This window comes from Brassica napus, chromosome C4 (genome assembly GCF_020379485.1).
Source record: "Brassica napus cultivar Da-Ae chromosome C4, Da-Ae, whole genome shotgun sequence".
NCBI lineage: Eukaryota > Viridiplantae > Streptophyta > Magnoliopsida > Brassicales > Brassicaceae > Brassica > Brassica napus.
The window spans coordinates 39,515,651-39,583,454 of record NC_063447.1 but is presented as its reverse complement, the minus strand read 5'-3'; the positions used below and the strand labels follow the sequence as shown (position 1 = coordinate 39,583,454).

Below are 67,804 nucleotides of genomic sequence, written 5' to 3'. Positions count from 1 at the left end.
TTCTTTTATGCGTGTTTGCAATGTTTTGGAAACCGGACCGGACATTGACTTGACATTGTAGCTGGGTCAATGATCGGACCGGTCCAACCGGGTTTTAATTTTTAATTTAATTTTAGATTAAGTAACTATATATATAACTATAAAATTCTGTTTTATAAATTTTTATATCATTGTTAGAATCTAAAAGTGATACAAAAATAAAATGATTTTTTTTTAAATAATATAAAATATAATAAAAAATCATTTTTAGATAGGTATTTAAAAATATATATTTTTAAAAAATTGCACCTTTTAAATATATTTTTTTTGTTTGAATTTGAGAAAACCGGGTAACTAGCGCACCAGTTTTTGACCGGATTTTCCGGTTTAACTCAAACCTGGTTTTTAGTACAATCAGAAACCGGTCAGAAAGACGAGTCACGGGCCGACCTGCCGGTCCAGTTTCAAAACACTAGAGTTTTGTCACTTTGAACCCTAACAGTAAGTCGTGTAATGTTTTTTTAAAACAGATTTGCTCAACTCTGTTTTGGACACGAGCAAAATCGAAAGCGGGAAGATGCAGTTAAAGGAAGAAGAGTTCAACCTAGCAAAACTTGTGGAAGACGTCATCGATTTTTTTCATCCCGTGGCGATGAAGAAAGGGGTTGATGTGGTTTTGGATATGCACGATGGCTCGGTTTTCAAATGCTCTAACGTGCGAGGAGATGGTGGAAAACTGAAGCAAATCCTCAACAATCTTGTCAGCAATGCGGTCAAGTTCACGGTCCAGGGACACATTTCGATCCGAGCTTGGGCTCAGAGGACCAGTTCCAATGCGGTCCTTGCATCAGACAATGAAGGAGGTTTATCAAAGTTTTCAAAGAAGAGTAAAGACCAGGGTTCAATGTCGAATTCAGTTAGAAACAATGGGAAGATGATGGAGTTTGTGTTTGAAGTGGATGACACAGGGAAAGGGATACCAATGGAGATGCGTAAATCAGTGTTTGAAAACTATGTTCAGGTAAGAGAAACAGATCAAGGACAACAAGGAACTGGATTAGGACTTGGGATTGTGCAGTCTCTGGTAAGGTTAATGGGAGGGGAGATAAGAATCATTGACAAGGCCATGGGAGAGAAGGGAACATGTTTTGAGTTCAACGTTTTATTGTCAGCAGCATCAGAGTCTCAAGTGAGTAGACAGGACACGGAAGAAGGAGATCACATGCATGGGGCTATTAAAACTTCATCGGGAGGTAGCATGAGCATACGGAGCATGAGCCCTAGGTTACACAACTGGCTCAGCTCGAGTCCAAAGCAAGAAAGGTCTCGAGTGCTTCTTCTGATGAAAGATGGAGAACGTAGAAGGGTTACAGAGAAATACATAAAGAGCCTTGGAATAAAAGTCACAGTGGTGAAAAAATGGGAGCATCTGAATCATGTTCTGGAGAGGCTTATTGGGGTTTCACGTCAGGGTTCCATGGGAAGAAACGAATCATTAAGCTCGAGCTCAAGGGAGTTGCCTTTGATTGGCATGGATGGGATTGATTCAAGAAGCCAGACTCCTAAAAGAACAAGGCATGGTTTCTCTCCAGCTCTCCTTGTGGTGATTGATGCGGAAACCAGATCATTTCCTGAGCTGTATGACATTGTTGAACAGTTTCGCAGAGGCTTGCACCATGGTGTTTCCTGTAAAGTTGTTTGGCTTAATGATAGGGGAGATGGAAGTTTGAGAGGGGACATTAGCTGTTCTAAACCGTTTCATGGATCATGTCTCAACAAAGTGCTGAAGATGTTGCCTGAATTTGGAGGAACCGAGCCAAAAGAAGACAAACAAGGAGCTCTCAAGCCTAGTGAAGATGAGTTATTGAGTGGAAAGAGGGTTATGGTGGTGGATGATAATCATACAACATCTTTATATGCAACAATAAAGCTGAAAAAGATGGGAGCCTCTGAGATCAAACAATGCTACAATGGAAAAGAAGCTGTGAGATTAGTCAGTGAATGGCTTACACAACGAGAACATGAGGAAGGAGGTTCATCAGAAATGCTTCTTCCCTTTGACTACATATTCATGGACTGCCAGGTACATTTTATTTGATAAATCCTTCTTCCATAAATTAAGGAAATCGCTAAATGGTTCAAAACTGGTACTACATCATCATCTTTGTGGATACAGATGCCAGAAATGGATGGATATGAAGCAACTAGAGAGATTAGAAAAATGGAGGAAAAATATGGTGCTGGTTTGCATATTCCAATTATAGCTGTATCTGGTCATGATCATGGTTCAACAGAAGCAATAAAAACCATAGAAGCTGGAATGGACGCCTTCTTGGAGAAAAACTTGAATCATGACCAGCTTGCAAAGGTCATCAGAGAAATCACAAGCAAGGTATGGGCTCTCTAAACTAAGTATTTTAAGTTGCTTATATCATAGGCTTTTCTATTCTCGTTTCCATAGAACACAAATATTTTACATTTATTTGTCACAGGTTCAGAATCCATAATAAGCCGGATTTTGATGGAAGAGGGGAGCTATGGATGCAAAACCATCTTCAGACTCCATCATCTGAAATGATGATTGGTTTCCAACTGTTTCAAAGTGGGAGTACGCTTCTATCAGATTCACTGCTAGCTGGATGAATCATTTATCAGCATTCTCATCTTCCACAAACTTTAGAAAGCAAGCATCAAGCATCAAGCATTTTAGGCCGTCTCTCTTTTTTGATGCCTTGACATCAGATTAGTTTATATTTTTGAGGCCCTCTCGCCAACTCTTCGGTTCTTGGTTCTCTCTTATTTCTAAACTCCGAGCTATCATTCATTCTTTATCCGAAAACCTCTTATCAGCCTGAGAAAAATAAGAGAGATTATAGTCAATAGATTACCAACAAACTAAACCACAAGAACTGAACAAAACTTACGCTAAAGATGTTTTGCGCTTCTTTTCCGATGATGATTAGCCATTTTCATCAGTCTTTTAATTATCATTTGAAGGGTTGCAGAACATGGGAAGAAACTTCGGCATTGGTTGGAATAACCGTTACTTACTCAGAATTTCATGTTCGGTTGAAGAAGAATGGAACAGAAGATACAAGTTAATCTGAAACGAGTCTGATCAATATTAACACCAGTGATATATCCGTATTCCCACTTCACTTGCTTTTGATAATATAAATAATTAAAATGATATTGTTTAAGATAAACAAAAATGTGATTTGAGACAAACAAAAGTGTTAGGACTGGTGGCGGAATAAAAAAGATTGGCATTTTAAAAGCAGTGGGCATCACCAGAAGCGTCTTGTTGCTCCAAAACAATAGTGGCCAGTGCGAGTCTGTAAGCACAAGATCTTAGGTTTCTAACCAGAACATAAATCTCCTTCTTTCTCCGTTTCACATCTTTCCCCCTCCACTGCTCTTCTCTTAGTCTCCCTAACAACACTGCATCACACAGAGCTTCCGCCGTCGGCTTTTTACTGCACATTATTATAACAAGTTTTAAGAACTCAGAAACCAAATCAGCCTTTGGTGATCATTAAATCAAGATCTTTATGGGTTTAATTTTTGTTTTTTACCTCCCACGGACAAATCCTGTCGTCACAAACCCAATTGGCCATCTATGAGATTGCTTTGTATGAGGGTTTTCAGGGACATTAAGTTCCCAGGTTCCAGAAGGTTGTTCTAGAAAGTAAGAGCTTACAGAAGATTGAGGGATTGTAACACGCCCTTCTTCTCCCTCACTGCAGCTGTGAAACATAACGTAGTACATCAGAAATCTCATCCCAAAGTGAAAATAGTTTCAACTGATTCACAACAAGATTTCTAGGAGATGTTACCCGGATTTTAGTAATGATACGTCTGCGAGAGATGGTGCACATACAACCGCGCCTTCTTCGAATGAGCCTTCCTTGAAAGCATGTAGAAGAACTCTGACAAGGCATAGTTTGTTATCACTCCTCTGATGGATCTCAGCTCTTGCTTTCGTTTCATCTTCTTGAATCGTCTCCACACGATTTGTGAAAGTTTGGAGAAAAGTAGGCAGCGAATCTGGTGTTCTCGCCACCATACCATCGAATACATTACCACCATTACTAAAAATCTCCACTCCACTAGTCTCACCGCTTGTAAGCTTTTGATCGGAACTCTCTTTGACACAGCGCGTGACATGGATACTACTCCATGGAGGCGGAATGGGAATTCTGAAAGGTCTCACGGCAAGAGGTCGCCTTTGTGCCTTCTCCTCCACGTCTACAGCTTCACTCATTGTTAAAGATGAATATGCTTTGCAGTCAGGAAAATCTGATGGGAAAAACGGCAAACCAGCCTGCCAAAAAAAAAAAGAGTTGTTCAGACGTTTCTCAAGTCTAAGGTTTAAGAGAATCATATTACTAATGGATTAAAGTTCCAGAGAGAGAGAAGAAATATACATCACAAGAAAGCCAGCGTTTCTCCCTCTGACCTATTGCCTGACCTCCTTTTGAGACAAAGGCATTCCAGAAAACTTTGACCCAACTAAGGGGAAGTATGAGAGACCATCTGAAAGACCATAATAATAATAATATGATTAATTGTGGATCCTTAAAGACATTGATTCTATATAACAACACAGAAACGATTCAACTAAAGTGCAGAGTACCCTGTAGCTGTATCCCCAAGCTTTCTATGTTTAAGAAGCAGTAAAGGACAAGACCTCGAACTCCTTGGCTTGCTAGATATCTTAGGAAACTCATCAGCTGCGTCGTCGATGCAAAAAGACTTCATACGACTTTGATGCTTCTCCCAACACAATACGTTCTCTTCTTCTGGAGGATACAGTTCACTATTTGCATCCCATAAGCACTTGAAAGTTTCAGCCTCTGTGCTGGTTGTCATCATCTCAAGTGACTCAGTAGGCTCCGTTTTGGTCATTTCAGCTGACATTGTAGTATCATCACAAGGATTATTCGGGATTAACCGCGGATCTATGACAAACCGTGGTAAAATAGCGCAAGATGGTATGCTCTCCTCTGTGTAAGGATCAGCAACGTTCTTAGCTTCGGCTTTTTCCATCGAACATTTTCTTAAAACAGAGGGAGGACTCTGTGAGCTACTGCAAAAGACAGAGAAAACTGAGATAAGAAAATCTTCCCTTTGTTCATTTGCGTTCTTACAAAACCGTTATATATTCACTTAGGTGGCTTACCTTGTAACAGGATGTAGGGTCTTTTGCAGAAGCTGAGATGCTTTTGTACCAAAAAGTTCAAGTTTTGCAAGCTGGCCTTCGAGTGACAAGCAATCAACTAAGACACCTGTCTCATTCATCTGAATGGAGAAACTTTGGGAGTCACTAGTAGAGTCATCTAAAAATGACTTCAAAAGGGGAAAAAAAGAATATAACTTACCTGATTTTGACAAGCTAGTTTAAGAGAAGCACATCCCTCACTGAAGGAAGAAGCATGGATCCACACCCATAGTTTTCGAAAGTCATTTCCTACGCAGTCAGCCGCTTTCTCCTCATCTATTCTCTTAGGTAGCTGAGAAGGTCTCCACATATAAATTACAGGAGCAATCACCTGAGAAACTGGTGGTTCGACATGATAAAGCTGAAGAAGACAGAAACAATTATGATTACATCCTCTGCTGAAGGTACTGTTTTTTTGTTTTACTCAAAAGTGAAAAACTATACCATGGAGTTCCCATAACAAAATCCTGTGAGAATAGAGTCGAAGACTTCCTTGGAATGAGATGAAGGAGAAGGCTCCAGTAGCATGTTTAATATCGACAAGAGTGAGCCCTGAGAAGTTCGAAGCCAGATAACATCAAGATAAAAAAAACTTGATTAGAAGAATCTCTCAAGAATTAAGGTAAATGCTCGCCTCTGGACCCTCCAACTGCACAGCAATGTGATAGCTTGCATCGTGCACAAGAACACCTTGCCTAGACTTGTTCAAGATATCCCTGGATCCCCTTCCTCTAAAACCATGACAAAAACAGCCTTAAAAAGGCACAAACTATATTATACTAATGAGAAGCAACAAACTGTGAAATTTACCTGCCATGTAAACCAAGAGGAAGGTGAAAGCCCCAAAGCTTAGTCATAGAGAAGCGTTTAGCATGCCAAACATGTGTTCTCAGCCTCTTTGTTCCATCACCAGTGGTAGAAAAACCCGATTCAGGGTTCCCTTTAAGTTCCATTCTCCTCTTGACTCGTCTTGGGATCTTTGTTTCATGAGATGATGATGCTTGTTGACCAATAGATAACAATAATGACTCTGATCTTTGCCTCTTAATGTTACGTCTCTTTGAAGGTTGGCTAGTGTAGGCATTGGTCCTTCTCCTCTGGTTCCTCTTTGACCGGAAGTCCTTGTTCAAACGCTCAGACACTATGGAGTGAAGAGATTCGAGCTCTGCTGCCCTAGCCTCCGAGAATTTCTGGACGCTGATTTCTCGAGGGGCGAGCGACGATAGCCCTCCACCTCTTTTCTTATTGTTGTTCCCATTAGCCGAAGCCATTAGAAATCAATATCACAGACTTGTTCGAATGAAACCCTACTGCCCAAAACCCTAAAACCAAACCTTTTTCAGAAATCAAAAGTATCGTTTTTTTCTCTTCTCTTGGAAAAATTGGTCCAGACAATTTGTCGAACAGATGGCGCGCAGGAACAAGATACTGCGCCGGCAATTAGACAAGGACAGAGATAAGCTGCTTAACTGAATCAGAAGTGGGTTTACTTAAACTGTAGATGGGTTGACCTTAACCGTAATTTATTTTTTCGAACAAAAGATATAAATCTTGATGGGCCTAGACAGAAGCGAACTAGAGCTCATTTGTTTGTCAAGAACAAACTGATATATGAGAAAAAAGAGGTAATACTCCTACTATTTCTGAAAAAATGTCATTTAACAATTTTTTCTTCTTACACAAAAAATATCATTCTTGAATTCCAATGCAATTTTCAGTTTCAGTTTAGTATTAATTACAAATACAATGATTTTTTAAAATAATTTTTTTTCCAAATACTATTGATTTAATATGTATAATTAATTTAAATGCATTTCAATCATTTTCTTAATCTGTATAAAAATGGTTAAAGTAATTCAAAACAGAAAGAATATGCTTCGTAATATTGATTCAAAGGTGAAATTATATTCGAATATTAAATTTTAAATATAATTAAATTAAAATTAAAGTATTTGAATTGTTTTCTTATTAAACTATTCACATACAACAATTGAGAAAATAAAACCAAATTCAGTCAGCTAAATTCCCAACCATGAAGACTTCTCTCCTCTCTTCTAGAGAGAGAGAGTTTCTCTCTAGTCCTTCTTACCACACTTACAACTTTCAGAAGGAAGAGAGATTCGGATTTTCTCTTTTGTTTTTTGTTGTAAAATTTTCGATCTTAGAACTTCATTTTCCGGTTAGCGGATTATCTCTTCGGGTTAGCCGAATTTGTGTTCGCTTTGGCGAATTTTTGTTTTGTTTCTCAATCTTCATCAAAGCTGTTCTTCAAGCTTTTATGGTTCTTCGATGAGATTGAAATCAATAGTTTTCCACTCGTTCTTACTTTAATCCCGTAAACTACTGAACGGGTTCTTTGCTTCCCGCCCAACCTAATCTCTTCCTCTAAGAGATTAAGTCTTTCTTGTTAATTAGCCGGTTATGGCCTGAAGAAAGCTTCTCTGAGGACTGATGAGGTTTGATGGATTCTTGCAGTCAGTTATGGAATAGATCAAGAAGAATCAGTGCTTTAGAGCGGTCCGATAAATGGTATCTTTTCTCATTGACTAATGTTTCATCTGCTCCAAAATTTCCGGTGAAACAGAGTATTCTCGACGAAGTAGTTGCGGTTAATGGTGGAAGGCTTATTCAAGTAAAGATTAACGAATCCAGTGGCGTAGCCGGAGCAAATTGGTATCGCTACGACATCAACTTCTCCTTCCTTATGGCGGCGAATTTCAACTGCATGCAGGTGAATTGAACGACGTGTGCCTTGTTTCTCTGATCTTTCGCCGCGTGGAAAGCTGAAGTAGAACTCGGAAGCGGTGGATTTATTATATATTAAAGTTGGACTTCCATTGGCTAAAGTGTATTCCAGATCTGTATTTCGGAAAGGGGAATGAACCATTAATTTTGCTTGTATGCTTGCCCTTTTGGACTTTTAAATGAAATACAAAGTTGACAAACAAAAAAAAAATTCAATTTAGATGTTTCATTTGGATTGATAAATAAACAGTTCAATTAGATGAATATACAAATTATAGGAGAAATTTGCGGAAGTGTGCATTTTTTTTATTAATTTGCGAACATGGAGATTGAAGATACCACATTGACATTTATGTCCTCGACAGCAATCAGATAGACCTACTAGCTCGACTTGGAACTAGCAAATTATCAGGTTATGAATTGTCTTATTGTTTGATTGATGAAAAGTTGAAAAGGACGTGAACAGATTGAAAAAGAATATATGTGTTCTCTACTCCTCCACATATGAAACCGGTTAGCTAAATAATAATTTAAAAAAGGAATTGATCGACTAAACCAAGCCACCTCCTTCTCTTCCATATATGTCCTTGTTCGCCAATTCCGTCGCCGGTTTCTTCTTCCACCATCAACTGAAACCAGAGCCTGGGAGTCGTCTCACGACAGGACCACTTCCGCGAACCACCACAAACTTCGTCTTCGTTCTCGGCTCTGTGCCAGCTTCTCTGCCACGACATGACTACTTCCGCATTCCTATGTGACGTATATGTCTTCCTCGTCGTGTTCATCGAGATCCTCAGTCGCGACAATCGCTCATAACCACCGTGATTCAAGTTTTTTCACTGTGGAAAGACCAATACTAGGGCTTCATTCTTCGTCATGTCTTGCTCCTTTGAGGCCGGCTTCACCGGATTCAGGCTTGGCTGTCGGGATCGAAGTGAAGAGGAGTTCCAATGGTGATTTCCCACTTTTGCAAAAAAGGTCCATGAACTTCTGTTTTTTACAAAGAGACTCAGACTTTCAGTATGTGCAGAAATATCCTATTGATTAAGCCCCAGACATTTCAATCTTACAATTTAGCCCATGCAAATATTCTGAATTTACAGCGTTAGTCTCTGAACTGTTGATAACTTCGTTTCTGAACCCTATGTACAAAGTCAAGATGAGGAATATAACAGGATAAGTTACTTTGTAACCGGATATATTTATAAATTTCGATAAATCTCTAATGAGATTTCCATATATATGTATACCATGGTGAAAATCCGAACCCTAACTATTAGAGGTCACAACGGATAAATTTTAAGCCCTAGACCAAAAATCATTAACCATGATATTAAGTTAGAGGACACTGTCGTCAAAAAGTATAAAGTAGTCATAGATACTAAAACAACATCAAAATTAGTAATCACTATGCCCTAAACATACATAGATAATCCCGAATGTATAATATAAAGTTTGTCTTGGATTCATCCCTTATGGTTAACCTGTAGATTCCCCAACCAATAGTATTTTGTTATTTCATATTTCAAAAAAAAAAAACAAAGAGTATATAAATATCCAACAAGTTGTATTATGTTTTTTAAATAAAAAAGTATAGGTAAATTAAAAATAGTAGTAGCTGCTAAAAATAATGATTTTAAAAATATTCGTAACACCTTCACCAAAAAAACTAAGCCCTAAACCCTAAATATAAACCCTAAACCCTTGGGTAAACCCTAAACTCTTGAGTAAATCCTAAACCCTTAGATAAATCTTAAATCCTAAATCATAAAAACTAAATACTAAATCTTAAAAACACTAAACTTTTAATCTTAAACCCTAAACCTTTGGATTTACCTCAAAGTTTAGGGTTTAATATGTAGGATTTAGGGTTTAGTATTTTGCTGACGACGTTAGAAATATTAAAAAAAAAACTTTTTTTTGCAACTACTATTATTTTTTTATTTGTTTTTACCTTTTTATTTTCAAAATATAATATAACTAGATATTTGTTATATTTTTTCTTTTGTAAAAAGATATGAATAACAAATTACAATTGGGTGTTGAACCTAGATACATGTTTACCCTTAGAGTTGAACTCAAGAAAAACTCATATAATTGGATAATACCATATAGATTCATGTTGAGTTGAGTTAATATATAGATTCATGTTGAGTTGAGTTAATATAAGAAATGACACGTAAAGATGGAGTACCGGTTTGGTCAATACAACACCTAAGTCTAAATATAGGAGCATACTCGTATTAATAAAAAATGTACGGTTTCCATGTTCGTTTACCTAAATAACATTTGTTTTGTGGTTATCTAGTGCAAAAACCCTTAAATAAATTATCTAGATAGAGATAAAGGATGGCCAAACGAACATCAATTAAAATTGATTTTATTTTTACTTCGTCGTAGAAACAACTTTTTCTTGCTGCGACTGCACGCTAGAACAACTTCTATGATTAACAAAACAGCCCATATTTTACAAGTATTGCGTAACATATACTACAATTACGAAGCCGATGGATCAGTTGCAAAGGAAGTAGAGACAAAAAGAAAACAGAAAGTGTAGCAAGAGAAAAGAACTTATTATGTGTAGATGAATTTGACCAAATAATGAGTGATTAATACAATGAGTGCTTACATTATAACAACTCAGTTGCTTTACATGAACTGTTTCAGAAACTCTGTAGCCACCAGTCTTCCTCTGGTGTTCACTGATATCTTCAACTCGCTTATTTCTTTCTCTATATCCTGCAATTTCAGTTACATTTCCAGTTTTAATCGGAGGAGTATGAGGAGATTAGCATGTTGGAGCATATCATCAAAGTAACTAATTTCTTTTTGATTCTTGTAGAAACATTTTAAGTGTGAAGGCGGATATCTTGACCATGGCTAGGCCAGCTATTCCGAAAACTACTTCCCATTGTTACTACCGTGAAAAAAGACACATTAGGTTTGGAGAAAGACTTGCCTCCATAAACTGAATAATGAAATCGATTAGCTTCTGTTTCTGCATCTCTTCACAGTGGTAGTTTGTTATAAGAAAGCTAATGTCATATCCCTGTTCAAAAGACCAACAAGGAAAACAAATTGAATTGGATCAGGGAATAAACTATTCACATAATAAACAGTAAACCATCTGATCTAAGTAAAGGCATTTCCACAGAGTGAGATGATTCATGATTTGTAAAATGAAGTTCCCAATCCTGTGTGCGTTATATATATATAAACCAATTAGTGATGCGTTTGCCATACTAAATATTTTACAGAAAATGGAATGCATTAGAGCTGGAAGGTAAAACATAGTGGCACACACAAGTAGCTACGTTTAAATTAAGAAGATGGTCTACCTGCACTGGCTTCCTCCTCAGTACTTGAAAAGCTTCTGCTCTCATGGACAAGAATCTAAGGAACTTTTTGGTTAGTATGTTTTCAAGTTCATCCGCTTGTTTGACCTGCAAATTCAAAAACAAGTGTTTTTAACAATAGGACGTTTCAGTCACGACACATGAAGACGTTATCTCAGAGGAGTGAATGAAAGGAAACGGTGAAAAACAATATAAAGCTAAGGCAAGATCAACAATTACCTTGAGGCTTATCCGGAGTGAATTTATAGATGTTTCTATCAAACACTTTTCAGCCTCATTACGACATATCAAAACCTGCAAATTTCAAACATAAAAAAATTTAGCAGCCAGTTACAGAACCTAGTAAATAGAGAGTGACGTATCAATGCCAAACTGAGAGGGAAACGAATAAACTACTTACAGGATTTAGCAAAAGTTCTGGGCTCGTCCTACAAAAAAACATGTCGATAATAAGATTCTACTAGTTCAAATCACAATGGCACAAGAGCATCCATTCTCACACATGCATGTTTTTGAAACAAGCTTACATACTTTAGTTCAACCTCTGGTTTATTATGCCTTTCAACTTCTTGACAAGGAAAGTTCTGCAAGTAGAGAAATATAAACGCTTTCAGGAATATATACAACTTAAAACTGAATCTAGCAAGGACTTTACATGGCCCCTTTCACATACTTGTACTGTTGCACAGGAACAAAAGTGCATAGTTTTCAATTGCGAGAGAAAAAGCGAATGATGGTGCATAACCCTAATCATCAAGGAAACATGAAAGTAACAAACACACTAGAGGTCAAACATGGATGGGGGAGAAGGCAAACAAAGAGTCTTTTATTGTTTCCTTAAGAATACAGATAGACTCGACCTATGCACTGATACTTTGAGAGAAAACCGTTTGTACCTGTAAGCACATGGCTGCCTCGAGGGTATTCCTTATGCAGGCTAGATAGAGCCGTAATGGATTTGCCTGGAACATCAAAGACCCAACCCAGTACAAGAGCAACAAGTAAGAGAAGAATACAAAGTAATCGCAGACGAGCAACTACTCATCTAAAATCGAGGATGAGAAGAGTTCAAATTCCTTATTATTAATAGTGATGTAGCTTATCTAGGTAGAGAGTCTTACCATGTTAAGGTGCCTCTTAGAGATGATGTTCTTCTACTTAAGACTTGCACCAAAATTAAGAATTTATCTTGCCTTTTGATGAATCGTTAAGCCCTGAGGAAGAAAAAAGTAACACAAACATAAACAAGAAAGCAAATTTTAGCATTTGGGTACCCACTTTTCAACACTAAACATCAACAAGAAAGCATCTTTAAGACCAAGAAAGCTAACCTGATAAGAAGAGAACAAAACAAGGGCCAAGTAACTCAGCACTGTCTCTATGATCGAAGAAACCCTTAGCGAGCTTGGAAGAGAAACAACAAAACCCTAGATCAATAAGTGAAATGTAGATAAGTCCCAGATCTTTGATCAGATTACTCCATATACGAATTCAATTAAGCAAAATATCAGAAACTGAGAAACCCAAAAAAACAATCAGCCTCCAGAGATCGGAGAACGCATCTATTGAATTGAATCAAGAGCAAAGGTGATGCCATGCCACTGCATACCTTGGAGACTCGCCGAGAGAAGAGAGATTGAAAGGGGGAATCAGATTTAGAAATCGACGCTGTAGCTCACAAGATTTGATTGATGCTACAAGCGAACGAATTATTCATTTGGTTGTATTTCTTCCGGTGTTTACCAAAACCGGATCCGACCGGTTCTACCGTGAAGTTGGTGCACACCCGGTCCGGCTACATTCTTAGAATAATATATATAAGAGAAAATGAAATTATTGGATGTTACATGTATTCATTTGTAATACATGCATTCAGAATTTTCCTGACAATAGACTATACAATATTATTTTATTTTTATACATAAATACAACGGTTTATATGAAGACAAAATACAGCATATAAAACGTGAAAGAGAGAAGGAGATAGAGTTTAAAAAAATAAAGTTATCTAGTAGCACAAATTATCCAATAACGTAATAAAAACTCAGAATGCACTAATGGTTAATTACATTTTATGATTAGATTAATTAGTATAATATACATAAGATAAAATGAAATTAAATCAATAACAAGAAGGATTATATGTGACAGGTATTCATTTGTTAAGACAATGTTCTCTTTCCCGTAAGTGAATGTGTAATACATGCAATACATAATTTTTCCGACAATAGACTATACAATACTATTTTATTTTTATACATAAATAGAATAGTTTATGTGAATACAAAATACAACATATAAAACATGAAAGAGAGAAAGGGATATAGTTAAAAAAACAAAGAGTCATTATAGCACAAAGTGTCCTATAACGTAATAAAAATTTAGAATGTGACTCAGAGTATAAAAAACTCTAATTTGAACCACTAACAAGCTAACATTTTGCTTAGTAATCTCTTCCTCTTCGAAAAAAAATTACACTAAGAGTCACTCTATGACTTTGTTATTATACTATGTTTCATTTATTGCTACTAAGGTTTGGAATTGATGTGCAGATTAAATGCAGATCAATCTGCATTTATTCTCCATTCATGTTTTTAAATGCATAACAAAAAATAAAAAAATATAAACTCATATGTGTGCATATTAGTATTTGCATGTCAATAATTGTTCTGCATATCCAAAAAAAAGAGCTCTCGTGAAGAATATAGTCAATCCCTGATGTGCCTATTTTTTAATTAGTTAAATACATTTTTATGTTTGGGTTAATTAGAATAATATACATAAGAGAAAATTAAATAAAATAAATAACCATAAAGATTGGATGTGACAGGTATTCATTTGCTAAGACAATATTTTCCTTCCTGCGAGTGAATGCGTAATACATGCATTACATAATTTTACTGGCAATAGACTATACAATATTATTCTATTTGTACATAAATAGAACGGTTTATGTAAATACAAAATACAACATATAAAATGTGAAAGAGAAAAGGAGATAGAGTTTAAAAAACAAAGTGTCCTAGTAGCACAAAGTGTCATATAACGTAATAAAAACTCAAAATGTGACTCAGAGTATAAAAAACTCTGATTTGAATCACTAACTAGCTAACATTTTGCTTACTTCCCTTCCTCTTTGAAATATAAAATATTACACTTAGAGTCACTTTATGACTTTGTTTTTACACTATTGGTCACTTATTGCTACGGAGATTTGAAATGAATGTGCAGAATAAATGCAGATTAAATGCAGTTCAATTAATATGCAGATCAAACTGCATTTATTCTCCTTTCATGTTTTTAAATGCAAAAGAAAAAAAAATATATAAATTGATATGTATGCTTAGTAGTATTTGTCTGTCGATAACTGTTCTGCATGTCCAAACGAAAAAGGAGCTATGGTGAAGCATATAGTCAATCTCTGCTTTACCTCTTTTTAATTAGTTAAATACCATTCTTTTTATTGTGTGCACTATTAGTTAAATATATTTTATGTTTGGGTTAATTAGTATAGTATACATAAGAGAAAATGAAACTAAATAAATAACCATAAGTATTGGATGTGACAGGTATCAGGGGCGGACCCAGAAATGAATTTATGTGGGGTCAAAAACATTTAAAAGGTCTTTGGTGGGATTTGAACCCAGCTTGTGTGGGGTCAAAAATCTCAATTTGCCAATTATGCTACTAAATTTTTGTCAATTTCTTATACAAAACCAGCATCTTATTATTATTTTTTGTGGTGTCAGGTGATGCGCTAGTCATAAGGTGGGTCCACCCCTAACAAGTATTTATTTGTTAAGACAACATTTTTCTTTCCTCAAGTGAAAGTGTAATACTTTCATTACAAAAAATTTCCGACAATACACTATACAATACTATTCTATTTTATACATAAATAGAATGGTTTATGTTAATACAAAATAAAACATATAAAAAGTGAAATAGAAAAGATGATAGAGTTAAAAAAACAAAGAGTCCTAGTAGCACAAATTGTCTTATAACGTAATAAGAACTCAGAATGTGACTCATAATATAAAAAACTTTAATTTGAACAACTAACAAGCTAACATTTTTCTTAGTAGTCTCTTCCTCTTTGAAAAAAAAATATTACAATAAAAGTCACTTTATGACTTTGTTATTACACTATGGATCACTTATACTAAGGTTTGGAATTGGTGTGCAGAATAAATGCAGATTAAATATAAATAATTTAATATGCTGATCAAACTGCATTTATTTCCCTTTCATTATTTAAAATACAGAACATAAAAATAAAATAAAAATATAAATTGATATGTACGCTGATTAGTATTTTTTTTAGTCAATAACTGTTCTGCATGTTCAAAGGAAAAATGAGCTGTTGTGAAGCATATAGACAATCCATGCTTTGGTTCTTTTAAAATAGTTAAATATTTTTTTCTGTGCACTATTAAGATAATTAGAATAATATACATAAGAAAAAAATAAATTTAATAAATAACCGTTAGGATTGGATGTGACATGTATTCATTTGATAAGACAATATTCTCCTTTCCGCAAATGAATGCGTAATACATGTATTACAGAATTTTCCTGACAGTAGACTATACAATACTATTCTATTTGTATACATAAACAAAACTGTTTATTTGAATACAAAATACAACATATAAAATGTGATAGAGAAAAGGAGATAAAGTTAAAAAAACAAAGTGTCCTATTAGCACAAAGTGTCCTAAAACGTAATAAAAACTCAGAATGTGACTTATAGTGTAAAAAACTCTAATTTGAACTATTAACAAGCTAACATTTTGCTTAGTAGTCTCTTCCCCTTTGAAAAAGAAAATCTTACACTAAGAGTCACTTTATGACTTTGTTATTACACTATAGGTGACTTATTGCTACTAAGGTTTGGAATTAATGTGCACAATAACATATATATACCCGACAATATTAGTTCTATAGTTAAACCAAATGGTAAGAAAAAATCAAAATGGACTAAAGATACAAAAATATAAGAGCAAAACAAGAATATCTGTATAATTATTGTAATTGTGATGAATTTTAATATAATTTACAATTTCACTATATTTATTAAAATGATGATATTATTGTTATTTTTGTCAACATGATATTTATTATTTATTTATAATAAATGGTATTTGTTTAAATATTTAATTTTCATAAAATTAAACATTTACTTAAATACAATAATTTCTCAAATTTGCTTGATATGCATTTGTTCTGCTTGATCTGCACGATATGCATTTGTTCTGCTTGATCTGCACGATGTGTATTATTTGATCTGCATGATCCATTCAAAGCCTAAATTCAGATCAAAATGCATTTATTCTCCATTCATGTTTTTAAATGCAGATAAAAAAACAAAAAAAATATAAATTGATATCTATGCATATTAGTATTTGTTTGTCAATAACTATTTTGCATATCCAAAGGAAAAATAAGCTGTCGTGAAGCATATAGCCAATCTCTGCTTTGACTCTTTTTTAATCAGTTAAATACCTTTCTTTTCATTGTGTGCACTATTAGTTAAATACATTTTATGATTGGGTTAATTAGTATAATATACATAAGAGAAAATTAAATTAAATAAATAACCACAAGGATTGGAAGTGAAATGTATTCATTTGTTAAGACAATATTCTTTTTCCCGCAAGTGAATTTGTAATACATGCATTACAGAATTTTTTCGACAATAGACTATACGATACTATTCTATTTTTATACATAAATAGAACAGTTTATGTGAGTGCAAAATACAACATATAAAACATGAATGAGAGAAGGAGATAGAGTTAAAAAAACAAAGAGTCCTAGTAGCACAAAGTGTCATATAATGTAAGAAAAACTCAGAAAGTGACTCAGAGTGTAAAAAACTCCAATTTGAATCTCTAACAAGCTAACACTTTGCTTGATAATCTCTTCCCCTTTGAAAAAAAAAATATTACACTAAGAGTCAATTTATGCATTTGTTATTACTTTTTACTATTAAGATTTTGAATTAACTTGCAGAATAAATCCAGATTAAATGCAGATCATTTAATATGTAGATCAAATTGCATTTATTCTCCATTCATGTTTTTAAATGCATAACAAAAAAATAAAAATTTATATGTATGCTTATTAGTACTTGCCTGTCAATAGCTGTTATGCGTGTCCAAAAGAGAAAAGAGTTGTCGTGAAACATATAGTCAATTCATGCTTTGCTTCTTTTATAATTTGTTAACTACCTTGCTGTGCATTATTAGTTAAATACATTTTATGCTTTGGTTAATTAGTATAACATACATAAGAGAAAATGAAACTAAATAAATAACCATAAGGATTGGATGTGACAAATTTTCAATTGTTAAAACAATATTTTTTTCCCCGCAAGTGAATGTGTAGTACATGCATTACTGAATTTTTACGACAATAGACTATAAAATACTATAGTGAATACAAAATACAACATATAAAATGTGAAAGAGAGAAGGAGATAGAGATAAAAAAAACAAAGTGACCTATTAACACAAATTGTCCTATAACATAATAAAAACACAGAATATGACTCAGAGTGTAAAAAACTTGAACCACTAACAAGCTAACACTTTGCTTAGTAATCTCTTTCGCTTTGAAAAAGAAAATATTAAAGTAAGAGTCACTCTATGATTTTGTTATTACATAATGGGTCACTAATTGCTTATAAAGTTTGGAATGGATGTGCCGAATAAATGCAGATTAAATGTAGATCATTTGATATGCAGATCAAAATGCATTTATTCTCCATTCATGTTTTTAAATGCAGAACAAAAATAAAAAAATAAAAATTGATATGTATAGATATTAGTATTTGCATGTCAATAATTGTTCTACATGTCCAAAAGAAAAATGAGCTCTAGTGAAGCATATAGCCAATCTCTGCTTTTGTTTTTTTTAATTATTTAAATACCTTTCTTTTTGTGTATGCAGTATTAGTTAAATACATTTTATGCTTGGGTTGATTAGGATAATATACATAAGAGAAAATAAAATGTAGATCATTTAATATGTAGATCAAACTGCATTTATTTTCTACTCTTGCTTTAAAATGTAGAACAAAAATAAAAATATATGTAAATTGATATGTATGCAGATTAGTATTTGCTTGTAAATAACTGTTCTACATTTTCAGAGGAAAATGAACGGTCGTGAAGCATATAGCCAATCCCTGCTTTTGCTCTTTTTAAATTAGTTAAATACATTTTTTGTGAACTATTAGTTAAATACATTATGCTTGGGTTAATTAAAATAATACTCATAAGAGAAAATTCAATTAAATAAATAATCATAAGGATTTGATGTGACATGTATTCATTTGACAAGACAACATTCTCTTTCCCGCAAGTGAATGAATAATACATGCATTATAGAATTTTCCCGACAATAGACTATACAATACTATTCTATTTTTGCACGTATAGAACGGTTTTTGTGAATACAAAATACAATATATAAAACGTGAAAGAGAGAATGAGATATAGTTAAAAAAAAAAAAATGTCCTATAACGTATTAAAACCTCAGAATGTGACTCACAGTGTAAATAACTCTAACAAGCTAACAATTTGCTTAGTAATTTCTTTCCCTTTGAAAAATAAAATATTACACTAAGAGTCACTTTACGAGTTTGTTATTACACTATGGGTCAGTTATTGCTACTAAGGGTATGAATGTAATGCAGATAAATTGCAGATAAAATGCAGTACAATAAGTATGCAGATTCATCTGCATTTATTTGACATTCACATTTTTAAATGCAAAACAAATAGAAATAATAAAATATTAACAAATCTGCATGCAGTTTATTAATAACATTTAAAAAACTAATCTGGAAAAAGTAAGAAAAAAATAGTGGGTAAAATGTAGATGACCAATTAAGGCATACGACCAAAGAATATAATTTTTTTCCATCTATTTAGTTTCTTATAATTATTTTATTTAGTTTCTAAACCAAACAAAAATTCTCTCAAAACTATAGTTTAATATTTTATTTCATTTCTATTTTAAAATAAAATTATGTTTGAATGAATTTATTTTTTTAAATTATATATAGAATGTATATTCTTTTATACATCAATTATATTCTAAAATACGTTTAAAGAATGTTATAAATAAAATTTATATATTCAAAATACCATATAGGAACCGGTTTGGTTCTTTTCGGGTTTGGGTAACAATTATAAAAACCAACTAATATTCAATAAATTTTCGGTTCCAATTCGGTTACTATTCGGTTTCGTTTTTTGGTTATATTTAGATATTTCGGGGTAAAAAAAAGAAAATTTTGGGGTTTTTCGGAAATAAATCGGGTCATTCGGATAAATTTCAATTTTTTGGATAAAAACTATTAGAGTTATTCTTTTCTTTAGGATAATTTAGATAAGTTAAAATACTTTAGATAATAAAAATATTCAAGTATTTCGATTTTTTTTTGATAGTTTGGTGCATAAGTATTATGTTTAGAACATTTGGTATTTCTAATACTAAATATAATTAATATATTAAGCTATAAAAAATTTATTTCGGATATTTGGGTACCCGTCCGGTTCTCAGTTTGGTTTAGTTTGGTTTCGTTTTTCAGTTATAAAAATATAGGAACCATTCGAGTAAGAAATAACCGAAAATCTAGTTAAAATACAAAAAAAAATAAGAGTAAAATAAGAATACTCTTTATAATTTTTGTAATTGTGATGACTTTCATATAATTTACAATTTCACTATATTTATTGTTATTGTTTAATATTATATTTATTACTTATTTATAATAAGTTTTGTTTTTTTGGATATTTAATTTTCATTAAAAAATCAACATGTATTTAATTACAGCAATTTTTGATATGCATTTGTTCGGCTTGATCTGCATGATCTGCATTTATTCTCCTTGATTTGTATTTTTTTATCTATGTCACCCGCTAAGATTTGGAATGGATGTGCATAATAAATGCATATTAAATGTAGATTATTTAATATGTAGATCAAATTTCATTTATTCTCCTTACATGGCTTCGAATGGCATGCAGATCAAAGAAAGAAAGATCAAGCAGATCATACAAATCTAATATTTAAGTATTTTTTTCCGGCAATAATTAAGTTAATTTCTCGAATAAGTATATTTGACCAAATGTTAAAAATAATTTTATAAATTAAATATAAAAAGTACAAATCTTTATTAATTATTTTTATTATTTTAATAAAAAAATATTTAAACATTATATAAAAAGTAAATATAATTACAATATACAACAAATTAAAAACATTAATTTTTATTTGTCCATCATGTATTTTCAATAATTTCTTTAATGTTTGTCGTAAGATTTCCTTGTCCAACTTTTGCTTCTTCCAAATAATCTTGTTCAACCATAGAACTAGCAAGGTCAATCTCTGAATATATCGTCGTTTCAGCAAAATCTTCATCAGAAAATTTTGAAATTCTAATAAAATTGTCTAATTCAATTGTCGTTGTTACCACACATTTTTTATCATGCATATTATATCTCGGGAAGTCATAAAGAATCCTCCAATTTTTCTTCCAAACTCCAAATGTGCTTTCAATAACAGAACGCAAAGATGCATGATATCGATTAAACAACTCTTGTTTTAATTCAATAAATAAATTAATTATATACCATAGTTTTTGTATTATTTTTAGTATTATTTATATACTATATTTTTAAACATAAATTTCAACTTATATATACATCTTATTTTTTATAATTCGCTAAATAAATTAATTATGAACCATAATTATTTGTATTATTTTAATAATTTTAGGTATAAGAGACAATCTGAAAAAAAAACTAATTAAACATAATATTAAAATACATGCATGTGTTATAGTACACATAAGAACGAAAATATATATTTACTATTTCATTTTAAAATAATTAATTATAAAACATTATTTTAATTTATATTTATAAGCAAATAATACATGAAATATCTATAGCATGCATAAATTAATTAAACATATATATTATACATATCAAATTAAATAGTTGATTAAAGTAAATGCACATGTTATATAGTACATGAAAATAAGAAATTGGTTTTTACTTAGTGCTATTGAATATAAATATTAACTTACTTTTAAAAAAAACAAAAGTTTCATAAATTATTGAAGAAACAAAATAAAAACGTACCTGTTTTTTTTTTTTTGAATTGCTTAGTGGATGCAATTGTATGAGATAACCCGAAGAATATGAAAAGTTAATTAAACATATATAAAAACACATTTTAAAGTTTTATATTAAACAAAAGTAAAACACTTACCGAGTAGAAAGGAATTTTGGTTTGTGAAATAATGAAACGAAGAGTAGTTGTATTTATAGGTAAAGTGAAAGAAAAAAATAAAAATAAAAGAAGTTGGACATGCATTGGCCCTCTGCGTCATACCAACACCTTTTACTCATGTGCTGCAAGATAGTTTTTTTATAACAGAGTTTTTTCTGCATGCAGCTCTTTCTATATTTTATTATTATCTTTTGTTCTGTCCTTTTATGCGTGAATGAGATATTAAATGCAGGACTATCTGCATCTTCTTTTGTTATGCTCTTGCTCAGCTCCACATTCGAAGCCCATGTTTTTAAATGCAGAACAAAAAAATATAAATTATTATGTTTGCAGATTAGTATTTGCTTGTCAATAACTGTTCTGCATACCCAAAAGAAAAATGAGCGGTCGTGAAGCATATAATCAATTCCTGCTTTGGTTCCTTTTAAATTAGTTAAATACATTTTTTGTGCACTACTAGTCAAATACATTTTATGATTGGGTTAATTAGTATAATATACATAAGAGAAAATGATATTGAATAAATAACCATAAGGATTGAATGTGACAGGTATCCATTTGTTAAGATAATATTCTCCTTCCCGCAAGTGAATGTGTAATATATGCATTACATAATTTTCCCGACAATAGACTATACAATACTATTCTATTTGTATACATATATAGAACTGTTTATGTGAATACAAAATACAACATATAAAACGTGAAAGAAAGAAGGAGATAGAGTTAAAAAAAACAAAGTGCCCTAGTAGCACAAAGTGTCCTATAATGTAATAAAAACTCAGAATGTGATTCGGAGTGTTAAAAACTCTAATTTGAACTACTAACGAGCTAACACTTTGCTTAGTAGTCTCTTCTCTTTTGCAAAAGAAAATATTATACTAAAAGTTATTTTATGACTTTGTTATTACATTATGGATCACTTATTAGTACTCAGGATTGAGATAGATGTGCAGAATAAATGCAGATCATTTAATATGCAGATTAAACTGTATTTATTCTCCGTTCATGTTTTTTAATGCATAACAAAAAAAAAAATATAATCTCATATGTATGCATATTAGTATTTGCCTGCTAATAACTATTTTGCATATCCAAAGGAAAAATGAGTTGTCGTGAAACATATAGTCAATCCCTGTTTTGGCTCTTTTTTAATTAGTTAAATACCTTTTTTGTGCACTATTAGTTAAATACATTTTATTTTTGGGTTAATTAGTATTATATACATAAAAGAAAATGAAATTAAATAAATAACCATAAGGATTGGATGTGACAGATATTCATTTGTTAAGACAATATTATCCTTTCCGCAAGTGAATATGTAATATATGCATTACAGAATTTTCCGACTATTGACTATACAATACTATTCTATTTTTAAACATAAATTGAACGGTTTATGTGAATACAAAATACAACATATGAAATGTAAAAGAGAGAAGTACTTATAGTTTAAAAAATAAAAATAAAGTGTCCTATAGCACAAAGTGTCTATAACATATTAAAAACTTGGAATGTGACTCATAGTGTAAATAACTCTAATTTGAACCAGTAACAAGCTAACACATTTCTTAGTAGTATCTTCCCTTTCGAAAAAAAATATATTACAATAAGAGTCACTCTATGAATTTGTTATTACACTATTGATCACTTATTGCTACTAAGGTTTGAAATGGATATGTAGAAAAAATGCAGATTAAATATAGATCATTTAATACGCAGATCAAACTGTATTTTTTCTCCATTCATGTTTTTAAATGCGGAACAAAAAATAAAAAAATATAAATTGATATGTATGCAAATTAGTATTTATTTGTCAATAAATGTTCTGTATGTCCAAAAAAAAAAGTTGTCTTGAGGCAGATAGTCAATCTTTGCTTTGGCTCTTTTTTAATTAGTTAAATATTTTTTTGTGTGCATTATTAGTTAAATACATTTTATTCTTGGGTTAATTAGTATAATATACATAAGAGAAAATGAAATTAAATAAATAATCATAAAGATTTGATGTGACATGTATTCATTCGTTAAGACAATATTCTCTTTCCCGCAAGTGAATATGTAATACATGCATTACAAAAAAATTCCGACAATAGACTATTCAATACTATTCTATTTTTATACATAAATAGAACGGTTTATGTGAATACAAAATACAAACTAATATCTAAAATACATTTACTTTATATCTCAAGAAAAATATACAAGTAATAGTTAAGCTTTAAAACAAACTATTAAATTTTAGTTGTATTTAAAAAAATATGGTCAAACGTAATAGAATTTATGCAATTTAAATATTACAAAATAAATAGTAATAACTGGATTTCAAAGTATACTTCTAAAGTGTGTTGACTAATAACTTGGACTATTATTCAATTATTTTTGTTGTTGTTAAGTCGTTTGAGATACGTTAGTATATATTAAACTAGGATCGGTCCGCCCTACGGACGGAAATTTATAATAAATACTATTTTAAATGAATTATATCATTTTGTGAAGCTTTTAAAAAAAAATTATATAGAAAAATATATTATAAACAAATAAATAATAGAATTCAGAGATCGTATTGTTACTTTTAATAATCATTTTTAGTTTGAATTAAATTGACACTAATCTTTTTTTTCTCTATTTTCAGAGAATATATTAGCAAAATAATTTAGAAAATGTAATTATATATATCTTGTTATTATTTTATTTCACTTTTTTTAAAAAAAATTACACTAATTATTTTTCATGTTACTAAATTAGTCTAACTCCAACCTAAATCGGTTAAAAAATGATAAAATAATTAAATGTCAATTTGAAAATACTATATAAATAGTTTAATAATATCATAACTATATATGGAATGAAATATACTAAACAATAAAAGTACAAAGTGTAATATAACAATTAACAATTTGGAAAATCAAGCTGGACTAAGTCCTTTCTCAAAAAAAAAAAAAAATCAAGATGAACTCAACCAGATATAAATGGTCTTTTACATTCGTTTCCTGAAGAAGTAACTCTGTTTTGTAACTTTTAGTGTTCGCTGTATTAAACAAAATCCTATAATCCATATTTCATCAAATATCCATTTTCATAATCAAATTGAACAATCAAAGAACATGTTAACTTTATATTACCACCCAAAAAAGAAGCACACCACAAAGCAAGATGTATATAATAATCTTTGCAATCCAAATATCGATCTCCTTTCTGTAATTTATTCTTGATACTTCATGAGCAATATAATAAACACTTTCTACTACTTTTTTAAGAACATATGAACACACGATTTTCAATTTAAATGGCATAACTTGACAATGTAACAGTGTAAGAGGGAGACAATTATTCATACTAAAACCCCATAGCCTATGTTTGAAGCTTACAATGATATTCTAAAAGTTTGAAGAGAAATAGTTTCAAGATAGAAAAAGCCTGACCCAAGTTTCATAACATTCCCGAAAGAATTGGATTAAGTATTCTCATTGGATTTCACAATGACGACTACAAATGTTATTTTCTCCAAACTCAACAACTCATGATCTTTACTTGGGATATTATCATACAGTAATCACCATTGTAGACGTAAAGTTAGTTCTGTTTTTTAAGGTTAGAATAGAGTCGAAACCTTGAATATTGTCCATTTTGACTTGTCGTCTGACTCTCTGTGTAGATACGAACATTGTGCCTTGGATGAGCTGCACAAAACCTAGTGAGTTGCATAATGTGTTAGATTTTTTAGTGAAGTTTGTATATCCTTAAAAGTTAGAAAACAAAGAAATACAGAATCACTAATTGATTCAGCTTTGGTGCAAAGCATAAGCTATATCCAAACTCAACTATCTTTCCTTTGTAGATAATCTCAGATACAGTCATTTTGTAAGTTATATTTTATATGGGTATGTGATCAAATATACTTTTTATTTGTTTTGACTTTTGAGTTGAAAAGAAAACAGTAAAACCTTGGAGAAGAGGTTGCAACATCGCCTAACTCACCATTGACGCACCACCAAAAGCTCTATTCTTAACTTATTCCACAAAGATCGATACAAAGACTACTAATAATCACAAATTTTGTCTTGAATCCTTGATTCCTCCAGTTACTGATGCTCTGTCTCAATCTCTTCTCCCTCTATTTCATCCTCCTTTCTTCCTCCAAACTATCTCTCCTGGTTTTGCATTGACCGGTTAATCATAGTTTCAATTTATATAACCACATCGAAGATAAATCTAAGATATTGAGGTGAGAGAGAGAAACCAATAATGTCGTACAGAGATGTAGAGAAAGGACGGAATAAGAACAGAGGAGATAACAACCTATTTTTATGATGAAAGCTTTGGCAGAAATCACTGGACTTCCTATCTGATTCCGACGACCGTAGTGGCGAATCTAGCCATATTTATCGCCGCCGTTAGATTCGTTAACGACAAAACAAATCGCTAAGTGCATCAAGATATATGATGTAAATGGTTTTATTGATGAAATTTTGAGCTAGAGTGAATGGTTTTACAACTTTCCCCAAGTCCTGACAATGAATTCAGCTTCAGCGACATCTACTCTTCTCAAACCCAATCCTCCACCTCATCATAAATCCAATCATCACCGTCTCTGTATCTCCGCCTCTCTATAATCCACTTCACCACCGCATCACCGCCGCAATTTAATATCCTTGTGTGCTGGATACACAGAAGTAACCTATTGTTAGGAGGTAGATTGATTTCTGAAAATCTTATGATCAAAAATATCGGAGTGATGAATCTTCAGGTGTAGAACATACCCTTTTATAGTAGAAGATCCTAAGCAAAGAAGTAATGGTGGGATATCTTCAATGATAAATCGTGGGATGAATGGGGACCTAGTGTTAATGCATCCAGAAAGTCGACGATCGGATTTCCCAAACTGAGGCGGCGAGCATCCCTAAACCCCAAAATAATACAAACTTTACACGCTACGTTAAAAGCCCACGATTGGAGCCCATCAGATTTCAGATGAAAATGCAGTGATGCGTTTTGTAAAACGTGACACGTGTCAACAGCACATAAGTCGAGTTTGTGACATGGATCCTATGTGGCAGCATCAGGATAGAAAGAACTCTATTTTATATATATATATACATACTAGGGTCGACCCGCCCTACGGGCGGGATGTTTATTTTGTAAGTCGAGATTTAAATTTTTATAGATGTAATTTATGATAATTCTATTTTAAAACTTTTAGCCTTACACATCACATTTTAGTTATTTTATTTCAGTGTTGTATTCATGTGATTAATAGAAAAAAAATCACAACGGTCCGACCTTTTCTCACTACAGAAAATTTTAAAATTAATGTATTTAATGTATTTTGAAGTTAATGTACTTTTAAAACTAATATATCACAATCATATAATTAATATATTTTTATCATTGTCATAACAGAAATAATTTATAGACTAAAATATTTCATTAAAAAGGTAAATATACATTTATACTCAAGGGGTTAAATAATCTAGAATTATGATTTAGAGTTAAGGGGTGAAAATTTGGTAGTGAGCTTTAAAAGTTTTTAAAATTGTTTCAAAAAGTATTTTTGAATTTCAAAAAAAATATGAAAAAAATAAAACATTTAAAATAATTTTTGGAATTTTTTTTAATAAAAAGTTCAAAATTGAAACATATAATTCGAAACTATAAATTTTATTTTATTTTTATGTTTTTATTTATTCATTTGTATTTATATATTTAGAGTATAAATTTTTTTTGTTATTTGATAAAAAAAATTTTGGTTATTTTCTTTTTTTTTGGGAACTCTTTTGTGACAACAAACTTAAAATGAATCTATTTCAGAGAATTTTCCTTGTTATATTCATTGAGTCATTTTATTCTTTCTTCATTAATTGATGTTATTATTTATATATGTTTTTAAAAATGATGTTATTATTATAATCAGTTAAAACAATGTGTTTTAGATATATATATATATCATTTATAATAAATGAAGTCAAATTTAGTTAAATTAATTTTAAAAGTGAGCCTAATAATTGTATCATTTATATTATTAATTTAAATTATTATTACTGTTTATATATAATTAATATTAAATTTATCTCTCTAAAAAAATAAACTAAAATATTTTATTAATGTATTTTCATATTTCTTTCCATCGGTGGTACAATTAAAAGGTAAAAACGTAATAAAAACAGGAAAAAGAAGAAAAATGAATTCAAAAGAAAATAATTACAAACATAATTTGCCATTCTTCAACCAATAATTTTCTTTCTGCTTTTTGTGGTGGGGTTTTAAACCAACAGCTCCTTATGCAAAACAAAATCATCTTATAGGAAAAGTGCAGATTCGTATAGATTAACCAAAAGAAAGATTTGCATGTGACTGTTGATGTTACTAACCTTAACGAATGATGCCGCGAGGTAAACAACAACACTTCCTTCACGCAAGATCCAAGAGTATCTTATTCAAAACTGCAGATTCAACATCTGTTACAAACTATGCCCTAACAGAAATTATATTTTCTAGAAGAAACCATGTCCAACATCATATCAAATTGTATAGAAGAAAAAGACTGTAAAAAGAGATGTGTAATGTATAGTTGACTTTTTCAGTTTAGACAGTTTAGTTGGTAGTGTACCGATCGAATATCGTTCACCAATGTTGTTGTGTAAACATAGTTTATGATGCAGACAGATTAAGAATGGAGGAGAAGAAACACTAACCTTTGCCTTATCGTTGTACATATAGCTTTCCTTCTGGTTCGATGCCATCAAAACTGAGCAACAGCCTCATGAAAAGCTATGCAGTCATGTCAGCCTCCTCCACCGCAAATTTCATTCCTCCATTGACAGAAACTTTGTAAGCACGAACTAATTTGTTCAAAACAAAATCAACTCAAACACAATCCTTCATTTTTCTTTCGTACAAAAACAAACCAAAAGAGATTGCAGCTGGTATAAACACACCCTCCTGTAATTGTTATTGACTTCCCCTGTGACAGCTTGAACTTCAGCAATTGCCTTTGCTATCTCTCGTCACACTCTCCGTCGCTTGTTCCATGGCTGTCCAGATCACTCTCTCCGTCACTTGCTCTATCAGCTCAATGCCGATTGCTCTGGTACTATCCACCGCTAACCCAATGTCGCTCTCCATCTTGCTCTATTGACATTGTACTATTGCCTTAGCCATCTGCGAAGCTGGCTTGTCTGGTAATGGAGCAGAAGACAAAGTAAAATCTAAATGACATGAAAAGCTACCATCAGTCTCCTCCGAAGATGCAATCCTCTGCTGCAAGAGCTCCGCTACTGTGTTTTCATGTAATAGTAATATCCCAGGGCATGACCCAGTATCCGCAAGCTCTTGTGCTTCAGCTGCAAATGCAAGCCTTCTCTTCTTGTTTGTGAAAGTTTTGGATCACTTCCTGATAGTATTCCCTGGGACTTGCCTGCATTAGAGCTTTGTATATTGTTTAAAACCATGTTCTTATCCAAGCAGCAGGAGAAAGCTCTTTGTTGTTGATGATCAATACATGAATAAACTGAAATAAAATCAACAAACAAAATCAGAATCTATCTCCCGCAAAAAAAAGTTTTCAAATTAAAATTTTGATAATAAAAAAACGAACAAACTGAAACAAAATCACCCAACAAAATCGAAATCTAAATCATCTCACATAAATAAACACTGAGTTATGAGAAGGTCTCGGTTCAGGTTCATATATATACTGAATGAAATGGGTGACGAATGCAGGGAAGACGGATCGTTGAGAGTACTGGACTGGTTTGATTGAATGATACATTAATAACGGTTACCTAATTGCAGGAAAGTGGGGGGGTAGGTTACGTCTTAGGTTTAAGAAAATAGGTGGTTTCTGGAAACATCCAAAGCACAGATAACATTGACGTTTCCAAAATCCGAGAAACGGCGGAAGAACAGATTAGACTTTGCCTCCTCTGTAATATCTTCAGTACGACAAAAGTCTGATTGTGTAAGGCTTAAATGATTGGAGGTGAGATCGACGACTTTGGGAGCTAGGAGATACCGTAGCTTTTGGTTGCAAGCTTAGGAGGTCATGGTGGTGATACGATGAACGTGGGCTCACGCCGCAAAGGATGCTTGATCACGACAATGGAGGGAGTCAATCGCGGTTGGACCACCGGAGCCGCGACAGAGATGACAGGAAGAGTCGCGGAATGCCATGGCGAGGAGTCGAGGTAGCCGAGAAGATGAAGTCTTTAAAGTAGAGATGGCTATGTTGGGCTATGAAGGAAAATGAAGCCCAAGAAAGAAACTCATCAAAGACTAAAGTCGAAACTATGCGTTGAAAATCATGGGACACGTGGCATCTTCTGGTTAAACGACTTTCCTAGCTGGATGCTGAGGTGGCAGCACCAAGAGTGAGCAAACTCTACTTTATATAAATATATATAGATATATAAAAATTGTAATAAAACATAGAAATGAAAAAGTCATCGTCAACATCTCAAAAAAAAACTGAAAAAGTGATGGATTTTGGTTTTTGTGTACAAATGGATAGTTTTTTCAAAAACTAATTTACTTAAATTTTATGGAATCTATTTTCTCAAAATCTTGATTGGTTAATAAAGTAGTTTTTGAAAAACAAAAACCAGAAAAGTTTAAAATCTGTAAACAATCATTATCTAATTCCAAAGAAGCTAAATCTGTATAGATATTGAAAAAAATAAAAAGTTTTGGTTATAAGTAATAATAAGATGAGATGGCAAATTGATTGGTTCAGGATATTTTAGGTGATGTGGACATAAATTTAGTCCATTTTATTTAATATATATAAATATTTTGATAGCGGTTTGAGCATTTCATTCTTCAATAATTTGGTTTGGTTTCGAAGTGAACATTGCTGGTCGATTCGCTAATTTTGCTAGCTATACATCGGTTGGATGTGAGGGTATAAAAAGCAAAAAGAAACTTTTGACCCCAAACCCGAACGTAAACAAAAAAATCAGATCCATCCATCATCCACCCAAAAGGGTTTGAGACCACCTTCCCAGTGATTCCTAAACTCCACAATTCGATTCCCGATCTGATGGCAGAGATGGCGAACATGGATCCCGAAGGCATGGACGGAGTTCGCATGACCTGGAACGTCTGGCCTCGCACCAAGGTCGAAGCCAGCAAGTGCGTGATCCCACTCGCCGCCTCAATCTCCCCGATCCGTCGCCACTCCGAGATCCCTTCTCTCCCTTACGCTCCCCTCAAATGCCGAACCTGCGTCGCCGTCCTCAACGCCTTTGCCCGCGTCGATTTCGCCGCCAAGATCTGGATCTGCCCTTTCTGCTTCCAGAGGAACCCTTTCCCTCCTCACTACCACATGATCTCCGAGACCAATCTCCCCGGCGAGCTTTACCCTCAGTACACTACCGTTGAGTACGCGCTTCCTTCCACCGCCGGTCAGTTCGATCCCAGAACCGGCGCTGCTCCGCCTCAGACGCCTCCTCCTGTGTTCGTCTTTGTTCTCGACACGTGTATGATCGAGGAGGAGTTGGGGTTCGCTAAATCCGCGCTTAAGCAGGCGATCGGGTTGCTTCCGGAGAATGCTTTGGTGGGGTTTGCGTCTTTTGGTACGCAGGCCCATGTTCATGAGCTGGGGTTCTCGGAGATGTCTAAAGTCTTTGTCTTTAAAGGGAATAAAGAAGTCTCCAAGGATCACGTTTTGGATCAGTTGGGGCTTTCCTCCAGGAGAGCTCCCTCTTCTGGGTTTCCCAAAGGAGCGCAAAATGGGTTCCAGAGTGCTGCTGGTGTCAACAGGTTCTTGCTACCTGCCTCGGATTGTGAATACACACTGGACTTGGTAAGCTATGGTCAATAGATTTCTGCTATGTTGTGACGTGGATTTTGAGCATTGGTTTGGTTGATGTTTGGTATGCAGCTTTTGGATGAGCTGCAAACAGACCAGTGGCCTGTTCAGCCAGGTCATCGTCCCCAACGATGCACTGGTGTGGCGTTGAGTGTTGCTGCTGGATTGCTTGGAGCTTGCTTGCCTGGAACTGGGGCTAGAATCGTTGCTTTGGTCGGAGGTCCATGTACAGAGGGCCCTGGAACGGTTAGATCTTGTTGATTCCTTAGATGATGGCACTGCCAAGTTTCATCACACCATTTATCTGAACAATGTTTGTTATAGTCTCTGGATCAAAGTTTCATTCTTTCTTCTTTTCAGATTATCTCAAAGGATTTATCAGATCCTGTGCGGTCTCACAAAGATCTAGATAAAGATGCTGCCCCTTACTATAAGAAAGCTGTCAAGTTTTATGATAGTATTGCAAAGCAACTGGTCGCTCAGGGTCATGTGTTAGACCTGTTCGCTTCCGCACTTGATCAGGTATCAATGTGTCGTGATTTTAGTTTGCGTGATGACCAATCATTACTCATCACATAATTCGATACCTAACTATAACTGTCTCTCTGCTGTTGCATTTTGGTATAGTTAGGTTGGGGTTGCTGAAATGAAAGTTGCAGTTGAAAGTACCGGTGGCCTTGTTGTTCTATCTGAAAGTTTTGGGCATTCCGTATTTAAAGATTCCTTCAAACGGGTGTTTGAAGATGGCGAGCAGTCTCTTGGCCTCTGCTCTAAGTTGGTTTCTTCTCTGCTTCTGTGCCAATACTTTCCTATAATTTCGTCTGTTAGTTGGTGCAGCATGATTAGGATTATTTTGGCAACTCAAGATCTTATGTTGTAGAACATTATGCATAATATTGCTTTTATGCTACGATATTATATATTTTGAATCCTTATAGTTTGAACTGACTACGAACCTTTCATTTTCAGTGGCACGCTTGAGATCAATTGCTCAAAAGATATCAAAATTCAAGGGGCTATCGGGCCTTGCTCGTCATTAGAAAAGGTTATATATCCTATGTGCTTGGAATTCATTTTTTCAAAATGTTTCGTTTGTGATTTGTAAATATATAATGCTATCTGATGTTAATTGATTTTCTTTTGGAGCCTTGCAGAAAGGTCCCAGTGTTGCCGACACAGTCATTGGAGAGGGGAATACCAATGCTTGGAAGTTATGTGGCCTCGACAAGAGTACTTGCTTGACAGTTTTCTTTGATCTATCCTCAACCGGGTTAAATGCTCCTGGAACTGTAAATCCTCAGTTTTATTTGCAGTTTCTTACAAGGTATTCTGAAAGCTTTGGTTTGTCTCGGTGTTTTCCTTCTTTTTTTGTCTCGACCCTTTTGTCTCTGCTTTATGTTACTACTTTCCGTTATTGTATTTACTATTGTTGACTGGATTGCAGTTACCAAAACCCTGAAGGTCAAACATTGCTCAGGGTTACAACAATAACCAGACAGTGGGTAGATACTGCTGTGAGCACTGAGGTTCGTCTTTGTCTTACTTTCTGCATAACTTACGACTTTGTACTTAAAATCTAAAAGCAATTGATTTATGAGTCGCAGTCTTTTTTTGCTATGCTAGACCTACAAGTGTGCTATCAAATTTTATTCCACGCTGTGCCAATGCGCTTAAATTAGTATTGTTGAGCAATTTTTATTGTAATATTCTTTGATCGGATTTTGGTCGACTTGCAAACAATTGCCATTTGCTAACTAGTGTAACTAGTAAAAGCTAAGTTATTATGATTTTAGTTGAAAAGTGCTAGTCTTTTGGCTTTCAGTGGGATTTACACTGGAAAATTTAGTTGGTTAAGGAGAACTTGGATCTTTACTGTTACTGTATATAATACTCTGCTTCCTAATGCTTTTGTTTATATGAGTCCTAACTATGAACCTCCCATGTGTAACCTCTTTTCCCTGCTTCGCCGCAATATTATATTATGTGAATCTTAGAATTATTGTGTGATTGCATGATTTTGCCCTTTTCCGAGTGTTGATTCAAGTACCAGCTTGATAGGCATATTTTCTTGCATTTCTTATCACGAAATCGATGATAATTGCGGCTTAGGGTTAGGTGCCATTCATGTAAATATATTGTTGTGTTTTAATATCACAAAGCGTTCTATCAAGCTAATAGTTTGTCACAACGGTTGCGACATACATTCTCAGGAACTTGTGCAAGGCTTTGATCAAGAAACTGCTGCTGTTGTCATGGCAAGATTAGCTTCCTTTAAAATGGAAACCGAGGTACATTGCATCATCTCCTGGCCAATTTTTTTTTTTTATTGTTGCTGGCTGGGGTAAGAGGTTAAGCGCATTGTGCTTTTGATGACTTAAAATTTTTTGTCTCCTGGCCAAATTTATCTACTAGAAAGTGTTCATGTATATGTCCAAAGGAAGTCCATTTTAGTTGTCACAAAAATGAACCCATAGAAATATCAAACCTAGAGACCTTTTAACTATTAAAGGGGTAAAATAAACCTAACTCGAGAATGTTCCCCGAGAAAACGTCAAAGACTTCTTCCCTGTAGCATCTTTACTGATGAACCATGTTGGTTGCCTTATATTCAGCTTTATTCTCTTTATAACAAGAACTTGTGTATCTGTTAGGCACTTACGCTCATAGTAAGACGGCTATGTAATAGTTGCTTTGTAATTTTGTCTTATTTATTGCGGTACTTCATTTAGCTATGACTAGTATTTTAATAGTGTGTCTCACATACAAATTATCATGTTACCTCAGGAGGGATTTGATGCTACTCGATGGCTAGATCGGACTCTCATTCGTCTGTGTTCAAAATTCGGTGACTATAGAAAGGATGACCCAACCTCTTTCACGCTGAATCCATATTTTTCATTGTTCCCTCAATTCATGTTTAACCTGCGGAGGTCACAGTTTGTCCAGGTAGACTAACTGTTTTTAAATTCATGTTTCTCTGCGCTGCGTGATTGGCCTATATAGGCTGAATGAATCGTGAATTCTCGTTTGTGCTGTTGGAACGGTGGCAGGTCTTTAACAATAGTCCAGATGAAACTGCGTACTTCCGCATGTTGCTAAACCGGGAGAATATTTCGAATGCAACGGTCATGATCCAACCATCGCTGACATCATATACATTCAGTTCACCGCCTCAGCCAGCTTTGCTGGATGTGGCTTCTATTGCAGCCGACAGAATTCTTCTGTTAGATGCATATTTTAGTGTTGTTGTCTTCCATGGAATGACTATAGCACAGTGGCGAAACATGGGTTACCATGAGCAGCCTGAACATGAGGTAACACACTTTGAACTTGTAATTGTCTGTTTAGTTGCGAAAGCATTCATCATCCAGAACCATCTTTTTCACACATGCGTGGTTTATCAATTATATGTTCCTAAACCTCCGTTGTTGTTTTTGTCAGGCCTTTGCTCAGCTATTGCAAGCTCCCCAAGAGGATTCCCAGATGATAGTCCGGGAGCGTTTCCCTGTCCCGAGATTAGTTGTGTGTGATCAACATGGATCTCAGGTCAGTAAATCACATTTGTTTGATTTGTCATCTCGATAATGATGATTTCTTATGTAAACTCTTATCCATTAACACCACTCACTTTCACAGGCAAGGTTTTTATTGGCAAAGCTGAATCCATCAGCGACTTATAACAATGCAAACGAGATGTCAGCTGGGTCTGATGTAATCTTCACTGACGACGTGAGCCTGCAAGTCTTTTTTGAGCATCTCCAAAAACTGGCCGTGCAATCCTGAGAGCAGCAGTCACTGCCAGTCCCGGTTTTCGTTTAAATTATACATGTCTTCCTTACTATCCGTTTGTACCAATTTAGAGCACTTTTGTTTGCTTTTTTCTTATATCAACTCGTTTCATTTTCTGTCATCTTGGTCTCGCCTAACATACATCTTGGAACACAATAGCTATTTGAATGGGGATTTGTCTGGAGTAAAAAGAATGACTGTTTATTTTAAGTTTTTTCTTTTGGGTTTTGAAGTCATATGATTTTGAGCTCTGAACCCAAATAAAACTCTGCAATATTGGGTTACGTAGTCTTTCTTTTCTACCCCTTTGCAAACTCTTATATGGACAACAATTACCTTTGTCTGTCTATTTGATCAAATATCTGTCTTTGGGTAAAAATTTTGAAATCCCGAAAATTAACTTTAGGATTCCAACTCCATGTAAAAGATATGGACGATCGAATAGATGTCAAAGCGTACCAACACATACCTTTTGTATTAATCACACCACTGTCATACGTGCATAAGCTAGTAAAAATATCCCTTTTACCAGATATGAAGGGTGAATGTAGAATAATAAGCTGAATGATTTATACTTTTTACCGTACCAAGGTTAACATTTTTTAATAAAGATTTTTTTTTTTCATTTTACTTTAGTAGGTGGTGAGTTTTCAGAGTGTTTTTATTTTCTTTTTACCGAATACAAAGGTGAATATTTATAAAACAGTCGATTGAATGATTCTGTGCTGATTCTCTCACTAAAAAGGCGCGAGTGTGAGGCTATTTGTTTTCCAACATAAGTCATGAACAGTTGTTAGTAAGGATTTTCAGGATAATCGTACTAAAGCCTAAACATCACTATGACTTAGTTTCTGTGGGTTTTAGTTGACAAAAAAAACAAGACCAAGTGATTTCCCCGTTTTACCAGTGTGAAGTAAGTTCTTAAGATTCTATTTTACCTTTTAACGTGGTATAAGGTGGGGGATTATTTTTACTCCGAGTTGTAAGAAACATATTCATCAATCCATGATCATATGGTTATGTCTGCAACTATCATGTTTATCTGGTCGTATCTTAGTTCATTTGGACTTCCAAGTGGAAACAACATACACTGAGAAAATGAAACAGATCATTGATGAAACGGAACAACTCTCCAAACTTTCATCAACAAGAGGAATGATGTTACTGATACAAAATTGTGTAACAAGACAGAAAAGGAAGACAAATGCAAACTGATGCACTTCGATGTTCTTGAAATCATAAGATCAGGTTCTTAAAATAAACCTTTCAAGATCAAATGAAGATCTAATCTCAATTCTATTGCTCAACACAATGAAGCAACTTTTCATGTGCTACTAATCTAAGTCATTGAGTTTGACTTGGAACCTGTCACCTGAAGATAAAACCTTCACACTCACCGTGTTAAGCTAGATGAGCTACCAACCTAAAACTAATTGGTGATAAATAGAGTGGTCCATCTATCTTATATATTATTAAGGATCCCTTCCAACATCCGATGTGAGACACTTTGTGTCTAATACGCCCCCTCGAGATGATGGTTATTTGAGCGTCAATCTCGGAATGCTCGGGCAAGGATCGATGGGCCAAATTTGGACCAGATCGATGGGCCAAATTTGGACCAGATCGATGTGGATCAGGTTGGACTGCGTGGATCAGACTCTGATACCATGTTAAGCTAGATGGGCTCCCAATCTAAAACCAATTGGTGATAAGTTGAGTGGCCCATCTATCTTATATATTACTAAGGATCTCTTCTAACATCCGATGTGAGACACTTTGTGTCTAATACGCCCCCTCAAAATGATGGCTCTTTGTAGGTCTAGGCGTTTTTAACTCAACCCGAAGTACCGACCTTAATCCGAACAGGAAAAACCGAAACCGAATCCAAATTGTTTTACAAAAATATCCGAATGAGACTTATGAGCTTACTACTTTGGACTTTGGTTATAACCCGAACCGAACCGAAATCCGAATTAGGATCCGAAGATATCCGAAATTAGTTAAATATGTTAATGTTTTTATATATATTAAGGTGATTTAGATATTTTAGAGTATTCAAACTATTTTTGTAGTTTGTTTTATTTGTTATTTTGAATTCTTTTTAGTTAATTTAGATAGTTTAACTAATTTTTAATTAGATTTGTAAATAATTTATATATTTTGAATTTGTTTTTGTCAATTTTTGAGGTTTTTAAAAATATATTTTTGTACGATTTTAAACATTGATTAAATCCGATCCGAACCGAACCCGGAAGGAACCGAACCGAACCCGATCCTATAATTAGTAAAAAACCGAATGGTACTTATGAACATAACACCGAAAATTCGAAAATCCGAATCACCCGGACCGAAACCGAACGGACCACCGAACGCCCAGGCCTAGCTCTTTGAGCGTCAATCTTGGAATGCTCATACAAGAATCGATCGGCCACTCTGATACCATGTTAAACTAGATGAGCTCCCAACCTAAAACCAATTGGTGATAAGTGGAGTGACCCATCTATCTTATATATTACTAAGGATCTCTTCAAACATCCGATGTGGGACACTTTGTGTCTAATACACCGAACCATCTTCCCACTCTGTCTTCTCAACCAAAACCAGCCTTCTTGCGTTTATCCGAGCCGCCCTCTTGAACACCCATTTCAGCGGTTTACTCTCCAATTCCAAATCAACAGTTTGGCCCTTGATTCTGAGAACGGTTGCTACGGTGGCTGCAGCTCCTTGGATATCTTTGTCCAAAGCACACACAATGTTCTCTACCTCCTGTCCCAATTCTGGCAACAAATCCTTCTCGTTAAGCAACTACATGGACAAGGAAATAAGGAATCTGAGATTATTAGGCTAAAACTGAACATTTTTCAGGCAATGAAAGCTTAAATAGTAAGCAGAGAGTTTAACTCGCGTCAACAATTACATCATCGATCAAATCCCTGTCACAACATTTTTTTATATCAATAGACTATGGGAAAGATCATGTCAATCTTAAAAACAATACCAGTGTAATATGACAGACCACAAACAATGGATGCATCAAACTGTATTCACTCTGAATAACCAAACTTTTCAGCAAGTGAAAAGAGTTGTTTCAAATCTGCAACGGCTTCTCCAGCTCCACCAAATACATCTGTCTAAAAAAAATTAGAAGCTTTATAGAGAGAAAGAGATTAATAAGAATAATAAAGGAAATAACCTTCCAAATCATCTAAGGACTTCACAGAAAGCACTTATATCAGAATAAATAAAAAAGCAATTCAAGTCCCACATCGGACAGAATAAAGTCTAATATAAATAGGTGGTCCAGTCCCACTTATTATGAGATTTTTTGGGAGTAACAACCCAAGAACAAATCCGTGAGGGCTTAGACCCAAATCGGACAATATCATACTAAGCGAAGGGTTGGACATCTGGTGACGGACATCTGGTGACGGACATCTGGCTCTAGTTGAGCGTCTGGCCTCCAGCACAGGTATCCGGTCTGGCTCTAGTAGAGCATCTGGCCCAGGAGTGCATCTGGTCCGTCACAACAGATTGGTATCAGAGCCAAGGTTTTGTGGTCCTTGGTTTGAGGGGATGATTATCAGAATAAATAAAAAGGCAATTAAAGTCTCACATCGGATATTAGACAGAATAAAGTCTAATATAAATAGGTGGTCCAATCCCACTTATTATGAGGCCTTTTGGGAGTAACAACCCAAGAACAAATCCGTGAGGGCTTAGACCCAAATCGGACAATATCATACTAAGCGAAGGGTTGGACATCTGGTGACGGACATCTGGCTCTAGTTGAGCGTCTGGCCTCCAGCACAGGTATCCGGTCTGGCTCTAGTAGAGCATCTGGCCCAGGAATGCATCTGGTCCGTCACAACAGATTGGTATCAGAGCCAAGGTTTTGTGGTCCTTGGTTTGAGGGGATGATTATCAGAATAAATAAAAAGACAATTAAAGTCTCACATCGGATATTAGACAGAATAAAGTCTAATATAAATAGGTGGTCCAATCCCACTTATTATGAGGCCTTTTGGGAGTAACAACCCAATAACAAATCCGTGAGGGTTTAGGCCCAAATCGTACAATATCATACTAAGCGAAAGGTTGAACATCTGGTGACGGACATCTGGCTCTAGTTGAGCATCTAGCCTCCAGCACGGGCATCCGGTCTGGCTCTAGTAGAGCATCTGGCCCAAGAGTGCATCTGTTCCGTCACAACAACTTGCAATAGCTGCTCAATAGCATCGTCCGATATCCCCGTGAACCCAAGTTCCTTTTTTATCTCATCAGTTGGCTTCTTTTCTATCTATTTACCACGCAACATATAAATAGTAGGTTGACAAAATAAAGAATAACAAAAGTATTCATAAAAAGATGGAATTTTTAATTAATTTTAGAAGATAAAGTAGCCATCTCCAAGTAGCAAACTAATGGTCTTTAAACAGCTAACCTTGTCTATAATGACACAAACTCTTCCGAACAAGTTCTCGGGTACACCATACTTCCTTAGCAATTCTTGTAAAACCTGTACAAGGAAGAAGCTATGGCAGGTTAAAGCTCCAGTGAATCAAAATACTCCAGAGTCCAGATTGTGCAGAATAATCTAATATTCATGTTTGTCTTGTGCAGATTGCTTGAAGAAGGTGACTAAGGATGAAATTAATTCTGCTTCAGCCTGAACGAAATGGTTTCAAGCAATTAAATCACACAGAGACAAGAGGTGGTTAATAAAGCAAGAGAGTGGAAGCCGTATAAAAGGTGTGAGAGAGAGAAGCAGACAGTGACATAAGGGGGGAGACCAATAATTATCCATATTCCACTGGTAGTGCTCTCGTCGCCTTCCTCAGTCATTATCTCATAACTTTTGGACTCACAAGACGGGTCAGACACCCAAGCCATCGAGTCCTATACGCAGTGGCGGAGCCACATAGAACAAGGTGGGGACCATTGAACCCAACAAAAATTTAAAAAATTAGTGTAAGTTATTAATCCCAACCTATATGCCCCCACTGTAAATATTTTAGCTTAGTGTAGATGCCCCCAACAATATTATTCTCTGCCTCCGCCACTGCCTATACGTATCCTCCATCTTTTCAAATAAGCTTCAAGCATTGGCATTTGACAACAATGTATCACATTCGATTCTCTTGATGCACAAAATAGTATCACCTATTACTTTTTTTTTTTTTTTCTGTACCACGCGGGTTGATGGTACCGTATCATATATTACTTCTTGTTTACTGATGAATCAAAACTCTTTTACCTATATTTTTGAAATTCGTTCATGCCGAACATTTTCAAAGTGGCGCTACGAACTCTTTTCATAAAAAGTCGCGCGAAAGATGTCGTAGTCTGAAAAAAAAATGATTTTAGTATTAGTACATACATCACACAGATAGGTCGGTCAAATGGGCGGGCGATTGGAGTGTTTTAATTGGTTGACAAATGGAACCACGCGGATTGATGGCATCATGAAATCGTAACCGTCGATAGTACTTTAATCCAACGGACAAGAAAATAGATTTTCCTCCGGAATAAATTTATTTTCTTATAAAAGCAAACACATCTTCGTTCGTAACTCTTCACATGCCAACAACCTTCGCATTATCAATTCCCATTCTCTAGATTGTTCGAAGTGACTCTGTTTGATTTCGAGATGGCTCGTACCAAGCAAACCGCAAGGAAATCCACCGGAGGCAAAGCCCCAAGAAAGCAGCTCGCAACGAAAGCAGCCAGAAAATCCGCTCCGGCCACCGGCGGCGTGAAGAAGCCACACAGATTCCGTCCAGGAACGGTGGCCTTGAGAGAGATCAGGAAGTACCAGAAGAGCACTGAGCTTCTGATCCGTAAGCTTCCTTTCCAGCGTCTGGTTCGTGAGATCGCTCAGGATTTCAAGACGGATCTGAGGTTCCAGAGCAGCGCCGTCGCGGCTCTACAGGAAGCAGCCGAGGCTTACCTTGTTGGGTTATTTGAGGACACCAATCTCTGTGCGATTCATGCGAAGAGAGTCACTATCATGCCTAAGGATATCCAGCTCGCTAGGAGAATCCGTGGTGAAAGAGCTTGAAGAGTTATGCGATCTGCTTCTCGGTTTTAACTTTCATGTGTTAGTTAGTTAATGCGTTGTTTATGTCTAGCCTTTGTTAAAAGAGAGTCCTGAAGGTGTTCGACGAAATATCCCAACGAGCATATCTCTTGTTTAATAAAAACTTATTTGATACGTTTCCTGTTATCGTTGCTCGTTAGATCACATATAGCATCTCTCCCAGGGCATCAGCCTTATGAATAAATCATCAAAGTATATAGTAGTCTGAACATATTGAGTTCAGGTGGTCTTGTATTCTTATGTGACGCAAGAGCATCAACAAACTAGTGTGTGTGTGTGAGTAGACAAATTGCTCCGTTCTCTTAATTGAAAAACAGCACCACTTTGACCTACACGGTCGGTTTACGTTAAGTTCGATTTAAGATATTACAAAACCGGTTAAGAGGTTTTCTTGTTGATTAGGTTTGGAATTGGATCACCAGTAAACCGGCATCGGCTTAGACTCTACTAATAACGCGGGGAAAAAAAAAAGAAAACAAAAGGCTATAATTGGTTTAACTAAACCGGATCGCCGACATTTAGTAAGATTTTCCCTTTTTTTTTGGACAACAGAATCGAAATAAGATTTTTCTTATTTTATTACCGTTTACGTAGAATCCAATCCATCACTAATTTGTTGACTTATATATATACTGAGAGAGAGATCAGAGTCCATCGATCACTTTGCTTTGTCCACACGCTAAACAAAACAAAAAAAATCAACCTGAGTCTATTTTTTTCACGAACGAGAATGGTGAAAGGTACAAAGAGGAAGGCTACGATGGAGAGAATCACGAAACGCGAATCTGCGGCAACGACTTTCACGAAACGAAGCTTCGGTCTCCATAGCAAAGTCGCACAGCTCTGTCTTCTCAACGGCGCACAGATCGCAGTGTTGGCAACACCTCCTTCTGCCAACTCCAACGTAAGCTTCTTCTCCTTCGGTCACTCTTCGGTTGACTCCATCGTTACCGCTTTTCTCAAGGGAGAGAGACCTGCTGTCCGAGAAGAAATAGATGATCACGAGGAGGACCTTGGGATTTGTCTCGCAAGAAAAGAGTTAGGGTTGCCTCAGTGGTGGGAGGACGATTCTTTTCTCAAATCTAAGAATCCCCAAGAACTGTCCCATGCCATCACCTCAATGTCTAGGTTGTTGTCAAAAATCAATGAGTTGCGTGCTCAAGACGCAGAGGCAGAGCCTCCTCTGAAGAAACAGAAGAAGAAGAAGAACGAGGAGACAATGAAGAAAACAGAACCCACGGTGGAACAAACCCTAGTTCTCCCGTCCGGTTCCAGTGACAAAACCCTAGATTACAACAACAATAATGTTATGAGAGATGAGGAGCTTGATCAGATCATGTCTACTTGTGATAGTTTTGGTCTCCCACACAACAACAACAATGACTCCTTGGACGAGATTGATTTTGATCAACTAATTGATCTTGACTTCGATTTTGATTTTCAGTCTATGAATTCTTCTGACAACAACGAGACCATGAAGATGACAGAGCCCTTGGATCAACCCCTCCTTCTCCCATACGATATTTGTGGCACTCCAGACAACAACACCTTTTCAACTGGAGAGATGAACTTGATTGATATCCGTCAACTCAGTGGCTTTGACTTGGACACCAGTTCAGTATTCGTTGGTGATTCGCTTTTGGACTCTACAATGAACTGCGTAGCTTCTGCTGATGGGTTTATGGAGGCTAACAGTATTCAAGAGACTAATAGTTCTGCATTGAATTCTGTGGCTTGTGATGATGATGATGCCTCTGCTGCTTTGAATGAAGAAGACACCAACTTCTCTGATTTTCTCACTCAATTTCTGCAGTCTTGAAGATAACAACAACACTATATGGTTTATTAGTTATTTTCAGTAACTTCTTTGTCTTAGTTACTTTTTAATGTGTTTCACACTGATGTATGTAACAAATGAAGGGTCTTGTTTGATCTCTCATCAATTTTCCATATCGGTAGGGAATTGATCAGACTCAAACAGCTCACCTTCAGTTTTGGATTAATTGTAAGACTTTGTGTTTCTGTGTTATATGTTTTTGCAGTGCATACGTTATTCCAATCCACAAATAGTTTCTAACAGCTTAGTATCTTAAGATTCAAATTTGGAACACCTAATCAAACACAAAGTTTAAATCTAAACGTCCAAACGAAAGAAAAAAGTCTGAAGCATAAGTAACGAAAGCTCCTACAATAACCAAACTTGTTGCTTTTCTTTATAAAAGTCAAAAGTCTTCTACTTAAAGAGTTACACAACAGATAGAGCCTTCTACTACTTAACAGAGGAACAGCAAACAAATGGGACCCAAAAGGGTCTTCCTTTCACTTTCCTCTCCTCTCTCTTCAACTCCACTGGATACTTTGCTGGCGACTTCCACTCCTCACTCACTTCTCTTCTCTCTGGCCAGCGACCTCCCTCTTCAGGAGAAGTCTCTTGGTCCAATAATATCGAACTCACTCTCGGTATGTTACTCTTTGCCTCTGCTGCTGCTGCTGCTGCTGCAAGCCTTGGTGATCTTGCTTCACTCAGAAGGTTCTTCAGCGGGACGTGCTGGTCCTTTGCTGTCTTCTCCATAGTGATCTCTTGGTTTTCGGACAGAGCAACAGCAAGAGATGATGACTGTGATCCGTTTTCACTAAGTCCTGTTCCATCAAACATCGGCGTGGCTATAACAACTATACATAAGCATCTCTTTTTGAGTGAATATTAGTCAATAAAGGTGAAATAGCTGACATACCTGAAGTAGACGCAAACGCATTGTAAGTGTTATTATTTCTAGTGACAAGCGGACTTGAAACCAGAGATCTAATGTGTGCTTCTGATAGATTCTGCAGTCTCCCGAAATCTCGAAGGTCATTTGACTCAATTGTCACAGGGACCTCAGCATACAAGTTGTGTGCTTTCAGTACATCACTGTCAATCTCATTTGCTTGAATAACCCCCAACCCACCAACTACTCTATTGAATTCCGTCCTTCCGCTTTCCACTAACTTCTGATTATTAGCTGTTTGAGCAGATTCATCAGTTGCAAAATTGCTTAAAGGATCAGCTACTCTTATGAAACTGCTTTCCTCCACTAACTGTTCTATGCGAGCTTCATCACAGGTTTCAGCACCAATTTCTAGAATGGAGTCTATAGATGTTTCTGGTGAACTTTTCTTCTGATCGTCTCCCTCCATTGCAACAGAAACATAATGTTGAACATCACAAGAGGATTCAGAGATCAGCTTGCTCTTTGGGCTGTTCTCCTCAGTTACAAGATTTGCCTGAATAAGTTTACTCTCATGACCAGTGAGATCTGAACGGCTCATATCAGCATTCGAGTCAGCAACTATAGGAACTACTTCAGGTAGGGAGGCTATTTCTGATTCGACAGTTTCTTGGGAAACACCAAAAGATGATGATTCACCCTCTTCGGCTTTCATTATGATATCTTCAGGGCCAGCCTTAGCTATTACCAAGTTGTCTCCACTGGGAATTTCCACAGCTGTTTGGCCTTGAGGTTCAGCTTTGTCTTCCAACAGAAGCTTGTCTGATGAAGAAACTTCAGTGCCAATACTTATGCCTACGTTCTCTGCCTTACTACGAGTATCGGTTTCACATTCTTCTCCCTTAGGTGTTTCGGGAAGATTCGATTCAACTTCTTCATGTTTGGTTCCATCCAGAGAGACGTCAGCATTTTCTGTAAAAGGTATATCATCACAAGAAGATTGTTTGGTGCTGATAACTTGGTCTGCATTGGTTCCTACAGAAGAAGTATTGACCGGAACATTATCATCACTGACTACGGTATACTCAGCTTCACCAGGATGAATCATACTCATTTCTTCAAAAGCAAATCCATGCGGACCCTCCAAGTCCGAGTAAATCACTTCATCGTTCCATGATGGATCAAAAATATCCTTTCTCTTTCCTAATGCAGATGCTAACTTAGATTCAGACTCATCAGGTAAATCTTCTTTGCAATCTGTCTCTAACCCAACATTGGATATGGTATCACCACCACCTTCAATGACCTGAGCTCCCTGTGATGAATCATTCAGAGTTACAAATGGCATGGAGTGTCCTTCAATAAAAGGTTCTCCCCCTTGTTGATTCCCTGAAGCTGCTTCAACAGATTTTGGGAAGTTGTCAAGGACTTCCACAGGTGGAACTTCACAGCTCTCTTGAACCACTTCAGGGCTTTTGTTGCCCGGCTGAGTTTCACCTGAACATGAAAGCCCAAAATGGGAATAAAACCAAGAAATGTTATAAACAGATAACTGAATTGACCTGGATAATAAGATAATCTAGAGGTTTGGTAATTCATAAAATTATTAAAATGAATCTTGATGAACAGAACCCCTACCAAACACATTAAAGCAGCATAGCATAGATACAACCAAGGATCAGAAAGTTCCCTAAATTGTTTTTTTATCAAAGAAAGTAAACTCACCAGGATTCTTAGCGATACAATTTGTTGCTGTTTCTTCCTTTTCCTTGAAAGAGTCAGATCTTGAAAATTCAGAAACAGCATATGCAAAAACATCCTCTTCCCCAATCCTCTCATCAGCTTTCTCCACAACTCTTGGACCTAAGCTCATTTACACATAAATAAAACATTAGCATCAAGGAAGTAACAGGCTAGAAAAACATGAAGTTTTTTTCTACATATTCATCCAAATCACAAATGTCCTTACTTGGGAGTTTTTGCTCATCATCCAAGCAAGGATCTTCCTGCAAATCAAGATTCTGTTTGGGCATTTCGGAATCAGGGATCTCAAATCCCTTGATGGTTCCACAAATTTTCTTGTGTGAACGCCGGTTTTTAGCACTAGGATGTGGATTTGGATAGTTCCAACCACATTTAGTGCAGACATGATGAGCCCCATTGCTCTGACCTCCTGTAAAATAGAATTTTTTACAAAGTGATCTTCAGTGTCCTTATACTTAAAAACTCTAAAAAGAATTTGATTAAATAACTTGAAAAAGGAGAATCAGAAAGCCCATTAATCATATAGACATAAAAAGACAAAAAACGAAGAAGCCATTATTGCAAAAAAAAAAAAAAATCAAATTTTGCTAGAAAGTTCCAAAAATTATCTAAAGGAAACAAAAAAAAGAAATACTTTTTGATGCACTGGGAATCAAAATCTGAGAAGCATATATTACAAGAGACAACAAAGTAAGCGATGAACAAAAACCAACTAAAACCTGAGAATGCTACTGACATTGAAAGATCTAAAATTGGGAAGAGAACCCTGAAGAACATTGTTAAATGATTAAGAAGGAACCTGGAGAGTGTGGTGTGTTGATGTGGTCCTGAGAATCCATGATGTGCTTCTTCTTTTCTTTTTTTTTTTTTTGCTCTGGCGAAAGATAAAAGTTTTAGGTTTTAACAGAGGAGAAGTTGCGAGTTTTGCTTTTCTTTCTTTTGTTGTTGCGAGTTAAAAGTTTTGGAAAACGATGAAGCAAAGCAAAAGCCCACTCGCGATAAATAACCAAACGCCTGATCGGTAAGTGGGCCCATATTTATGGAGCTTTTTTTAAAATGGCAAGTATCATTGGCTCATTACTAATTCGCACAATCAACAAATCCTTAATCATTATCATCAGTTTCGTGACATTTGTTAGTTACCAACTGATCGTTAGCATCTTCACTTTACAAAATCCAGAATTAAAAAGTAATAGGTTTTGTTAAGATCCAGAAACTGGATTCGATCGATCCATCTCATAATGTTCGGATATTGATGAGTCCTTCTATGTGGGATATCGATCCACTCAATGATTCTTTTTTCTTTGTAGATGCTAAGACTCCTTCCCTATAAAAAGTAAAAACAAATGCCAGAATTTTCACTCTTTCAAAATATTTGATTTTGGAATAATCTTAATTTGTAGGTATTATTTTTCATTTAGATGGTAATCATATATAATTGGAAAACCTTAGAAACTATGTTACCCATTTGTATATACATAGTGCAAAGTTACTTTGGTGTCTTGTACTTTTATCACCTGCTGTCTTCATTACCCCAGATCCAAAAACAATTCCACTTCGCTGCTCCCCGTGACTTTCAAGAGACTTTTTAGACCCTACCCGAAGTACCGCCTAGTATTAAAAAAGTTCAAAGGAGGAGATACTTTTCGGTTTGGAATATTTCTTCTTTTTTGTTCAAACGGTTTGGAATATTTCATCTCTTCATTTTTTTAACTATCTCTCTTTTTTTTCTCTAGAACATAAATATTTTCTTTTTTGTCGTAATCAAAAGATTCACCTTATGCATTTTGTACCGAGACTATAAAAAAAATTATAGAAGAGAAAACAAAATGATATTTCACTTTGATTACAAAAGGTCGACAGTGATGATTACTTTTCAAGGTTACAATAATGACAGAAAATGAGATATGTCAAATCTGTGGAGATCCATTTTCTGTAGAGAGTAGCGTCAATTTTGGCTTTGCTGCAATGATATGTTTTACACAAAATGTTATAAATAATGCTTACAAGCAATGATCTTTAAGCTTTAGCTAATAATTTTGAATCAGCAAGCTAACCACTGAACGAGGGTTTCAGAAATTAATATAGATGTTATTTAAAAAGTGTTCTAACATCATTAATTATAAAAATACTACGTTTGATCTTCTAAAACTCACATTCCTTTTTTCAAAAAAAAAAAAAAAAAAAGCTCACATTCCTCTAAAAATGTTGTTACATAAAATGAAGGGAAGATTACTCAAATAACACTAATCTTTGTTTTTATTACTAGATTAACACTTATTTTTTTTTATTTACAAAACTGTTTTTTGTACCCAAATTGCCCTCATGTCCTTTGTTAACAAAAAACATATTTACTAAAAATGCCATTACCATTTTATGAAAAAAAAAAAAAAAAACAAAATTGATAAAAAGTATGCCGTTAAAAACCTGCGATACATGATAACAGATTTATTAGTTTCTGGCAAATTTAATTCCTCCCGCAGGTTTACCTTGGCATACTTAATATTGTTATAGACTTTTATAAAAACTCTGCCATGCATTACAATAGACATATTTAAGTTAGCAGATTTGTTTAAGCTGGCAGACTTTTATAGCAGATTTTTAGTCCTATGATAGCAGGTTCTTAATATGTGGAAGACTTTTTTTCGGATCAAAGATTTCTGTCATGGACTTTTTTTATTTTGGCAGATTTTTCAATATCCGAGATGGCAAACTTATATTATCTTACTTTATCTATGGCAAAGTTTTCGTATAATATTCTTTATAGCAAACTTATAAGTTAATAGCATACTTCTATATACGACATGGCAGACTTTTAAGAGTTTTATGTAGTGACAGACTTTTTTAAAATAAACTAGATTCCGGTTTAGTAATTAAACCGAGTAAAATTAAAATTTCTGGTTAAGTTATTACGAAATTGAGCCAAAAAATCAATCATTAATTAACTCCTAGGTTTAGCCGTAACATCTCCTCCAAGACATGTTTTTTCTCATTTACTAACAACTGGATTTCACGTTAATCCCAAAAAAAAATTGATGGAAGGTCTTAAAACAGTTTGTGGTCAGTGGGTATTCGAGAAGGAAAGGTGGATGTTTCACGTTGATAACAAAAGAGGAACCAAAGTAATTCCAGTGAATGACAACACAAGCTTCGAAGATTTGATAAACAAGGTTCACGAGGATTACAGATTAGATAAGGGACAAGTTAACGTTGAATTGAGTTACATGTTCAGCAAGAAGAGTTTGAAGAATCTTAATCTTGACACACCCCCAGTAAAAATTGAGAATATCTGTCAGTTGCAAGGTTTCTTCCGTGGCCTAAAGTTTGAACGAGTTCGGCTATGCGTGGAGGTCACTTATAAAGGCAGCGAAGAGACGATGAAACAGAGCACTCACGGAGAACATGTAGATCAATCTGACGAAGACTCAGACACTGACGGAGAACGGTTTGACTATTGCGATGATTCAGATGGTGCGACTTCAGATGATGAGGACTTTATAGCCTACGGATTACCACTAGAAGTAGATACAGAGATGAAGAAGGAGTATAAGCCACAGATTGGGTCAGCGACAAAATCGAAAAAGGCTGGAGTAGTCATTCCGCATGTTAGGCAACAACTGAATTCTATAAATATAGTTGTTGGCCAAAGTTTTGACTCCAAGTCTGCATTAAAAACACGACTTAAGATCTTGACGATAGTGCAACAATTCGATTATGATGTTGAGTACTCAACACCAACTCTGTTAATCGTAAAGTGTTGGATTAGAGGCTGTAGTTGGAAGTTAAGAGCATCACCAACAAGTAATACTCCTCGCTTTACTGTACGCACCTTTGTTTCTGACCATACTTGTTCAGTTACAGAAAGATCAGCTCGCTGCAGACAAGCAACACCAGAGATTCTCGGATCTTTATACACTGATTTCATTGGTGGAGTGGAGCCAACCATTTTGCCAAGTCATGTGAAAAAATCCCTGAACATGTGCTTTGGAATAAAGGTATCTTTCTTTTACTTGTGTACTCGGAAAGTTTATATATATATCTAACTGTTTCTTACTATTGTAAATGATAGATTAATTACTGGAAAGCTCACCGGACACTGAAATGTGCAAGAGAATTGGTTAGGGGATCCGCAGAGAGTGGCTACCATGAGTTACCTGTGTATCTACACAAGATTAGAGAAGCAAATCCTGGGACATTCACTCGCCTTGTAGTAGATTCTAGTGACAGATTTAAGTACCTTTTCATTGCATTTGGTGCTAGCATCAAGGGCTTTCCATTCATGAGGAAGGTTGTTGTGGTCGATGGCACATTCTTGCAAGGAAAGTACAAAGGGACTCTACTGATTGCATCATCACAAGATGGCAACTTCCAGATATTTCCAATTGCATTTGCGATAGTGGATACTGAAAACGATGAATCATGGAAGTGGTTTTTCAGGCAACTGAGCTGTGTGATACCAGATGATGAAAGACTTGCTATTATTTCTGATAGACACAAATCAATTGGCAATGCAATTTCCGAGGTCTATCCATCTGCCAGCCGCGGAGTTTGCACTTACCACTTGTATAAAAATGTCTTGTTAAAGTTTAGAGGTCGCGAGTTGTTTGGTTTGGTTAAAAAGGCAGCTAATTCATTCAGGCTTTCAGATTTTGAGACCACATTCGATGAGATAAAAGCATTGCACCCAGCTTTGCATGGCTATTTGCAGAAAGCAGATGTACGGAAGTGGGCACGAGCTCATTTCCCTGGTGATAGGTACAACTTGACTACAACCAACATAGCTGAATCTATAAACAGAGTGCTTTCAGGTGCAAGGACTTTGCCGATTGTAAGACTTTTAGAAGCAATAAGGCAAATGATGACGCGCTGGTTTTCGGCAAGGAAGAATGATGCATATTTGATGAAAACAACTCTAACTCGTGGAGTTGAGAAGCTTTTAGAGGTACACTTGAGTTTCTATAACACATGATATTTTATGAACAGAAAACTAACGTTGCATACATACTTTCACAGGGTCGTGTGCCATATGCTAAAATGCTAAGCGTACAACAGATAGATATTCACCAATATCATGTTTCTGGTGTCTCAACTACACACATAGTGAATTTGACAGAGCGGAGATGTTCATGCCGCAGATTTGACATAGAAAAGTTACCATGCGTACATGCAATTGCGGCAGCAGAGGCGACAAAGTTATCAACGATTTCACTATGTCATCAATACTACCGTGCAAACTATATGTACAATGCTTACTTTACTGCAGTACTGCCAAGAGATGCTGATACATCAGTTCCTGATAATGTCGCAGGAATCATTTGTTTACCTCCTGTGGTCCGCCAACCACCAGGGAGACCCAAAAAATCAAGAATGAAATCTTGCCTTGAGAAAGGTGAAAATAAGAAACGCCCAAGAAAAGAGCATAAATGTTCTATTTGTAATCAGGTTGGTCACAATTGTAAAACATGTTCTGTTCTTTAGACAATTTGACTCTTTTGTTTTTTTTTTGTTTCGGTTTGGACTTGTTCCTTTTTTCTGGTTAGACAATTTATTTACAGTTTGACTCGCTTGTTTTATTTTGTTTTGAATGAATTGTAACAAATCAATGGAGCAATGACGAAGGCCAATCCAAACCCATGAGCGCCTCCTCAATGCCATACTCTAGTACACTTATTTTTGAGAGCACACTAGCAAACATAGTATGCACTTGTTTTGTAAGGTTTTGATCACACTAGCAAACATAGTATGTAGATGTGAGTCAGCTTGGTACCAACGATTTAAACTTAAAATTCATAATCAAATTACACAACTTGTAGTCACCAAGTAGATAATGATTCCGAAACATGAAATGAGCACATAGCAGTCTAGGAAAATACTAAAACATGAAAATACTACAGACCACGAACCTCATCATAGATCTCAGCAGCTAACTTAATACGCATTGCCGGAATGCACTGGTCAGAAAGTCCTTCAAAACCACAGCCAATCGCCCTACACTCTATATACTTTAGAGCGTAAACACCACAATCACCAGGGTCTTCATTCTTGGGCACACTTTTGAGTCTTGAAATCCTGAACTGCTGTGAACTCTTCTTCCTTCCTGGAACCATTTCATTCAGCAATAAGGGAATCATCTTCGTGAAAGGACGACACTCTTCTTGAAGATCCGTGTTGCTCGGGACAACTGTCTGTATGCTGTCGTAGACATGGATTAGTTTCTTCTCAAAATCCACTTCTAAAGCGACCCAGTGGTTACCATTTATCAAGTGGCAAAAAAACAATCGATCCACATCCTTCACCCACTTTCTGTTGTTGGAAAAATCAGAAGGGTAATTGCCATTGAAGACCTTCTTGTAAGTTTCTGAGAACTCCCACGTCTGAGGATCATATTTCTTGTAGTCTCTGACCCACATCTTGACAAACCAGTGCTCAAGAAAAGCTATCCTATCTGAAGAGTATGGTGACGGATTCCTCATATATCTTTTATGAAACATAAGCATTGCAGATGCCATATGCTGTCCAAAATAAATGAGTGTGTGTTAGCCACAGACTTTAAGTTGATAACAGAAAAAAATGTGACACTTACAGAATCTGTTAGCCATCCAAAATCATCTGTTTCCCAGACATTTCTTGGCTTTATTAGCTTCATATAGAAGGGAGTTTCTACATCTTTATCACTGAAATGAATAAATGAAAGCTCAAGTTAGTTTAACAGTAATGAATTATTAAGAACAAATAAGCCACGTACCCAATACTTCGCAGATAATCCATTAGCTTCTTGAATTTTGTCTCAGCAACTTTAGCTAAAGGATCATAATGGGCTTCAGAGACACCTGATATGATCCTCTTCACAGTTGAATTACCTACATATGGATACACTTGAGTCTTTGTCAGCTGTGGCTTGCGTTTTTGCAAAGGTCCATCCAAGATTGATGCCGCCAACTGGTCTAACGTGGCATCTAGGGTGCAATATTTTTTCTTCTCTTCTGAATCAGACCATGTTCCAGTAGAATCTCTAAGTTGTGGAACTACATTCTTCTCCTTCTTAACTTTTTTCAAGCATCCAGCTGGTTTTTTTACTTGATTTTTTCCAGCAACCTTCACACCATCAGTGTCAAGTAGAATAGGAGACGTTAGCTTGACCTTGGATTTGTTGGCTTTCTTTCTAACCACACATTGTATTACCGCATCTGCATCATATGGTGTCTTGTCTTGGACCATCCATGACTATTTGAGTATGTCAAAAACAAGTATAAGTTAATTTTGAATATATAGTTACTTTAACCTGAAATAGACATACTCATAACAGAAGCAAAACACTAACCGGGTCGTTGCTGTTGACTTCATCTTCTTGGTTTTGAACGTCTGCATCATTTTTTGGAGCAGTAGTTTGCATCTGCTCTCTAATCTTAGCAATCTCTTCTTGTAAAATTGAGATTTGATTGCCAAGTACCTGCTCGGTTTGTCCAACTCTTGCATTTATTTTTGTGTCAATCTTTGTGTCTACTGCAGTCAACACCTTCTCAGCAACAACTGTGTCCATATTTTGAACCGTTGCAGTCAATGTCTTCACTGCTTCCATTAGGGCATGCTTGAATCCATCATCTCCACCTGAGTTAAGGCTGGATCCACTAGCCTGCTGTAAAACAGTAAGCAAACTCAACAATAAAATCAAGTAAAAAATAAAATAATTCCACCACGGCCTAACCAATTAAACTCAGCAATTCTATCTCGGCTTAACAAACTAAACTCAGTAATACATACAAGTAAAAAATTAAGTAAGCATACTCACTGTGGTTGTCCTCTTCGCTGGATTTTTTTTCTTCATACAATCATCTTCTTCACTCACAAAATTCCTTTTCTTTTTATTTGCTACTGGTTCATTAGCTGCCTTCAAGCTCCAATGCTTATCATCAAGCTGCTCATGTAGAATGTCTAAAATCATGTTATGAAGATCATCATCAACCTTGTGATCATCCCATTGAGGATATATGTCCGCTTCTGCCTTAACAACGAGATGTCTGACACGCACCTACAAAAAAAAATGTAAAAAATATTAGTATGAATAAATATAGAGAAGTGATGTATTTTCATAGGAGTTAACCATAATATAAGAAACTAACCTTCTGGTGAACTTTTTTCTCTTTTTCATAAAACTGACCCCACTGTATACGGCAACGAGATCCTGACCAAGAGAGAAGAGGAACTTGGTTACCCTCAATATGGTTCCCATATTCATGCCCAATACCAGGTATTGACTCATACAGCCAGATGAGAAGAGCATGTACACATCCACGAAGTGTATATTTTTTCTTTCCTCCAAACGAAACAATTTTAATTGAATTAACCAAGCTGGAAAATCCGACACGCCCCCAAGGATATCTTTCAAATGCTTCTGCGTCTAAGACTCTCTTTGCTGCTTCCAAAGGAATTCTACTACCTGGAGATATTCCAAGTATTCCGACAGATAAGACACATAGCAGGCCAATCATTCTTCTCTTCTCAAACGGCCAATTCTTAATGCGTGGGAGCAATGATCTCAACTCAGATAGCATCGGACCATGTGCAGCAGACACACCCATCTCTTCCCAAAATGGCTTATGATCAACCTCAACCTTATCATCTATGTTGAAAGGCTCACAATTTAAACCTGTTATTTCACCAAACTCATGTAATGAAAACCTAATTGGCTGTCCTTCTATCAGAGACCACACCTCATGGATACTATCGACTACTAGCTGGTTTGTAAGTAAATGGTGAACAGCTTGGGCAGACCAGGTATAATCGAGGTCTTTGAACCTCAGAATAACTCCAACAGCTGATTCTTTAATGGATTCCCATGCATCTATGCCAACTGATTCCTCGACCATCTGTAAACTTGCCAAGTGACAGCTATGATTCATGCTTCGATGTTGCAATGGACATTTTCCCTCCTCATACAGCCTTTTTGGATATGTTTTTGGACAGTCTGATGTACTCATCTCTCTGTCAAAAATGTACAATGTAATAAGACAGACATGAAAAACAATATTTTCCAGAAACATATGAAAACTGAGTTAGACAATTAGTAAATCAATGATACAAAAAAATAAAAGGTTTCTAAAGACACAGAGCCGACCTTTGATGTCAGGAGATATGAATATAAGTGATTCAAGCGGAGATGAGCTTCTAGGAGTGACGAAATCAACAGAACCCAGAATTTCAGAAAGGGGATTTAGGGTTCGTCAGATTTCTGTGATTACAGGATTACTACCCTTGTGAATCGAAGCATTTAGTAGAAGAGAAGGGTGAGAAGAGATTGGAAAATTTAGAAACCAACAGATTTAAGGTTCAGGTCGGGGAAGGGGGGGGGAAGGAGAAGGGGTTTCTTCTGGGATTTTTTTCATCGTTGTTTACGATGGTGAGTTTTTTTTTTAATTTGTTACTTTTCCTTTTCTGAGAATTTTTATTTTAAAAATTGGTTTAATTCTTTTAAAATTAGGGTATTATGGACTTTAACTCACTTTTTCTATTTTTTTTTTTTGGGTATGTTATTCTAGTAATAAGAACTAAGATGTGTGTTATTGTAAGTAATTTCCCTAAAATGAATAATATTTATTTTAGTTTATTGCCATGTATTTTGGACAAAATGAAGCATCCTAAAGCAATGTCTAGAGAACATTTTGAAATGTTTCAAAAAAAAAGAACATTTTGAAAAACCCTAGCTTTCTTCTTGATAGCATCCGGTCTAAGGAATGCACTTTGTTGACGGCGATTTGGATAGGCCTTTTGGTCGATGGATTACGAACACCAACGATTATGGAATGAGTAGTCGCACAAAGGTTTCAGAATGCCTCTAATTGACTAGATCTTCGAGATGTGAACACTTAATGATCAGTAGTTTAATTGAAGGATATGACTCACTATTCACTAACATATTATGATAAAACAAAAAGAATGTGGAAAACTAGATAATTTTGAAAACAGAAAAGTGGACTAAGACTTTTGACTAGAAATAATCTCTTCCTTGAATTATTTTTGGTATAGCCACGACCTTGACTATTTCTTGAGCTCTCTTGATCTTTTGATTAAAGGCTTGGTCGAATCTTAGCTTCGACAAAAACAAAGTGACTTTGCTTGGATCCTTTTCTGGTCCAAATAAGTTGTTTTGTGGATCTCTTGAAAATATTAAGGCTCAACCTTCCATAAATGTGCGTTGGTCTGATAAATCAGCTTTTGGCAAGACTCCTTTGCTTGTTGGTCCACTAAACACAGTGTGGTCGATGGTTGGAAATCGGGTGGCCGAACTGGATCAATATGATTGAAAATGTGGCTGATTCGACTATCTTTCAAAACATCATGACCCAAAATGAATTTGCCTTGACTGAAGTGTTCTAAATAGCTGATTAGTCGAGTGAAATGTCCTCTTTTGGTTTCACTGATTTCAGTTTCCCTATTGGGCAAGTACCCACAGGTAGTCGGTCGGTTGGTTTGATCCATGATACAAGCCGGTCATGCACGTATAAAGCCGGCTGGTTTAATTAATGGTTTTCTCTTCTTCTTTTTTATCTGTAGCGTTGCTTTTGCCCTCGGATCTCTAGCTTTGTTGGTGTTGGCGTTTGGGTTTGTTGGCGGGTTGGTTAGTTTTTTTCTGGTCTTTTTAAGGTTTTGGATGTCCAATGTTCTTGTCTTGGCTAAGGTTAGATCCGCTTAGGACTTGTTGCAACCGATGGTATCTGGTTTGATAATGTGATCCGGTTGTTCTACTGTCCTGGTCTTCTCTTTCTGTATAGACCCCTTTTTAGACTTTAAGATATGTTGTGCTACTTTGCCTTCTTGTCTTATTTTGCTCCGTGATTGTTATGTTTTGTTATGGAGTTTGTCGCTTAAATGTTTATTGTTGTGGTGGCATCTACTAGCTCAAAGTGGTCAGGTCTCTCAGTTCTATCTTGTGAGGAGGCGTTTGGTCTTTTGTCGGTAAATGGCTTAGACAGGATCGTTGTATCCGCATGTAAGAATTAGGGTCCTCTTTGGCGTTTTTTCTCAGTCAGAGTTCACTTCTTCCTCGTGACTTGCTTTCTTGGTGAGGTGGTTCTCTTGTTTGGTCTCGGTGGTGCAGTCTCTGGATTCTCTTGCTATAGGCCATTTCTTTTATTCAAACTGGAACGGTTCTTGGTTGAGTTCGAGCAAATTTTTCCTTTGATTTGGTTCTTTCTTGCAGCTCTTGTTCATCCCATTTCTGGCGCTAATTTGTTCTTCAAATTACTAATAACTGTGTGTCTTGGCCTATGGCTCGGATTTAGATCTTAAATATCTTTTGAATTCCATTGTTCTTTCTGTTTTTTAGTTCTCTTCTACTTTGATAATGTTCTTTGTCTCCCAAACGTGGACATTCTCTAGAAAGATTTCCTACCTCACTAACTTTGTTCCCTGTAATCTTTGAAGTTATGTTTTTATCATGAGAACTCACTTTAGATCTAATAATATAATTTATGTGCTAGATAAAAGAAGCATCCTAAGGTTTCAATGCAGATTGTCCTAGCAATGTGGTAGAAATTATAAATGGATTTGGACACTAGAATTTTTTTTTTCCGTATAAACTATGTAACTATTTTATTTGAAGTTAAATATGTAATAAAATATGAATTCACCTGATGTCTATAAGTTATTTTAACTAAAATACAAATTCATCTTAAATCGTCAGTTTGCATTTCATGGGATTAGAGTGCAATTTCTATATCCTATACTAATTGTGTTTTCTTAAATAAACACCTATATTAATTTTTTACATTATGTATTGGGTTTTTTTTTTGCCACACCTTAACTTTGTCTTGAAATGAGGTTTGTAGACAAAAAGTTACAAAATAATGGTTACAAGCAGAAATCAATGATCTTTAAGCTTCCTCTTCTCATGTTGATACAGTTGTCTCCGACAAGTTTCGCCGTCCAGACGCAGCCAATAGCTCATAATCCTGTTTAATCAGTGTACCCAAACTTGAATCAATATCTCTATGTAACCGGAACAGATTAATGGTGGCATAAGATCTAATCAACAGACCGGAACTTGGTAAAAACCGGTTCATTTAACAATTCAGGGTGACTGGTTAACAAATACATGTACATATGCTTTTGAATGAGCAGGTCGAAGCCCATGGCGAGGGAATCAAACACCAAGCCAGGCCAAGCCTCATAAAACCTCAACCCTTCACGGGCGAGGTCTCTGGTTAAAATCCAGGATGGCCCAGCTGCTACAAATCTATTCATTCTACGGAAATTTTTTTGTGTGTTATTTACCTGCACAATAGACTGTGAGCAGAATTTGCCAGAGAGAACGGCGCCTTCCATGGAAGCTAAGTACTTCTGTTTAGTGTAGTCTCCAGCTAAGTAAAAGCCTTGAATAGGAGATCTCTGTAGAGGACGACATGGTTCACAGTCTGGGATGGTCTTGTACACAGACCTGAGAGAGAGAAGATTGTATTCATTTGAAACTAAATAAAATGAGACATTTGGGGGTTTGGTATGAAACTTGTCTAACCTTGGAGTTTTGACGACATGGTACTTGAGAATTTTAGCTTTGCTTTGGTCAGCTGCGATTTCGTCAGGGAAGAGTTTCTCGAGCTCTATCATGGTTGCATCTATAATGTCAGAGTCAGTCCGTGATATCCATTCCTCTGCAGGTGCAAATACTAGCTCCAGCATTGATCGGTTTGGATCGTAATATTCCTACATCGTTAAGGAAATGAGAAGAAAACTATCAAGTAAGAGAAACACACAGCTTAACTCGACAAGACCCGATTCTTTACCTTGCAAGTTAACGACATGTCTGCATACACACTCAGAAGGTTACTTCTGCAAAACAAAACAAGAAGACAAGACTGTTGAAATTAACCAAGAACAAGCCTTCACTGTTGCTGATTCATTTATATGGTGGTTCAAGACTAATCTTTATAATTTTCTTGCTTGATTAAAGGCGTCTTAAGTATTAACGGATGACTTAAACTAATAGAAATGGCTCTAAACTGTTGAGAGAAGTTATTCACCTGCTAAAGAGTAAGTGATCATATGTGTTCTTCAGTTTCCGATCGAACCTGCAATATAAATTCACAGCACTTAAGACCAAAATGGCAGAAGAAGATAACAAGTATTGGTCTTGACTGTCACTAACCATATATGAACGTTAATGACTGGAACACCAACTAACTTCTCCAGTCTCTTGAAGTATGGTATTTCTTTCCATGAATCCGGCAAAAGGAGCTTCAGGATATCGACTACAAGAAGAAGAAAATGTAAACAGGGAGGGAGCCCAAAAAAGTGCAGACTGAATGCAAATTCAGAAAAGAAGCGAACCTGGAGTGGCAAACACATAAGCGTCTCCTTGGATTGTGGTCCCATCAGTGAGTAAGAAACTTTTAACCGTACCATCATCCTCCAGCTCAATCTTCCTTATCCTTGAGTTAAGTCGCACTTCACCACCTAGTGATCGAATATGTTCAACAATAGGCATGCATAGCCTCTCCGGAGGATTACCATCTAAGAAGGCCATCTTCGAACCATGTTTCTCCTGTCCATAGCAGTTTAAATTCTATGAGAAGTGAGCATGCTTTAGTGGTAACTATAATTTGCATTGCAATATATTTGTCAATGGAGAGAGGAATAAAAGTTATTGGAGTGCCCAAACCTGAAGAAACCGGTTCAAAGCTATCAAAATGCATTGCATTGACAGTTCGTCGGGGTTTATAAAGTTAAGTGCCTTTGACATGGCTATAAACACCTCATCAGTCACGCGATCAGGTACTCCCTGGAAATGAACACTTACATCACTCGAAGGAAGGCAACACATGAACTTGAAAAATCAGCTACCAATCAAACAAACCAATGAAATATTACCTGCTTTCTCATCCATTCTTCAACTGATAAACCATCTTGGGCCTCAACATAAGCCTGACCTCCGACCATTGCTGGAAGAAGTCCAATAGCAAACTTTATTTTCTCTGGCCATGTCAGCATCTCGTTGTTTCTCAAAATTGCCCAAATACCTACAGAAACAATTTATTTCAAACAGAGGACAAATTCAGCACTATGCGCTACAACCCTACAACTACATAATATGAATACTTATCTTTACGTATGTTTATTAAAAGCTTAAAACTAGATTCATTGCTTTGAAAGAACAAATGAAAATGTTCTTTTCAGAGTCTACATTAGATGTATATCAATGGCGTGAATTGACCAATACAAATATAAATGTGCAAAATGATTAGTTTTCTACTCAATACATCTTATTGAACATGTGTTTCATATTTGATTCAACCACTGTTTTCATCAGGCATGCTATGCTTGAAAGTTGCAAGAACTAGTAAGACTATGCTCATACCGTTTAAGGGTGCTGGTAGAACATCTGGGAAATCAAATCTACTAAATTCTCCAGGTTTACTTGGCATGGCGAATATCATGGAGTGTTCTTTCCATTGCAACCGATCATTGATCCCAAGTTCTCCAAATAAGTTCTGCACGTTCGGATAAGCACCGACTTCCAGCAAGAATATGAAAAGAGTCAAAAGGAAATAAAAGGTTATGAACTTCACTTAGGAAAATCAAAACAAACTTTGTATGATATTGACATCTTCCTTCAAACTATGAAAGGGATCTTTCTTGCTGACAATTCGAAATGGGGTGCAAGATAATAAAGGTTACTATCATATTGAACTCTAAATGCTTATGCTCCCATTGACATCATGAAGTTTCTGTATAATCACTTTGCAAAGAGAAAGTATATATGTTGCTAAAATTTTTTTTATTATTCAGCTGTGATTCTTAGAGCCTGAAGCACAAATTGGTAGATTTTACATGTAAAAACTATCCGTATTTTTCAAATATCAACCGTCATGTGAGCAACTTATAACACACACATTGGAGAGATTATGAATTAGAACTTACAAAATATATGTAAACCGGTTTCATACCAATCTCCATCTTCATCCTTCCATGCAGCTATCTAGAGGCACACATATATCACATCGTCGTCGTTCGTTAATATATGATTTCAATGAAGAACTTAACTTCACCGAAACTAGCAAGTCCTTAATAAGAATGATGAATAGAAGAAGTACCTTTCCACCAAGAACATCTCTTGCTTCGAGCAAGAGAGGTTGGTGGCCTGCATCAGCCAGGTACTTTGCAGTTGACAGTCCAGCCAATCCTGCAATTTATTTGAGCTTCATCACATCAAACTGGGTAGCATAATGAATAAAAGGACAATGACATACCAGCACCAGCAATGACAACTTTTAAAGGCTTTGCAGGACGAGGAGCACTGCGGAAAGATGCAGACAAACTTGCAGCTTCCAAGAAATTGACAGTGTTCTCTAGCTCTGGCCTTGGTATGTCCACACACACTACCTACTCCCAGGAAAAAAAAAGGAAAAAGTGTTCTTTAATCACAAGAAAAACACAAACAAAACTTCAAAAATTCAAGAATCAGACAGAGACCTGCAAAGGACAAGAAGTCCTTCGCCTTGTTCTTGTCTTAAGCGCTTGTGAAGAGATCGGAATTCTGAAGCTGTTGTGTCCCATCAATTCAGATGAAAGTGCATCCAAAAACCCATTTTGATAGGGCAAATTCGCTGCAGAAACATTCCCAAACACAACCATAACTCTGCTTCTAAGGAATCTGGAAAGGCATAAAAGAAAGAGAATTTACATAAACGGGAAAGCAGCAATTAACACAAAAGCTTGTGTCTGAATACAACATAACTGAGAACAAGAAGCGGGTCTGGGGGTTACATACAGTAGCTCACCCTGCGCGTGAAGAAGGAGAAGAGAGGAGGCTAGCCGATAACAAAATGGAGTGCTCGTATGGTGGTTTTAGTTGGATTTTAGTGGTTGGTTCTCAGGCCACGGCTCTTTGTGTTACGAAAGCGATAGATTACCACCACATAAAAATCACATTAATAAAGGGTAATTTGGGTTTTGTCTAAAGAATAATGACATCATTAGGAAGAAACTATACAAACGATTAAGGTGAAAAAAGCAAGAGTGTTTTCTGCCTCATCAACTATATTTGTATATATCTAAATAACAAAATGGGAAAATTGGAAAAATTGGACACTTTGAACTTTTATTTGTCACAATAGGATTTCTGATATTTTGGACAATTCTGGACATATTTTACTTTTTTTTTATGGAAAAAATAGTAAACTGAATTTTAAAAATGTTAAAAAATATCAAAACTATTGAAAACATAAGTATGACAATATATATGTTTAAATTGTTTTTTTTTTAAAATGAATCATATTTTATTTCATCTTCTAGCTACAGTTACAATACTCATTCTAGTCATCTACTTAGTCTAGAAATCGGCTACTAATGTTTATACATAGATATATCTTTGGTATACAACGTAACCTATCTTTTCTTATATATTCTAACCAAAGCTAGGTTACGTTACGTTATAATCAAGAAAGATGTCTTTCTTATACCTTTAGCTTGATAACGACATATAGCCACAATGCGTTGATATACCCTATCTATATTTGGAGCCATGATATGGTCTGTCTTTTACCTTATGTGGCGCCTAGGAAGAATATGTTTCACATCTACTCTACTGTATTCTGACTTACATAGGTTATACATTCTACAGGAAATCCGAAAAATATGGAAACTTCCATAATCGGTTAAAGATGTTTCCTAAATCTAAACTAAATCTTCCCTAAATATCTCCAAGAATATTTTCTCCCACGTTTTTCTCCTTCTCCCACGATCTTTTGTCGTCGTTCTTTGTGTTTCTCTCTTCTTCATCGACATAATCATCTCTCTTTTCTCTATCAATACAACATGGTTCTAATCTATGTCAAATCGGGTGAATGGATGTGTAGTCGCGGTGATGACTGGAGTTTCGTGGTAGACAAAGAAAGGCGTGGTCGAATGGTAACATTAGCAACTACTACTACGTTGAAGCAGCTCAAGATAACGGTGTGTGAGGATTATGGGGTGGACCATAATGCCATTAATGCCGAGTTCAGTTATTCGTTGTTGAATCAAAAAGGGAATCCTCCAATTATTATCACCAATGATCGGCAAGCATCTAATTTTGTGGGCTATGCAAAGAGGGAATCGTCTACTACCTTGTGTGTGATGTTCTCTGTTTCTGGTGTAAATCAAAAGGAACGAGTCAATATCGATTTGAATAAGGAGCCTTGTGATTCAAGTAATGTTGAGGATGAAGAAGTTCCTGAGATAAATCGAGCAGAGTTTGTCAAGCCGTCAAAGGAGTCTTTTGTTAAAAGAACGAATCATGTCGCTGCGGATGGTTGCGGTGCTTTAAGGAGTGAAAACATTGAACTTTGTCAAAACAATGGAGACAGTGATAAGGATGGTCGAGCTTGGAGAGGAGACTTCGTGAAGAAGGATCAAATTTTCACAAGTAAAGGGGTTCTGAAGGCAACAATGGAAATTTTGGCGATGAAGAATAATTTCGATTACACTGTTATCAAATCCACGAGAAAATGGTGGTATATTCGATGTAAGGATGCATTGTGCAACTGGACTGTGCGTGCAGAAGGAATAGATGGGTCTACATATTTCATGATCAACCAATGTGATGGAAGACATTCATGTGCTCCTTCAAAGAAAAGGAAATTCGGAAAAACAGCATCCGCAAGAACAATTGGGACTCTGATACAACATCGATTTGATGATGCCAACGATGGCCCAAAACCGAATGACATCATTCAATTTATGAGAATGGAGCATAGTTGTGAGATTACTTATTGGCACGCTTGGGAAGCTCGTGAGTTTGCTATTGCAGCTGCTAGAGGTATACCAGATCGCAGTTACTCTAAAATACCAGCATATTTGCATATGATTAAAGAAGCAAATCCTGGTACGCATACTCACTACGAAACTAATGAGAAGGGAAGATTCATGTATCTATTTATGTCATTTGGGCAATCAGTTAGAGGATTCTACAATGCAATGCGAAGGGTGATTGTCGTTGACGGAACTTTTCTGAAAAATAAATACAAAGGGACACTTCTTGTTGCTACTGCTGTAGATGGTAACTCTAATTTGTATCCGATTGCATTTGGGGTTGTTGATTCAGAGAATGACGATTCATGGGGGTGGTTCTTCAGACAGTTGAAAGTGGTTATTGCTGATTGTCAAGATCTAGCTTTTGTCTCAGATAGAAATGCGTCTATTTCTAAAGCTATTGGGACTATCTACCCTCGATCAGCACATGAAATTTGCATTCATCACTTATTGACCAATGTGGTCTCATTTTTCAAGACAAAAAGATTGACTGCGTTGGTGGAAAAGGCTTCACGGGCATATAGGTACACTGAATTTCAAGGTAATTGTGAAGGCAAAAGGATTCCAGGTTTACAAGGTTGACAACTTCAGATCGGTTGTAAAAGGAGACATATATGATTGTCATGTTGATTTGGAAAGAAGAACATGCACATGTGGTAAGTATGATATAGGAAAAATTCCTTGCCGACACGTCATTCCTGCAATTTATTCACGAGGTATGGAAGTATAAACACATGAATACTTGAGAATTATTTATTTTCGGGATTTTCATCATATAGACTTCATATTGATCAAGTTTTTTTTTGAGATTGACAGGTATGGAAGTGCACAGATTCACTGACGCCTTATACAGCACTGCAGCGTGGAGAACCGCCTATGCAGATTCCATTAATCCAATAGCAGTTCTAGAGTCTGAATGGAATGTCCCTGTTGAGGTTAAACTTGCAAAGGTTTTACCACCAAAGACAAGAAAGAGTGCTGGTCGACCAGTAAAGAGAAGGTATGAATCAGTAGAAGACAAGATCGCATCTTCTCAAGGATCAAGGAAGAATAAAAAGCATAAGTGCAGCCGTTGTGGAACTGAAGGACACAAGAGAGGAACATGCGATTTACCCATCTAGTTTGTTATGTGTCTGCATCTGTCTCTGTTTTTTTTCTTATTGCTTTTGAAACTATTTGATCTTCTGTTTAAGAACCTATTTGACAATTTGGTATTTGCTAAACTATAGAGACAAATCGATTTATTCTAGTAACAACCAAAGTATTTGCAAAATAATTCGTTTCAGTAGATGATGATCACCTCGAAATAACAAGAAACATGGTCTTAACTTCTTTGAAAAAAAGAAACAACAAGTTGAGGAAGCACATAAAAGTAGTTGTGCGCGAAGTCGCTGCCTTTGTTGAACATCATGCATAGATATGGTACAAGAAGACCATCACCAAACAACACACAAACAAAGCTTTTATGCCCCTTAGTTCCCTAATGCATTCCGAGGTCTTCTCTTCGTAATGGCACATTGCATCTTCCATCTCTTGAATTCTACTCTCATGGCGTGTCATCATGGCCTCACCAGCTCTCACTGATTTCTGAAACTCGGAATTGTCAACGAGTAACACGTCAAACAGGTCTTGGAAGTCTTCAATCTCCTCAACAACTGACTTGTCAGTCCATTTGAACAAGTGGGTTTTGTCCTTCATCAGTAACATCCAATACACAATTAGATTGACTAATTCTACTCTCATCGGACAACAAGGAGACAGTTATATGATAACACGACTAACCTTCTGAGATCCCAAAGGACAACAATGAAATAATCTTCCCGGATTTTGAATTGTTTTTGAAGTGAAACGATTCACTGCCTCACCGCAATTGCATCTTGTGGGAATTCCCCGTTGTTTCGCGAGGCGATCTCTTGTAGTGGATGAAGAATTTACTGAAGACATGAGGGAGTCGATCTCCAACTTTTCGCCGCTGCAATCTCTCTGTCGAGGAAGAATGAGGAAGAAAAGTGATTAGGTCAAAAAAATAACCAAAACTACGTCGTTTCATACTCCCATAACGCGTATTCTAGCTAAGGCAGAGCAGAAAAAAGTCACTAAATTTATCGATAACACCACAAGAACTTTGTCTTTGAACCCTCTAAATTAGTGTTTAAACATCTATCAAACATAGTGGACGGACGTACTTAGATAGTGACCAATGTACAATAATCAATAAATAGGTGTGTGTTTGAGGCGTTGGATTAATTTGTACTTTGGTTTTAGTTAAGGGTTTGGTTAGAGTATGTCTACGGTTATGGTTTTAGAGTTTGTTTAGGGTTAAGGGTTTGACTATGAATTACGGATTTAGGGTTTGTTTAGGGTATGATTAAGAATCATTATTGTATTATGGTTTTAGGGTTTGGTTAGGGTATGTCTATGGTTATGGTTTTAGTTAAGGGTTTGTTTAGGGTTTGGGTCCTCAGGTTTTATGATTTTGTAGCACACAATTCTTTATAGGGTTGTTTCATAATTTATACAAAATCAAATCTAGAGTTGTTTCTTAATTCAAATCAAATACCAAAGCCAAAGTTGTTTTCTAATTCTAACAAACCAAACTACTAAAATCACAGTTAATCAATCATCCTCGAGGTCAAAGACCTCAGACCTCTCCCATGGTGAAGGCACATATCGTGTCATAACCTCAGCAAAGATGGGGTCGTGTGCAGCCTCCCATAAGTCCACTCCAATCTTCTGTCTACAACCCATAATGATTTCATCATCCACTAAACTGACGTCAAGACCAAGCAGCGAGCATTCCAAGTGCTTCAGAGCGTATGCACCGCAATCACAACAACTTTTGTTCAATCTCAACTTCATAGGCACATCCACGATAGAATATGATGAGAGGAGTAGCTGCTTCTGTCTTTCTTGTGGTGCAACGGACTTCACTATCCTAGGAATGATAGCAGCAAACTTCTCAACGTACTGTCTGTTCTTTCCCCGACCGCAATCAAAGACTTCCACTTTTCTTTCAATGATGTTTACACAGACACCAACCCAGTGATTACCTGCGTTCGAGTCCACAAAAATATGTAAACGAAGAAATGTATACTAGGATGTAAAAAGAACTGAATGGTTACCATTTACAAACAGAGGAAAGTAGAGTCGATCAACATCAACACCCCAAACTAGATCAGTCTGCCCATGAGATGGAAGCTCTCCTCTGCCGTACCCAAGAAGGAAATCAGGCAATTGATAGGCTTTTTTGTTTGGTAAAAACTTCTTGTATGCAGCGTCTACTTGGAGGCAAAACATAGCACTCATGAAAGCAACACGGCGAGGGGCCCAACGATTCAATGTAGTGTTCACACGCCATATAAACATAACCGCATCCATCTCCTAAAAATTTACAATGAAAGTTAAGTAATATAGCATATAAGAAGTATTAGGAAGATAAATTCACTAAAGGTTAGTACAAGATTCATTACCTCGTTTCCAAGCCATTTTCCAGCACTTACTACTCTTGTAGCTACAGACAAATTAAAGCATGTAGGACCAATTGCTAAAGGTATAGGCTTTAATGCCCATTCCGTGAATCCTTTCCATGACTCTTCGGAGATATAATAAAGTGACGCCTGCGGAGAAGCATCTTCTGGCAATGGTGAATCGCTAAGCTGAAGTCCATGACCTTTTCTTTCGCACCATTTCTCCCACTGTGACGGCGGTGGAGCTGTATTCATCTCTGTCTTTTCTTTCTTTACTGGATTATCCACTGAACCTCGGACCGAAGTCATTGGAGTCCACCAGTCTTCTTTTTTTTTGTCCTGAGATGGATCAAAGCCTGGCACATACGACGTCTGAGAAAGCCCTTCAACCCCTTGCGTACCTATCTCGCGACCCATATCATCTGCTTCACTATAATTCACATCGAATGTAGTCTCGGAACCATCCTGTTATGTCACGACAAATAAGCAATAATTGAGACACCAAAATACATTATCATTACATAATTATTTTACATAAAAGTTCCAGACCATTACATAAGTTCAAACAAGACACTTACAAACCAAGGACACTTACACACCAAGCACACATACAAACCGAGACCTTATAAAGTACAACAAAATTCAGGCCGATAACTTAGATGCCAATAAAACAAACAGACACGCAAACCACGAACTTAAACAAGACAAAATAACATTGAAGAGGATGGTGAAGACTAGTGTTTGTTTACCCCGCGTGTGGACCTCCTCAACGGT

The 67,804-nt window shown here is 35.8% G+C and overlaps 11 protein-coding genes and 1 long non-coding RNA gene across 24 annotated transcripts in view; 5 read left to right on the top strand and 7 right to left on the bottom strand.

The window, feature by feature from the left end:
* LOC106393748 (histidine kinase CKI1-like) overlaps positions 1–2,924 on the top strand; it is a 4,560-nt gene extending 1,636 nt beyond the window's left edge. The window contains exons 5-6 of the mRNA XM_048755866.1: positions 510–2,062; positions 2,156–2,924. Of these exons, the coding sequence (XP_048611823.1) occupies positions 510–2,062; positions 2,156–2,386 (1,784 nt within the window). The 3' untranslated portion in view covers positions 2,387–2,924. The remainder of the gene's footprint in view (positions 1–509; positions 2,063–2,155) is intronic.
* Positions 2,925–3,157: 233 nt separating this feature from the next.
* On the bottom strand, positions 3,158–6,786 carry LOC106390774 (ribonucleases P/MRP protein subunit POP1). 2 transcript variants are annotated; one of them, XM_013831306.3, is made up of 10 exons: positions 6,011–6,786; positions 5,835–5,931; positions 5,645–5,752; positions 5,361–5,561; positions 5,162–5,280; positions 4,616–5,065; positions 4,407–4,515; positions 3,816–4,303; positions 3,555–3,725; positions 3,158–3,455 (listed from the first exon to the last, which is right to left on the bottom strand). In XM_013831306.3, exons 1-10 carry the CDS (start codon positions 6,469–6,471, stop codon positions 3,251–3,253), a joined length of 2,409 nt encoding a protein of 802 aa, XP_013686760.2. In that variant the 5' UTR covers positions 6,472–6,786; the 3' UTR covers positions 3,158–3,250. The 2 variants fall into 2 exon arrangements, with proteins under 2 accessions (XP_013686760.2, XP_013686759.2); XM_013831305.3 differs by having other exon boundaries at positions 4,616–5,068; positions 6,011–6,781.
* Positions 6,787–10,497: 3,711 nt separating this feature from the next.
* Positions 10,498–13,068, bottom strand: LOC106391584 (actin-related protein 2/3 complex subunit 4). Of its 2 annotated transcripts, none has more exons than XM_013832266.3 (10): positions 12,911–13,068; positions 12,633–12,728; positions 12,423–12,515; positions 12,198–12,263; positions 11,833–11,885; positions 11,702–11,729; positions 11,521–11,595; positions 11,284–11,388; positions 10,905–10,994; positions 10,498–10,684 (listed from the first exon to the last, which is right to left on the bottom strand). In XM_013832266.3, exons 3-10 carry the CDS (start codon positions 12,423–12,425, stop codon positions 10,595–10,597), a joined length of 510 nt encoding a protein of 169 aa, XP_013687720.1. In that variant the 5' UTR covers positions 12,426–12,515; positions 12,633–12,728; positions 12,911–13,068; the 3' UTR covers positions 10,498–10,594. The 2 variants fall into 2 exon arrangements, with proteins under 2 accessions (XP_013687720.1, XP_013687722.1); XM_013832268.3 differs by having other exon boundaries at positions 12,633–12,705; positions 12,911–12,994.
* Positions 13,069–25,205: 12,137 nt separating this feature from the next.
* On the bottom strand, positions 25,206–26,570 carry LOC106392082. 3 transcript variants are annotated; one of them, XR_001278675.3, is made up of 4 exons: positions 26,377–26,570; positions 25,916–26,275; positions 25,561–25,767; positions 25,206–25,307 (listed from the first exon to the last, which is right to left on the bottom strand). It is a non-coding gene; the product is annotated as an uncharacterized LOC106392082 (long non-coding RNA). The 3 variants fall into 3 exon arrangements; XR_001278680.3 differs by having other exon boundaries at positions 25,595–25,767; XR_007322270.1 differs by lacking the exon at positions 25,206–25,307 and having other exon boundaries at positions 25,466–25,767.
* A 3,938-nt stretch (positions 26,571–30,508) lies between these two features.
* On the top strand, positions 30,509–35,420 carry LOC106390769 (protein transport protein SEC23-like). The gene is made up of 12 exons (XM_048754259.1): positions 30,509–31,415; positions 31,494–31,667; positions 31,782–31,943; positions 32,053–32,195; positions 32,391–32,466; positions 32,576–32,745; positions 32,866–32,947; positions 33,632–33,709; positions 34,206–34,367; positions 34,472–34,735; positions 34,863–34,967; positions 35,058–35,420. The coding sequence occupies exons 1-12, from the start codon at positions 30,651–30,653 to the stop codon at positions 35,202–35,204; spliced, it is 2,328 nt and encodes a 775-aa protein (XP_048610216.1). The 5' UTR covers positions 30,509–30,650; the 3' UTR covers positions 35,205–35,420.
* A 1,983-nt stretch (positions 35,421–37,403) lies between these two features.
* LOC106395271 (histidine--tRNA ligase, chloroplastic/mitochondrial-like) lies at positions 37,404–38,497 on the bottom strand. The gene is made up of 2 exons (XM_048754263.1): positions 38,209–38,497; positions 37,404–38,015 (listed from the first exon to the last, which is right to left on the bottom strand). The coding sequence occupies exons 1-2, from the start codon at positions 38,242–38,244 to the stop codon at positions 37,767–37,769; spliced, it is 285 nt and encodes a 94-aa protein (XP_048610220.1). The 5' UTR covers positions 38,245–38,497; the 3' UTR covers positions 37,404–37,766.
* Positions 38,498–40,766: 2,269 nt separating this feature from the next.
* On the top strand, positions 40,767–41,421 carry LOC106390768 (histone H3.2). Its single transcript, XM_013831299.3, has one exon. The coding sequence runs from the start codon at positions 40,858–40,860 to the stop codon at positions 41,266–41,268; it is 411 nt and encodes a 136-aa protein (XP_013686753.1). The 5' UTR covers positions 40,767–40,857; the 3' UTR covers positions 41,269–41,421.
* A 205-nt stretch (positions 41,422–41,626) lies between these two features.
* LOC106393747 (agamous-like MADS-box protein AGL97) lies at positions 41,627–43,310 on the top strand. The gene has a single exon (XM_048754262.1). It carries the CDS (start codon positions 42,038–42,040, stop codon positions 43,124–43,126), a length of 1,089 nt encoding a protein of 362 aa, XP_048610219.1. The 5' UTR covers positions 41,627–42,037; the 3' UTR covers positions 43,127–43,310.
* A 188-nt stretch (positions 43,311–43,498) lies between these two features.
* LOC106391038 lies at positions 43,499–46,768 on the bottom strand. Of its 2 annotated transcripts, none has more exons than XM_048754260.1 (5): positions 46,579–46,768; positions 45,985–46,188; positions 45,741–45,878; positions 44,043–45,512; positions 43,499–43,971 (listed from the first exon to the last, which is right to left on the bottom strand). In XM_048754260.1, exons 1-5 carry the CDS (start codon positions 46,616–46,618, stop codon positions 43,577–43,579), a joined length of 2,247 nt encoding a protein of 748 aa, XP_048610217.1. In that variant the 5' UTR covers positions 46,619–46,768; the 3' UTR covers positions 43,499–43,576. The 2 variants fall into 2 exon arrangements, with proteins under 2 accessions (XP_048610217.1, XP_048610218.1); XM_048754261.1 differs by having other exon boundaries at positions 43,499–43,947; positions 46,579–46,759.
* A 1,237-nt stretch (positions 46,769–48,005) lies between these two features.
* LOC125585344 lies at positions 48,006–51,299 on the top strand. Its single transcript, XM_048754258.1, has 3 exons — positions 48,006–49,774; positions 49,849–50,721; positions 50,793–51,299. Exons 1-3 carry the CDS (start codon positions 48,815–48,817, stop codon positions 51,255–51,257), a joined length of 2,298 nt encoding a protein of 765 aa, XP_048610215.1. The 5' UTR covers positions 48,006–48,814; the 3' UTR covers positions 51,258–51,299.
* A 225-nt stretch (positions 51,300–51,524) lies between these two features.
* On the bottom strand, positions 51,525–55,309 carry LOC106418766. Of its 3 annotated transcripts, XM_048754257.1 has the most exons (7): positions 54,895–55,309; positions 53,900–54,761; positions 53,569–53,808; positions 53,101–53,415; positions 52,525–53,003; positions 52,363–52,453; positions 51,525–52,291 (listed from the first exon to the last, which is right to left on the bottom strand). In XM_048754257.1, the coding sequence occupies exons 2-7, from the start codon at positions 54,755–54,757 to the stop codon at positions 51,668–51,670; spliced, it is 2,607 nt and encodes an 868-aa protein (XP_048610214.1). In that variant the 5' UTR covers positions 54,758–54,761; positions 54,895–55,309; the 3' UTR covers positions 51,525–51,667. The 3 variants fall into 3 exon arrangements, with proteins under 3 accessions (XP_048610214.1, XP_048610213.1, XP_048610212.1); XM_048754256.1 differs by lacking the exon at positions 54,895–55,309 and having other exon boundaries at positions 53,101–53,412; positions 53,900–54,887; XM_048754255.1 differs by lacking the exon at positions 54,895–55,309 and having other exon boundaries at positions 53,900–54,886.
* A 2,201-nt stretch (positions 55,310–57,510) lies between these two features.
* On the bottom strand, positions 57,511–61,779 carry LOC106390766 (15-cis-phytoene desaturase, chloroplastic/chromoplastic-like). 6 transcript variants are annotated; one of them, XM_013831295.3, is made up of 15 exons: positions 61,543–61,779; positions 61,245–61,425; positions 61,022–61,154; positions 60,866–60,954; positions 60,693–60,750; positions 60,130–60,285; positions 59,643–59,791; positions 59,434–59,553; positions 59,103–59,316; positions 58,921–59,023; positions 58,796–58,843; positions 58,559–58,604; positions 58,291–58,478; positions 58,050–58,212; positions 57,511–57,727 (listed from the first exon to the last, which is right to left on the bottom strand). In XM_013831295.3, exons 2-15 carry the CDS (start codon positions 61,404–61,406, stop codon positions 57,665–57,667), a joined length of 1,692 nt encoding a protein of 563 aa, XP_013686749.2. In that variant the 5' UTR covers positions 61,407–61,425; positions 61,543–61,779; the 3' UTR covers positions 57,511–57,664.
* Positions 61,780–67,804: the final 6,025 nt, after the last annotated feature.

Bases quoted from the DNA above. Each gene is read 5' to 3' on its own strand.
- LOC106393747 (XM_048754262.1), top strand. From the start codon at position 42,038: ATGGTGAAAGGTACAAAGAGGAAGGCTACGATGGAGAGAATCACGAAA.
- LOC106390774 (XM_013831305.3), bottom strand. From the start codon at position 6,471: ATGGCTTCGGCTAATGGGAACAACAATAAGAAAAGAGGTGGAGGGCTA. The intron at 4,304-4,406 runs GTATATTTCTTC...TTTTTTTGGCAG, and splicing joins AACGCTGGCTTTCTTGTGAT to GCTGGTTTGCCGTTTTTCCC. The intron at 3,726-3,815 runs GTAACATCTCCT...TATGTTTCACAG, and splicing joins GTATCATTACTAAAATCCGG to CTGCAGTGAGGGAGAAGAAG.
- LOC106390769 (XM_048754259.1), top strand. From the start codon at position 30,651: ATGGCAGAGATGGCGAACATGGATCCCGAAGGCATGGACGGAGTTCGC. The intron at 31,416-31,493 runs GTAAGCTATGGT...TTTGGTATGCAG, and splicing joins GTGAATACACACTGGACTTG to CTTTTGGATGAGCTGCAAAC. The intron at 31,668-31,781 runs GTTAGATCTTGT...TCTTCTTTTCAG, and splicing joins GTACAGAGGGCCCTGGAACG to ATTATCTCAAAGGATTTATC.
- LOC106390766 (XM_013831295.3), bottom strand. From the start codon at position 61,406: ATGGTTGTGTTTGGGAATGTTTCTGCAGCGAATTTGCCCTATCAAAAT. The intron at 60,286-60,692 runs GTAAGTTCTAAT...TCTTGCTGGAAG, and splicing joins AACCGGTTTACATATATTTT to TCGGTGCTTATCCGAACGTG. The intron at 58,605-58,795 runs GTGAATAACTTC...TTTGTTTTGCAG, and splicing joins GATCACTTACTCTTTAGCAG to AAGTAACCTTCTGAGTGTGT.
- LOC106390768 (XM_013831299.3), top strand. From the start codon at position 40,858: ATGGCTCGTACCAAGCAAACCGCAAGGAAATCCACCGGAGGCAAAGCC.
- LOC106391038 (XM_048754260.1), bottom strand. From the start codon at position 46,618: ATGGATTCTCAGGACCACATCAACACACCACACTCTCCAG. The intron at 46,189-46,578 runs GTTCCTTCTTAA...TCTATTTTACAG, and splicing joins CAACACACCACACTCTCCAG to GAGGTCAGAGCAATGGGGCT. The intron at 45,513-45,740 runs GTGAGTTTACTT...TTTCATGTTCAG, and splicing joins TTGTATCGCTAAGAATCCTG to GTGAAACTCAGCCGGGCAAC.
- LOC106395271 (XM_048754263.1), bottom strand. From the start codon at position 38,244: ATGCATCCATTGTTTGTGGTCTGTCATATTACACTG. The intron at 38,016-38,208 runs GTATTGTTTTTA...TTGTCCATGTAG, and splicing joins TGGTCTGTCATATTACACTG to TTGCTTAACGAGAAGGATTT.
- LOC106391584 (XM_013832266.3), bottom strand. The intron at 11,596-11,701 runs GTAAGTAGTTTA...TGAAATTTGCAG, and splicing joins CAGAACTTTTGCTAAATCCT to GTTTTGATATGTCGTAATGA. The intron at 10,995-11,283 runs GTAGACCATCTT...TCTTTTGAACAG, and splicing joins TGAGGAGGAAGCCAGTGCAG to GGATATGACATTAGCTTTCT.
- LOC106418766 (XM_048754255.1), bottom strand. From the start codon at position 54,820: ATGTTTCTGGAAAATATTGTTTTTCATGTCTGTCTTATTACATTGTAC. The intron at 53,416-53,568 runs GTGAGTATGCTT...ACTGTTTTACAG, and splicing joins CAGCGAAGAGGACAACCACA to CAGGCTAGTGGATCCAGCCT. The intron at 52,292-52,362 runs GTAAGTGTCACA...TATTTTGGACAG, and splicing joins TTGGATGGCTAACAGATTCT to CATATGGCATCTGCAATGCT.
- LOC125585344 (XM_048754258.1), top strand. From the start codon at position 48,815: ATGGAAGGTCTTAAAACAGTTTGTGGTCAGTGGGTATTCGAGAAGGAA. The intron at 49,775-49,848 runs GTATCTTTCTTT...TGTAAATGATAG, and splicing joins ACATGTGCTTTGGAATAAAG to ATTAATTACTGGAAAGCTCA. The intron at 50,722-50,792 runs GTACACTTGAGT...ATACTTTCACAG, and splicing joins GAGTTGAGAAGCTTTTAGAG to GGTCGTGTGCCATATGCTAA.